Source organism: Cryptomeria japonica, chromosome 9 (genome assembly GCF_030272615.1).
Source record: "Cryptomeria japonica chromosome 9, Sugi_1.0, whole genome shotgun sequence".
Classification (NCBI taxonomy): domain Eukaryota; kingdom Viridiplantae; phylum Streptophyta; class Pinopsida; order Cupressales; family Cupressaceae; genus Cryptomeria; species Cryptomeria japonica.
In genome coordinates, this window is record NC_081413.1 from 149,944,026 (window position 1) to 150,016,114 (window position 72,089).

Below are 72,089 nucleotides of genomic sequence, written 5' to 3' on the forward strand. Positions count from 1 at the left end.
AGAAAAGGATAACTTTGAGATGATGTATGCCATTATTGGATTTGCAGGACTTTACTATGATGATAGAAATAGGATGCATGTCTTATGTATGGATCAAAATTATGAGTATTATGATAATTGCTTATGTGGATTTATTTGGATATAAGATATATCGATTTGTTTGAATGTAAATTGTATGCAGAGTGTTTGATGTGTATTGTTATTCAGGTGTTTAATATTATATGAGGTTATTTGGAATTACTAATGTGTAATTGAGATGCATAGGAAAATTATCCATTTGACCATGGAAACATTATGGAGAACCAAACCTAGACCTATGTACATTCATAAAACTAGGGGTTGTCTATTTGGAGAGACAACACCCCATATGTATCGTATTTTATTTGTGAAAGTAAATGATGCATGTATGTTAAATTGAATTTATTAATTTATGTAAATCCAACAAGAGACAAATTTCATGTGTAATTTTGTAATGTATTTTATTGTGTCACTTGACACGTGTTGATTTATGTCTTGATTTTTGACATGTCTTTTGGAGGGAGTTGTTTCAACCATAGCCTTTTCAAACATTAGAATGTGGTTCTAAATTTTCCTTGGGTAGAGAGTCTTTGGAGTGGTCAACATAGGTTTGACCCAAAATTTAACTTCAGATGGGTCTATAAGGGGTCAAATGTGTTACTACTTACTAAGTTGCCATTAGTTTTATGTCCAAAGTCATTCTATATACTCTAGTCGGTTATTACTACCGAAACATTCAGTCAGTAAGAACAAAGCAATCGGTTATAGAAGAAAGTAGTCACGAAGCTTAGTATACACTGAGCTATCTACCAAGTAACACTCTATGTCTATCGAGCAACAAAAATGATATACCGAGTGAAATGTGTTACCAGATTCATTGAACCTAGACACATATGGTAAACGTGTTACAAGATCGAGGAACAGGGAATCATTATCACTTAGGAAATTGCACCTTAAAGATTTTGTATGATCTTGAGGTCATCTATCCAATGAAATATTTTGTATGGTTATTCATTTGATGAATCATGTTTATAAGATTGAAGCATGAACAAATCACCAACATAAGAGATCTATTTATACAACATTAATTGAGGATCAAAAAAGTGAAGGTGTAGGAAGCAAGGCATGTAAAATAGATAAGGAAGCACTGAGTATTGTGACTGTTAGAGACACAAAGGTCACCAAGAGGGATTTTAGAGAACAGTCAAGGAATAGAGTAAACAGAAGGGTTTACCGAGTTAATCTATGGATTACCGAGGTATGCTATAAGCAAGGTAATCTCATTTTGAGCACATAGAATCTGCTATAACATTCCAGATGTGAAGTTGCTGATGTTTTGTAAAGATTTTATTGTAATATTTTGAGTTGTAAGAAAAACCTTTAACATGATAAAAGACTCTACCAAAGTCTATAAATTGTAAAGCCTTTAACTAGGTGCAGCATTTAGAATAAGTGTTGTAAAATCCTTTAGCAAGGTAGATCTAATGATCTTGATACTCCTAACAGGGTAAGCTATCAGAAATAGATAAACATGTAGCTCTAACCGAGAAACCTTTATTATTGCAGTAGTGAAGTTGTGGGTGCCATACCCACCGTAGTTTTTCTCTCTAACCAAGAGTTTCTGCCTAACCAAAATATATGTGTTATGGAGTGAATCATGTATGATTGTTATTTATTTGTTTTAGCATTATATTATGTTACAGTAGTTTTTGGTTTATGCATAATAGTAAAGTTATTGTTGAAGAAAAGATTTGAAGTACTGATTCACCCCTCCCCTCTCAGTACATTATCTTTCCATATTGGGGCTAACAATTGGTATCAGAGCTTGAATCTTGGAAAAGGGTTTAACTTCCTAAAGAGAAAGATCTTATCAATGGAAGGCAATAGACAATCTCGGAGAATTGTGAATCTTCAAAATGAATTGGATCATGCTAATCAAGTGATTGCTGACATGCAGAAATAAATGCAAAAATCTCTGAAAGTTAGTAGGAGATTGTCTAATGATTTGTAGGACTCTCAAGAGTTAGTGGAACAAATTGAGACATCATCTGAGAATAGTATATCTAAAGAGACTGAAGAAATGATTGGAGAACTGAAAGAAAATAACAAAGCACTGACTGATCAGCTAAAAGCAATCAAAAGAGAACATGAACATTTTAGCATACAGATGATTGAAAATCTTGATGCATTGAGGACAGTTGAGGATAAATTAAGAGATCTAGAAACAGAAAAATAACAGCATGCAACATTAATATCTGAAAGGAATAATGAAATCACAAGGTTGATTGGAATTCAACAAAATCTATCTGATCAATTGGGTTATGCACATCATGAAGCAAATCTGAAAGATGATGAGAACCAAGCATTGAAACTTAAAGTATCAAGGTTGATCAATGAACTTGAAACAGAGAAGAAATCCAAAGAAACACCGAAGAAGAGTTTTGAAGCATCAAAGATGTTGGATGAGAAAATTAATACAAAAAGACCCAACAAAGTTGGAGGACTCAGTTATAAAGGAAAATAATCTACTGAGAAGGGAATCCACACTACCGAGAGAGGAGAATCATCAAAGAAAGTTGGAAACAAGAATAACATCAAAGGAAAGAAGCTTATTTGCAATTATTATGTAAAACAAGGACATACTGCCAACATGTGCCAAATCAGGAAAGGTAAGCAACCGAATGTCACAAGGTCTAATGGTTAGTGTTACAATTACAATAAATATGGTCACACATCTAACCAATGTAGGACAAAGTCTGCTAGCAATTATTAGAAGGCAAAATTTAAAGGGTTTTGTAAAAACTGCAATAGATATGGACATAGTACCGAGAAGTGTTGGTTTAAGCAGAAGAACTATATATGGTCTGCACAACGAGCAAATACTAGAAGCTACCAAACTCACACAGATCTTAACTGATAGTATACTGCAGTACCATGGGATTACAATACAAGGATATGGCGTGAATGTTGTGGAAGATATGGACATATAAGTCCCAACTGCTCTATAAGGTTTGGAATGAACAATCGAAGATCATGGAGAAATCCTGGTATGGCATGTTTTCATTGTCACAAAGTTGGACACTTGGCTAGAGATTGCAAAGATCAACTTAGAGGAGACACTGAGGAAATAAGAAGCAAATTACAAATGATTTGGAAAAAGAAGGAAATTGTGTCAAATGAAGAAAGCACCTTACCTGCCAAGTTAGGTGCACCTATTCCAAATTAATCGGTGAAGGTATGAAGGGACTGTATTCTCTCAAGGTTAAATCTTAACACTTCCTATTTTGTCATGTACTTAATTCAAAATCTGCATAGCTAAAGATGCATTAGGAAATTTGAAATCTTATCAAGTCTTTTGGAAGCCTGTCTAGTCGGTAAATATAGGAAGTCTGGCTACTCGGTAAAAGAATAAAAAGGAAGTGGTACCGTGTGCATTTAATGTTTTCTTACCTAACTGTACAGAGCCCGATAAGGTAAAATTGTGTACTTAAATCTTTTGTGTGGTCATTTTACACTTACCAAGTTTTCTAGAAAGCAAAGCAAAGCGATTCAAAGGCGATCAAACCTCCTCCAAAGCAAAATTCAAGGTATTTACATCAATCACAACGCATTATCAAGCTAGTTTACCAATCATATCAGTTGTGAATATCTATTTTACATTTACTAAGTGGAAAGCGTCTGCCATTTAAAAAGTCTTTAAACCCTAAGGATCTTTTGTTAAGTGATTATCAAAAATTTGCAATGGCACCTAAGATCCAGAAGCTCGTTGTTGTTGAGAACATTGAAAATCCCTCACTGAAATACTCTCTAACTCCCAAAATAGCATTTGAACCAGATGATAAAACTGCATTTTCACTCATTTCGGATAGGGTTTTACTAGTTGAGGATGTCAGATTCTTCACTAAGTGTCGTGTTGAGGAACTAGGTCATGTTAAGATCAAGGAAACACATGATGAATTGTGTACTGATGGAAAAATAGATAACAAGTTTGAATACATTAAAGTCAAGGGATTGACCAAAGCCCTAACCTACCTGCGAGTTTTCAAACCCTAGTGGGTTAAATTTATTTTGAGCAGAGTTCATGATGACTTCATGTGGTTAGAGGAGAAACCATTCAAGTTCACCAAGGAAATCATCCACTTGATCACTAGTTACCCTATTTACGACCATGCCCGAGCTCAGAAAATGATTTCACAGAAGGAATTTATCACTTTAACCAGAGTAGAATCCGATTGCAGAGGTCTAAAACTAAATAATGTCATAGATGCAGAGCTGAAGTTTGCAATTAGAGTCAAAGGCTATTGTTTCTTTCAATCGGTAAGGGAAAATAGTGTACCCTTTGCAGCTATTGATTTAGCATATAAAATTGTGAAGAAGGGAACGAGGATTGATCTTTGTGAAGTGTTTTTGAAAAATCTATTTGAAAATCTCAACACCATAAGGAAGCCAAAGAAGAACAACTCAGCAAACACACTGAAGTTTGGATCACTTTTGGTATGCATGTTTTTCTATTTTGAGAAATTCTTTCCATCAGTTGGTAATGTAGTTTGGGAGCTACACCGACCAATCACCCATCAAATCAATGACTTCATCAAACAGCTAGGTGATAACTTCAATGATATTATGGATGATTATTTTAGCAAGTTTCAAGAAAATATGCATAATAGGTATAGGATTCCACCCAAGTTAGTGGAGAAATACAAGGATGATATATGCTTTGAAGTAGACACCGACTACTGCTATGTCAATGCAGTGGAACTGAGAACTCAATATTTGCCACCTATGGGTTATGAGAATGATTTTGACATTACACAATAGCAGATAGATGCTTTTCTTGCACTTCCAAGGCATGCTACATAAATCAGGTACAAAACCTATGAAGAAGTTAAAGAAAAAGTTAAGATGAGCATTGTAGTACCTAAGGCTACAAGGAAAGCAACAAAAATGATTAAGGCATTAACAAAGAAATTTGGAGAAGGTTCTTCCTCCACACCTATCAAGAGAATTCAAGTCATCACCGAGGAGGAATCTGAAGCCCAAGAAGAAGCTATTACATTGAGCACCGAGTTGCCTAAAGGGAAAATTTTGAAAAGGAAGAAACAAGATACATCAAAGGTATCACCGACTCCTTCAGTAAAGTGCCCAAACACAAGATCATCTACAATATCACCGAGTAATAAACCAAAGAATGTTGCTGCACCAAAGGTAACAAAAACTTATAAGAAATCTACTCAGAGACTCATTTTGACTAAAGAGTCCAATGACACCGAATCTGAAGATGCAAGTAAATTTCAGATTGTTAAGAGTCAAAAGAAAGATGTACATAGCATTGATAGTTTATGCGCTAATTTGAAACAATATGGTGGATTTGGAGCATTTAGATATGTTAAATATGAATCTAGAAATGATGAAGAAAAGAGACAAATAGAAGAAGTTGTAATTTGCACACTTCTGAAATTCCGATTGGTCCCATTGGAAGTAACTAATTATCTTCCAAAAGAATTGTTTTTGCATATTGATAATAGGTGGAAATATGCTATGGACTTGGAAAAATAGATGAGAGAAAGAAGTCTGGTACATCTCTTCTCAGACATGTCGGTAGATGAGATCAATGAACATCTAAAAAATCACCAGACAAACTTCCTAGTCAAGCAAAGAGCCTTGAAATTGATGAATGGCCTTTATCTTGAAGTAGAGAGTGAAACCAAGGAAAAGTGGTAGGAAATCTTTCGAATCAAGAATGCTGGTGAACAAGTTGAAGTTGAAATAGTTGATGTCACCAAGCAAGATCCTGATATCACCGTGAAAGACCCCGCCGATACTATACAAATTGATGAGGATATCATGGACACCGAGGTACAAGAATAGGAAATGATTGAAGGGAATGCTTATGCCAAACTAGTATCCAGTGAGTTAGTTTTGGAACAAGTTCAACCCTATCCTCTGGTCACTCAGCATGTTTCAACCAAGGCACCTCAGGATACTGAACAAGGAAAAGAGAGTCACAAGTCTATAGAAGGAGAAGCTACTTCTTAGGCCACCGAGGAATAGACTTCTCAAGCCCCTTCTAGCACTGAAAATGTTACAACTGAGACCCAGAGCAAGGATTCACCAAAGGCTACATCTGAGGTTAAAGAAATTGACAAAAGTGTTGCCTCTACCGAGCAACCTACCAAGGGTCAATAAGCCTCCCAAACCATTATATTAGTTCAACCATTGAAAACCTCCTCATCTAAAGAAAAGAAAATGAAAAAACATAGTTTCAAGTTAGATTTGCAAAACCAATAGTGTTGCCAAATGTAGACATATCCAAACTAAAAGGGCAAGCACTTATTGAATTCGGTGAACTATGCAAAGCCAAAGTAGAATAAGAGAAGCAAATGGCTATACAAAAGAAAAACAGAGTACTTCAGAAGGTGAAAGCACTATTAACAGATATGCTACCTGAAGCTACAGTGACAAAAGATGCAGCCATCCATGTTCAACTGGATGAACTCCTAACTAAAATAGAGACATCTGGAGTAGACACATCTGAATACTTGAGCAAGTTGAAGGACAAAGAGCTCACTACAAAAATTATTGAAGAGGTATAGAAAGCTATTGCTATTGGCAAAGTAAAACTTGTCAAATTTATTGTTGAGTTGTCCCCTCAACTCAAGAACATTCTTTCTTTATTTCAGAAACTCTATACATTTTCTCTATTCATTAAAGACATCAAGAATAAAATAGAAGTGACTGAGAAAGAGATCACTGATCTCTCCCATACATTGACCACTGAGCCAAATTCTATTTAGAATTTCTATACCAAGTTACAAAAGCTCATGGATCAACAATTGGAACTTAGGAATGAAGAGCATAAAATAAGGATGGACATTATGACTCTTCAAACCTTATTCATTCCACACTTGTCCTCTGTCCAAGAATAGATCAACAAGGCTACCTCTTTATCCACTCAGCCAGAGGGAAGCACTTTAGATGGACTAATTTCACTGTTAGCCGATATTACAACTTAGAATTCACTCATGGATAGTGTCAAGGATGCCCTCTCTGCCACTCTCACCGATGCAAGGACAAAATATAAATCCATTTTTGACCAGTTGCCTCCACTAAATGGTAACTAAGTTTTGATGTTTGTCAAAAAGGGGGAGTATAGTATCAAAGTATCAAAGGGAGAGTGTAGTATATAGGGGGAGTATACCAAGCAAAATAGAGTATCCAAATGCACAATTGAATTTGACAGGGGAGCAGTAAACACCGAGTAGTGATCAAAGAGAAAAGAACAAGTGCAGTAAACACATAACATTGATCACAGAGCATGCAAAATCAGAGTTCTGAACAATATATTGATAAGGGGAGTATATCTAAATATACTATTTTATTGACTATTGTATATACTATCAGTTTAATCAAATTTTGTAAGTATATAGATTTTTTTTGAGTTATGACTTTGAAAGAAGTTTTGTCAAACATCTCAACTAATATCAAAAGGGGAGATTGTTACTACTTACTGAGTTTCCATTAGTTTTATGTCCAAAGTCATTCTATATACTCTAGTCAGTTATTACTACCAAAACATTCAGTCGGTAAGCACAGAGCAGTCAGTTATAGAAGAAAGTAGTCACAGAGCTTAGTATATACTGAGTTGTCTACCGAGTAACACTCTATGTCTACCGAGTAGCAAAAATGATATACCGAGTCAACACACATCGAGTGAAACGTGTTACCAGATTCATTGAACCTAGACACATATGGTAAACACATTACAAGATCGAGGAATAGGGAATCATTATCACTTAGGAAATTGCACCTTAAAGATTTTGTATGATCTTGAGGTCATCTATCCAATGAAATATTTTGTATGGTTATTCATTCGATGAATCATGTTTGTAAGATCGAAGCATGAATAGATCACCAACATAAGAGATCTATTTATACAACATTAATTAAGGATCAAAAAAGTGAAGGTGTAGGAAGCAAGGCATGTGAAATAGATAAAAAAGCACTGAGTATTGTGACTGTTAGAGACACAGAGGTCACCGAAAAGGATTTCAGAGAACAGTCAAGGAACAGAGTAAACAAAAGGGTTTACTGAGTTAATCTATGGATTACCGAGGTATGCTATAAGCAAGGTAACCTCATTTTGAGCACATAGAATCTGCTATAACATTCCAGATGTGAAGTTGCTGATATTTTGTAAAGATTTTATTGTAATATTTTGAGTTGTAAGAAAAACCTTTAACAGGGTAAAAGACTCTAACAAAGTCTATAAATTGTAAATCCTTTAACTAGGTGCAACATTTAGAATAAGTGTTGTAAAATCCTTTAGCAAGGTAGATCTAACAATCTTGATACTCCTAATAGGGTAAGCTATTAGAAATAGGTAAACATGTAGCTCTAACTGAGTAACCTTTATTATTCTAGTAGTGAAGTTGTGGGTGCCATCCCCACCGTAGTTTTTCTCTCTAACCAAGAGTTTCTGCGTAACCAAAATATATGTGTTATGGAGTGAATCATGTATGATTGTTATTTTTTTTTTTAACATTATATTATGTTATAGCAGTTTTTGGTTTATGCATAACAGTAAAGTTATTGTTGAAGAAAATATTTGAAGTACTGATTCACCCCTCCCCTCTCAGTACATTAGCTTTCCATATTGGGCCTAACAAAATGGACTCCTAGGGGTAGTTTAAAGGTGTTTTCTAAAGTCCATAAGGTATACCTATGCATTAGGAGTATTTTTAGGCATGTGTCTACTCCCATGTGACTATTTAGTCACCTCAAAAAGTGGGTTTCCTAAGGTGAGCGAAAATTGAAATTAGAAGGTGTCATCTAGGTTAGATAACTTTCCTTTTTGATGAGAGATCCTTTTCCACTTTTTCTTACTTTTTCTTTTTTCAGTTTTAGAAACCTGTGAGAATTCTCACTGAGGTCTTTTTAGGCAAGAATGAGAGATTTTGTGCATAATCACCCACTCTCTATTTTTGGAGACTATGCATTTTGAAAAGTTGGTTTTTTGATTCGAAATTTGGCTAAGTGTAGCAGGGAGGATTGTGGATTTGGGCTGCTCATCCTCAAACTAGTTCTAGCATACCTTTGGGCAGATTGAAGGTTGGTTCATCTCTTTGGGTTTTTTACGTTACATGTCTATGTTGGAAAGTTTGGTTGTATGTTGAAATGATTCTCTTGTATTTTCTTTTGTGAAATTATTATTATGCAATCTGTCTTTTATTTTCATGTATGCATTTTATGTGTTTTGGGAGTAACCAAGGCCTTCTACTCTTGGGAGAGTAGGATGGTCTTGCGGGTGGTAGAAGTTTGATAGCCCTCGAGTGAGAGACTCTCTATGAGAGCGAACTCAAGGGGTGTATTTGTGACCCTTGCTGCATGGCCTGGTTTGTGCATTTGGGGGTCATAAGGGGAGAAAGTATGGCATAGATTCCTTGGGGGGCATAAGGAATGAGGGGTTAATGATCTTATGAAATAACTTTGTTTTCCATGAGGTGGCATTGTATTCTACCATTCTTGCAATCTCCTCAGGGTATTTGGTCCACTACCACCCATGTAAAATCATCACATTTTGTGATGAAGTATAGCCTTGGTTGGGAAAGTGTTTGCTATATGTTTTTCCCTTACTTCTTGTGTTTGCATGTCTGTAACTTGTCTAGGGCTTGGTTCTCCAAGCTCCGGGGTGGCTTCTAGTAAGCCTAGGCTAGGAGGTGAACACTCCATGGTCATAGCCTATGATTTATTTGCAGGTTGTTTGGAAGAAACAAAAAGGGCAAGTAGAAGTTGCTGGATTTATTTGTTTGCAGAAAAGATTTGGGAATGGAATATTTTATATTTTTCAGTTGTAGCAATGTAAAGGGAAACTATATGTTGTATCTATTTTGAATGGAAACGTATCTATTTAGTTCAAAGTCATCATTTAATAGAAATGAGGGACTAGTTGGGTATCTCACCCTCTTGTAATGATGACTATATTGTATTCTAAAAATTCCTTAAATAAATGCATTATTTCTGTTAAATTAGTGTTGCATAATTGAAATATTTATGTTGGGCTTTAGCTATGAAATGTTCTTAAAATATTAATGGTTGTATGCATCTTACTTTAGAAATCTAAAAGTACATTTTACCCTTTTAAGCATATGAATTATTGGAAAAGAATGAAATAGGGAAGCTTGCATGGTAGTGAAAGAAAAATTAAGCATCTAGTCCTAACCATTTATTCTCCAATACAAATCATGGTTTAAAGAAAATACATGCATATCTCTAAGGTTAAAATCAAATGATTCTAGATTAATATAGTTGTTGTTTAAGTTTATTTAATTATGTCATTTACTTATTTGTAGAAATTAAAATCTAAAGTTAAATAGTCTATCTAATCTAAATAAAAACATATTTATATAATTGCTGTATAAATTTATTGAATTCTGTCAATTATTTATTTGCAGGAAATAAATATAAGGTTATATAGTTTATCTCAGATTTTAGTAACATGGAATTCAAAATAAAGAATTATTTTTTTTTTACATTGATCTAAATCTGAAAAGTTTAATTAATCTATCAAAAAGTTAAAAAATAAATAAAAAATATATACTGCATAGTAAAGTTAGTTCTAGTTTTCTTATGCAAAAAAAAAAATTAAAAAAAAAATATATATATATACTTATATTTATATTTAAAATACATTTATATATATAATATATTTATATATATATATATATATATATTATATTGTTTTTAAATTAAAAACAAGAAAGAAATTAATTTTCTTTTTTAAAAGACTTTGGGTTTCGGGGAGCTCGCCCCCCCACCTGCTTAGTAGGTGTCGACCCCCAGCGGTAGCCACAACCACCACTGTGGGCTGCAACCCACAATTGGGAGGCTTCGGCCCCCACTACGGCCATCCCTGCGGGGAGGGCCGCCCCCACAGTCACCACTGCCGCCCTTCCCCAAAACTTGCGGCCACCGCTCCCTATGTGAGACCTCTGCCTCCGCCATGCCTTCGGCCTCCTCCCTGTGAAAAACATAAAACCCTAAGCTAGTTGGGTTAGGGTATTTCGAAAAGTTATAAAAGAAATAAAAGGATATGTTAGTATAATTTCTTTTATAATAACATTAAAATTTTAGGGTTCATGGTTAATTTAAAACTTAAGAACTTTAAACAAAAGATATATATGTGTGTGTGTGTGTGTGTGTGTGTGTGTGTGTGTGTGTGTGTGTGTGTGTGTAGTCGAATATATGAATGTATAAATCTGATTATAGTTTAATTATTTTATTTATACATTCATATTTTATATACTTATATATAAACATTTAAATATGATGTTTTAAATTCTAATTATTTTGGAGTTTAATTCTTTTAGGGAATTTTAATGGCTCTGTAAGTTATTTGGCCATAGGAGATTTTTATTTAGTCCACCTAAATTTAGACTATTCTAGAGTAAATTTTATAGGAAAATTTACATTATGGATTTAATTTACCCTTTAAACGAATTAGATTAATCACATTTTAATTATTGTTAAAATAAAATATAGGCATTAATAATCTAACAAGAGGACTAATTTATTTAGTTCCTAAAAGCAATTAATGGTTATTGGGTATTAATATTAACTTTGTCTATTAACTTAGATATTTTTGCGTAAATGAGTTTATTTATTTATTAAATGGTGCAATAATAATAATTTATTTGGAAGAGGATATCGTGGTGGAATTATATATATTCAAAAATAAGTCCAAGACCTTGATCTTACGAACTCTTTTAGCCTAGATGGAATCTTATACTAAATAAAGCAATTAACATTTTAACATTTGACACTTCAATTTTTAATTGCTCGATTAATTAATATTATTACATTAAAATCATATTAATAATTAATTTATAGACACAAGATTTAATCAAGTGTAAAGGAAGGATATTTTATCACGGATGGAGGAATCTTGTTAGGAGATAAATAATTATTATTTAATCAAGTAGTTATATTAATACCTATTTAGTAGAAGCCGATCTAATTAAGATTTATAATTTGCAACCGTAATAAAAGGGACATACAATGTGAATTTATTATTGTCCTTATAAATTCATATTGTTTCATTTGATTATAGGAGTTATTATAATTCGTTATGTTAGGAATATCCTAACTTTGTCGTCTCGGGGTTTTTATAGAAACCTAAGGCTTCTAGATAATTTTATTCTATTCATCGCTCATGTTAGAAGAAAGCTTCATTATAATTTAAGGTTCCGCATGGAGCAACCTGTTAAGTTGTCACATCTAATTAAGCATAGGTTGCATGTAATTAAGTGTTCAAAAAAAAATTGTTGTGTGTGTTTTTGCCCAAAAGTTTGGGCATGACATATTCCATCATCACATCCAGGATCAAATTTCCCTGATGCATCATCTCTTCTGATATAACATTTAGTTCCAAAAATTCTAAAATACCTGATAGTAGGAGTATGACAAAACCATAATTCATAACGAGTCTTACCGGTATCACCTTTTATGTGTACTCTGTTGAAAGTGTATACCACAACATTGACAACTTCTCTCCAATAAATATCAGACAATTCGACTTCAATCATTAGTGTCTTAGCAACATCTAGGAGAGTTTTTCTCTTTCTTTTTACTATATCATTATGTTGGTATTTTGGATATGTTGATATGGTTTTGTCATTGATGTCAACACTTATCAACTCTGGTCAGCCTACTGGCACTTGGAGAATTGGCAATGTTCACCGACAAGCAAGTGTTTTTATGCACAGTCATTGGTATCTTATTCACCAATAGGATATATTGTTCATCGGCACTTGAAATGACATGAAAAACACTTGGTTATGTCAAAGACATCATTTAGACAGTTTGTCTTGGAGATTTGTTCATTGGTATATTCGTGTTTGCATATTTGTTGTTACTAGCAAATAGGTCCAGGATAAGCACCGACAGGCTTATCTATTCCAGATCAGCATGACATTCTATGGAGATGATTATTATTGTTGTAAATGCATTAAGCCAACATGTTGAATTGAATATTGCATCGGTTATTATTTTACTTTTAAATTGTTTTATTGCTATATCTTTTGTAAAGCCGACCTATACATTTTGGTCCTAGGCTTTGGTATATATGTAAGATCTTATTTGTAAGATCGATATGTGATTAAAAAAAAGATTTGAAATAAGGTATATGTGAAAATAAGTAGAGCTATACACACAAACATCATTTGAAGGTTGAAGGAGGATTTTGTGAAGGAATATCAGAACTTAACCGGTACTGAATCCAACATAAGAAGATGCTATTTTGAGGAGTACATCATTATTGGATTTAACCATCCAATTGTAGTCAATGTGACTCTTATTTGTGTTTGAACAGTGAGCTCTAGGTGCTTGGCCTTTCTACATGTACAGACCCCCTATTGTATACACATACTATCTGCAGTACTATCATCTGATTGTGGGTAAGGTTTCCCACCATGGTTTTTCCCCTTATAGGGTTTTTACGTACAAATATTGGTGTTATGTGTTGTGGATGTTATTGTCTTTTTGTCTCATGCATTAATCTTTATCAGTACTACAATTAATTGATAAACTATCTACCGACATTAAGTTTGGTTTATCGGTATTAAGCATTAAGTTTGGATAAGTTTTTTTTTGTTTCAATTTATTAGACAACTGATTCACCCCCCCCTCTCAGTTGTCTCTGGGACCGAACAATTGGTATCAGAGCCTAGTCCTCTTTTTGTGGAAGTTTAACTGCTTGAGGAGATCCAATGTCTTCTAACTATTTCAGGAAGGACAATCCTAAACTTGATGGAACCAACTATGGCATATGGAAGATCATGATGGAACAACATCTGAATTGCATTGGAAAGGACATCTGGTAAGTTACAAAGATTGGCTATATTGCTCCTACTCCCAGTCAGCCTAATCCACCAACCTTAGGAAAAGATGAAGAAAATGATTGTAAAGCAAGAGAAGCACTTTTGAGCACATTTTCAGATCAACAAATATGGGATTATCAGATAGATCTACTGCTAAAGCTATTTGGAACCATTTAGAAACATTGAATAAAGGAGATTCCACAGTCAAAATTGCAAAACTTGAAAGCTTTCGGGTCAGGTATGAAAATCTGAAAAATGGAAGAAGATGAAAGGATTTCTACTTTTATGGAAAGAGTTAATGAAATTGTTTTAGGTATTAAATGTTGTGGAGGAACCTTAAGTGAAGATGAAATAGTTTCAAAAGTTCTAAGAGGATTGCCACTAGCATACAAAATGAAAGTTACTGCTATAAATGAGTTAAGAACAATGCCTAATACATCAGTAACTAGGGACACATTGATTGGAAAACTTTCAGCTTTTGAAATTGAGGAATTTGGTCTTGTTGCTACTATAAAGATAGAGTTATCTTTTAAGGCATCAACATCATCTGCATCATCATCATTTGACAAATCTAATTGGAAAGCCTTTTATGCAAGAGAACTTGAAGAAAGCAGGAGAGAAAATGAATAACTTGAAGAACTTGAAGCACTATTTGCAAGAAAAATGCCTAAAGGTCTAGTTGGAAGTAAGTATGAAGGTAAAGCACCCTTTAAATGTTTTAACTGTAATAAGATTGGTCATATGGATTCAAGATGCCCTGATAGACATGAAAGATTAAAAGAAGAAGCTAGAAGAACATACAAGCCTAACCCTGAATATTAGAGATACAGATTTAAGAAGAATAAAGACAAGTCTTGTTATCTTGCTGATGAAGGAGACACTGATGATTCTGATGAGGATCTGACAGACAATGGATGGGTTTTTGTTTCTATAACAAAAGATCAACTGACACCTACTATTCAACTCCCTAGCAACTAAAGTTGAAGTTAAGGATGAATGGATCATTGACTTAGGATGTTCACATCATATGATTGGTGACAAAAGCAAATTCTTGACTTTTCAGGAATATAATGGAGGTCTAGTAAGATTTGGAGATGATAAAGCTTGTTTGATCAAAGGAAGAGGTACTATATCTCTTGATGGTAAACATAATACTGACAATGTTTACTATGTTGAAGGTTTAAAGAACAATCTATTAAGTGTTGGTCAATTAGTTGAAACAAGATTCTAGTTACAATTTAAGAATGGGAAATGAAAAATTATGAATAGAACTGGTTTGGAAATTGCAACCAGTAATCAAACTAGAGGTAATATCTTTCATTTGAACAACAATGAAAAGACATGCTTGATAATGCGCATATTGATGAAAGTTGGCTATGGCATAAGAGACTCTGTCATGTAAATTTTGATTGCATCATGAAAATGAGTACAACTAAAGTAGTTAGAGACTTACCTAAAATTTTTAAGCCTCACAATCCAGTATGTAAGGAATGTCAATTTGGAAAACAAGTTAGAGCATCTTTTAAAAGTATTCCAGAAAAATCCAATAGTGCTCTTGACTTAATTCATACCGATTTATGTGGTCCAACTAGAACTAAAAGCTTACAAGGTGATAGATATTTCATGCTAATCATTGATGACTATTATAGAATGTGTTGGGTTACTTTTCTTAGAGAAAAATCAAAAGCACTTGAGAAATTCAAGCTATTCAAGGTGATGGTAGAAAATGAAACTGGTAATAAAATCAAATGTCTGAGATCAGATCAAGGAGGTGAGTTCACATCTAATGAATTTAATACATTCTATGAAGTAAATGGAATCGGAAGACAGTTAGCAACACCCCGGACACCACAATAGAATGGAGTTGTAGAAAGGAAAAAAAACTATCTTGGATGCAGCTAGAAGTATGTTATTAGAAGAAAATCTACCACATGTATATTGGAGAGAGGAAGTAAGCACAACAGTCTACACATTCAACAAAGTTCACATCAAAGGTGAAACTGGTAAGACCCCTCATCAACTATGGTTTGGTATTACTCCTACTCCAAATATTTTAGAATATTTGGAAGCAAATACTATATTAGAAGAGATGAGTATATTGGCAAATTTGATCCTAGAAGTGATGAAGGAATATTTCTTGGTTATTCATCTAAGAGCAAGGCATATAGATGTTTTAACAAGAGATTGTAGAAAATTGTTGAGAGTACAAATGTGAAAATTGATGAACAATTTAGAGGAACTTCAAGGTATATAGACTCTGAACTGGCAACAAAGATATTGACAAATGAGCACACACTAGTACAAAATGAAGATCCAGTTACACCGGTATCATTTGAAAATTTTACTATAACCAAAGAACAACAACAAACAAAGACACCCCAGTATGTAAGATTGAATCATTCTGAAGATTAGATAATTGGGAACAAGTATCAAGGAGTTATGACAAGAGGAAGACTGGCAAATGAAGAGGTATGCCTTATTTCTCAAATTGAACCAACATCAATTAATGAGGCATGTGAAGATAAACATTGGATTAAAGCTACAGAAGAAGAATTAGAAGAAATTGAGAAGAATAACACATGGACATTAGTTCCCTGGCCTAAAGACAAAAATGTAATTGGAACAAAATGGTTATTTAGAAACAAACTCAATGAAGATGGTAAGGTAATCAGAAATAAAGCAAGACTAGTGTGTAAGAGATATTGACAGAAAGAAGGAATTGATTACAATGAAACCTTTGCATCGGTAGCTAGAATTGAGGCAGTTAGATTATTCTTGTCTTTTTCAACACACAAGAACTGCAAAGTATATCAAATGGATATTAAATGTGCATTTCTGAATGGAGATTTTGAAGAGGTTTACATTGAACAACCTGATGGATTTTCTTTGATAGATAACAAAGATATGGTTTGCAGGTTAAGGAAAGCTTTGTATGGGTTGAAGCAAGCTCCAAGAGCTTGGTATGCTAGATTGGATAAATATCTTTTGAAGATTGGTTTTTCTAAAGGTAATACTGACAACAACTTATACTATAAAGTGACTAATGATGGCATCTTGGTTATTTAAGTTTTTGTTGATGATATAATCTTTGGAGGAGAAGATGGATTATGCAAAGACTTTTCTATTGAACTGCAGCAAGAATTTGAAATGTCTATGATTGGAGAGATAAAATTATTTTTAGGATTGCAGATTTCACAAACCGATAAAGGTATATTCTTGAGTCAATCTAAGTACTTGAAGGAGTTACTAAAGAATTTTGGGATGGAAAACTCTAAACTGGTAAGCACACCTATGACGACAAATGACAAATTATCACTAAGGGATGAATCTACACCTATTAATCTGACTAGGTACAAATCTATGATAGGAGGCCTACTGTATTTAACACAAAAAAGACTTGATATTATGAATGCAGTATGTATTGTTTCAATATTTCAGAGTAATCCTAAAGAAAATCATGAATCAACAGTAAAAAGGATTTTTTGATACTTACAAGGCACTACAAATCTTGGCCTATGGTATCCTAGAGATGAAAACTTTGAATTATGTGCATACACAAATGCAAATTGGGTAGGAGATGTAGATGACAGAAAAAGCACCACTGATGGAGCATTTTTTCTTGGAAGTAGATTAATTTCTTGGTTGAGTAAGAAACAAAGTTGCACATCTTTATCAACAACAAAATCAGAATATGTTGTAGCAACAACTAACTTTACACAGGAATTATGGCTTAAGAAAATGTTGAAGGACATAAAGGTAAAATGAAAGGAACCTATAACTATTTATTGTGATAATACAACAACAATTGATATATCAAAGAATCCGGTACTACATTTTAAAACTAAACATGTTTCTATGAAACTGAATTTTCTGAAAGAGAATGTTGAAGCAAAGGAAGTAAAGCTGGTTGATGTGAATACTAAAGAGCAGATTGCAGATATTTTCACTAAGCCTTTGCCTAAGGAGACTTTTGAATATCTCAAAGATCATCTTGGGGTCCTACCCCCACCGGTAGAGACTTAGATAGTTGATGTTTGTCATCAACCCACAAAACTAACAGAGAAATCTTTTACTCTGGCTTTGATGAGGAGATCTACTTCTCAGGGGGAGTAGTTGGTATAATGAATAAGTTGGTATTTTGTATTTGAACCTAGTTTTTGTATTGATTTGGCATTTGATGTCAAAGGGGATTGATATGGAAAAACACATGTTACTTCTAGGGGGAGAGACTTTATCCCTTGGGGAGAGACTGTTATTTTGGGAGATTGTTGGTTTTTGGTATTTGGCATTTTTGTTTTGGCACTTTGGTGGTTTTTCCATATTGTGTTGCCATCAATCCCAAAGGGGGAGATTGTTTGTATTTTGGATATGTTGATATGGTTTTTTCATTGATGTCAACACTAATCAACTCTGGTCAGCCTACTGGCACTTGGAGAATTGACAATGTTCACCAACAAGCAAGTGACTTTATGCACAGTCATTGGTATCTTATTCACCAGTAGGATATATTGTTCACCGGCACTTGAAATGACATGGAAAACACTTGGTTATGTCGAAGACATCATTTGGACACTTTGTATTGGAGATTTGTTCATTGGTATATTCATGTTTGCATATTTGTTGTTACTGACAAATAGGTCCAGGATAAGCACCAACAGGCTTATCTATTCTAGATCAGCACGACATGCTATGGAGATGATTTATTATTGTTGTAAATGCATTAAGCCGACATGTTGAATCAGATATTGCATCGGTTATTGTTTTACTTGTAAATTGATTAATTGTTATATCTTTTTTAAAGCCAACCTATACATTTTGGTCCTAGGATTTGGTATATATGTAAGATCTTATTGTAAGATCGATATGCGATTACAAAAAAGATTTGTAACAAGGTATATGTGAGAATAAGCAAAGCTATACACGTAGACATAATTTGAAGGTTGAAAGAGGAAGTTGTGAAGGCATATCAAAATTAAACCGATACTAAATCTAGCATAAGAAGATGCTATTTTGAGTAGTACATCATTATTGGATTTAACCATCCAATTGTAGTTAGTGTGACTCCTATTTGTGTTTGAGCGGTGAGCTTTAGGCGCTTGGTCTTTCTGCATGGACAGACCTCCTATCGTATACACATACTATCTATAGTAGTATCATCTGATTGTGGGTAAGGTTTTCCACTGTGGTTTTTTTCCTTATAGGGTTTCTACGTATAAATATTGGTGTTATGTGTTATGGATGTTATTGTCTTTCTATTTCATGCATTAATCTTTTCTAGTACTGCAATTAACTGATAAACTATCTACCGACATTAAGTTTGGTTTACCGATATTAAGCATTAAGTTTGGATAAGTTGTTTTTGGTTTGAATTTATTAGACAACTGATTCACCCCCCCTCTCAGTTGTCTTCGGGACCGAACACATTCTACCTTGGAGTTCTAGGTGTAGAAAATTGTCTTTTGATTCCATGCTTCTCACAAAAATTGTTAAACTCACCGGATGTAAACTCACTGGCTTAATCTGATCTTAAGCATTTTATCTTTAGTCTTGTTTTCGTCTCAACCATAGCTCTGAAAATTTTGAATTTCTCAAGAGCTTTTGATTTTTCTTTCAAAAATGCAACCTACATCATTCTAGGTAATCAATAATAAACAACATAATATTGGCATTGTATTGTCATTGATGTCAACCGGTATGTATAATAGGTCATTGGTATGGATGGTTACCAGTATGCAAGGTGTATGCAAGGTGCAAGCAAGAGATGTTACTAGCATGGATGTTCACTAGTAAGCTAACATAATTAGCATGTATGCATGGTCAAGTAGTATGTAGGCAGGTAAGTAAGGCATGTTACTGGTATGTACGTAAGAGAAGAGTCAACTGGTAAAAAGGTCTACTAGTGAGTATGTATGAACAAGCACAGGACCAGTATTATAAGGTGAAGTACTAGTTGTGTGTTTAGTCGGTGATTGAGTCTAAATTGACATAGTGGACTAAGCTGAGCTGAATGGAAACTAAAGATGACATAGAGAATCCAAGTGGCATCATCTAGTGGTAGGAAAACCATCTATCGGCGAGGTAGTTGATGAGTAGGTTGACATTAAATGAAGAACCTGTAAATCACAGATTAATGACAGATGAGTGTGGCTTGAGGTAGATCGATAAACAAATCTTTTTTGGGTGATCTAATCAAGGAAGGACATCTAGTCTTCTTGCTCATTTGGCAGAGGAAAATAACTGAAACATTTATAATGATTAACATGAGCAAGGCCATGTCAGGAACCGGAAGGGCAACTGAGAGGGGGGGGTGAATCAGTTGTCAAAGAATTTCAACCCAATTTTAACTTAATCAAACTTAATACTTAATACTAGTAAACCAAACTTAATGACAGCTAACAGACTATTAGTTAATACCAATACTAGTGAAACTTAATCCATGAAACAGAAAGAGAAACAACATCCATAACACATAACATAGAGATTTTGACGTGGAAAACCTATAAGGGGAAAAACTTTGGTGGGAAACCTTACCCACAATCAGCTGATACTACTACAGATAGTATGTGTATACAAATGGGGCCTGCACATACAGAAAGGCCAACCGCCTAGAGCACACTACTCAAATGTGAGTTGCAATGACTACAGTAGGATGGTTAAATCCTAGAATAATGTACTGCTCAAAATAGCATCTCCAATGCTGGATTCAGTATCGGTTAAGCTCTGATAAACACCTTCAAACCTTCCTTGAACCTTCTCTATGGTTTTCTCATATGATCTTAAATATTCATACATACCATGTTACAATACCATACCATAACCATATCCTATCTATCATCTCACAAATGAGATCTTACATATATACAAAACCTAAGACCAAATGTGTAGGTCGGCTCACTAAGAATATTATAATTAAATCAATTGCAAATAAGTCTGATGTGATTCAACATGTGGGCTCAATAAAATTACAACAATATCCAATCAATAAATCATCTCCATAACGTTATGTGCTGATTTGGAAGAGATAACACATACCGATCCATAACCTAGACCAATCTGTCGGTAACAAAAAATATGTCAACTCGATTAGACTAATAACCAAAACACCAGAACCAAGTATCCAAACCATGTCTTCAACATAATCAAGTGATCTCTAGATGATAACAAGTCATCATCAGTATCGGTGAACCATATAACCTATCGGTGAGCATATACTAGTGACTGTGCATAAGTTACTGATCTTGCTGGTGAACACAATGTGTCGGTTCAATAATAAACCAATATAACCATAGTGCCAAATCAATAATGTAGATATCCAGAAGGATAAGTGTTGACATCAATGACAAAACTAATGCAACTCATCCATAATACCAACAATCTCCCCCTTTGTCATTGATTGCACTGCTAGATGGGAAAACATCTAAGTGCCAAAACATAATGCCAAAAACCAAAAACCAACAATCTCCAGAATTGATTAATACAATAAATCAAATTCAAAATACAAAGACTATATATCTCTCCCTTAATGAATAATATTTCCAAAAGAAAAATGTTTTTCCATAGATATCTCTCACCCTTTGACATCAAATTCCAAATCATTTAAGAAGAAATACCAGAACATACAACCAACTACTCCCCCTAAGAAGTAGCTCTTCTCCATCAAAGTCGGAAAAATATTTCTCTATTAGTTTCTGCCAGTTTGATGCCAATCTTCAATCATCTAAGTCAATGCCGGTGAGGGTATTACCCCAAGCTTCTTTGTGAGATATTCAAATGTTTCCTTAGGCAAAGGTTTTGTAAAGATATCTGCAATCTACTCTTTAGTATTCACATAAACCAATCTTACTGTCATGCCCAAACTTTTGGGCACAAACGGAATAATTTTATTTTTTTTAAAATACATAACCTAATAAAACTAACTTGCTAAAATAATGCAATAACAAGTTTAGTCTTAACTATGTTTTGAACTAATCTAATAACTAAATCAATTTGGTGAAAATAAATTCTAAATTAAAAAACAGAATATTAATTTTCCAAGAGAGTTATTATTATCTCTCCAAATAATAAATAAATAATTTCATTTAAACAAAAGCTCTCAATTAACTTGACATGAGATATTATCAATCCCAAGTAATCTTTTAATTACTCGATGCATTAGTTATATCAAAACTAGCATTTAGACTATTAAAACTTAACTTTAAATGAGCGATAAACATAATGCATTTAAAATTCGCCTAGGGGTTAAAATGACCCTTTTATAGCATTTGCTTTGTTAACTTATAATGTTGACCAAATAATTAATTCCCTAAGGTCAAAATACTAGCAAAACACTAATTAATACATATTAATAAAATAAAACCCTTTAGTTTTCCATTTAAACACATTAAAATATGTAAATATATTTATATATACCCATATACTTTTACATACTTATAAGCATTTATACATCATATATGTAATATATAACTATAATCCTAAGCTAGGGAATGCCTTAACTAAGTTCACTACAATATATTCTTATATGAATAATTAAAATATACACCTATTAATACCCATATGAATACATTAAGTTAGATAATGCAATTGTAAACTATTAGTATTCAAAAAAAATACATGGGATACCCTATTCAAAATTTGAATAGTGTTTCCCCCCCCTTTATTTTTTTTTTTAATTCACTAACTCCATTTTTAATTCATATACAACCCTAAAATTTAAGTTACATATCCCACACCTTTATTTTTTTTAACCCATTCTGAATTTGCCCTAGCCCGAAATTGGGTTAGGGCATGCATGTTTGTGTGTGAGTATTTTTTTTTGTGCAGGAAAAGGGAGGAGGTGGCGGCCCTAGTCCGGTGGCGGCCATGGAGGGAGGAGTGTAGAAGCCGAAGCACTCACGCTGGAAAGAAGGCCGAGTGAACAAGTAGGGGGGAAGGCCGAAGGTGCCAGCCGCTGTGGTAACCCATAGGGAGCGACCGCCGTCCACTGACAGTGGCAGTTGCCGCCATTGTGGGTTACCACAGTGGCGGTCACCGCCGCTGAGGGTCGCTCGCATTGGCAGGCTTTGCCCTGCCCACTGCGAATGGCCCACAACGAGCTGTGTTCGCTCACTGTGGCACCCGCAAGGGGAAGGAGAGGGCCTCGATCCGACGAGGTAGGGTTTCTTGGCCCTCCCCCGTCGATCTGCAGTATGATATTTTGTTATTTTTTTATTTTTTTTTACTTTTTAAATAGGAGATTTATATTTATATATATATATATTTATAAATATATATAAATGCATATATATATTTTAATATCAGGCTGCATTTATAGTATAACAAAAATAAAATCAGAGAACTAACGTAGGGTAAATGCCTTTTTATTTCTTGCTTATAATAGTCTACTTTATATATATATATATATACTCCTCAGCATTCTGTTTATTTATTTATTTTCTTTTTACTCTTTATAACATGCAGAAAGTAATAAATTATTAGCAACATGATACTAAAGGCAATATCTTCATTTTCTATTATGTTAATATTTAGGCTTTCAATTCTGTTACATGTGAAATATTAAACCCAAACTAATCATTTCCTCTACTAATTAAATCTGCTAATTAAATCCGTAAATATTTTTTTTTCTTCTTTCTTTTAGTAGACACTTAACAGCAAGTTTTCTAAACAAACATATTTAAAATAATGCATTGTATCTTTCTTTTGAGAACTAGTTGCTAACTTTAGAGATAGGGTATAAAATCTAGATTTTTTTTTTGGAATAATTAAAATTAACAAATGTAATAAATCAGATATATTTTCTGCTAGTAATGAAATAGCAGAATGTAGTAAATTCTAACAACTAACTACTTTAGCCTAGGAAACATTAAAAACCAATTTAGAGGTAGGCATATTAACCCTATTTAACCATTTATTGAATTTGAATCTATCTCAAATAGGCCTAAATGCTTGCTTTTCCTATTTCCAAAATTTCAATTTGCCTGAAGGAATAAAATGAACTTTTATATTCCAATATAACAAGAATGCATCAAAACATCATTTTAGTAACTATAGGGACTTAATAAAAGAATATACATTTTAGTTTGCAAAAGTAACTTAATAGAATAAAGCACTTCTTAATAGCATATTTAGAATAGGATGTAGTTAACATTACAAATGGGTATGAAACCCAACTAGTCTCTCTTTTTTCTGAACGAGGACTTGAATATAAAATGGATACATTCTTTTTTTTTTGAAAAATAAATACAACATTTAGCTTTCCTTTACATAGCTACAACTTAAATACATCATCTCTTTTCCTAATCTTTTCTGCAACTCAAGCAAAAACCAGCAACTTCTATCTTTCTTTTTCCTTCCCATCCCAAGCAACCTGCAAATAAAACATAAGGCTTGACCATGCAGTGCTCACCTCCTAGCCTAGGCTTACTAGAAACCAGCCCCGAGCTTGGAGAACCAAGCACTAGATGGGTTACACACATACAACCACAACAAGCAAGGGGTAAACACACAACAAACAATTTTCCCAACCAAGGCTAAACTTCACCACAACTTGTGATGATTTTCCAAGGGTCGAAGTGGACCAAATACCATTGGGGAGACTGCAAGCATGGAACATCTCAAGCCACCTCATGGAAACCAAATACAACAAAAGTCCATTCCCACATCCTTATGCCCCCCCAAAGGCATATAAGCCATATCATCTCTCCTTATGACCTCCAAATGCATAAACAAGACTATGCAGCAAGGGTCACAAAAGAACATCCTTGAGATCACTCTCCTTAAAGGAGAGCCTCTCACCCAAGGCTGTCAAACTTCTTCCACCCCAAGACCATCCTACTCTCCCAAGAGTACAAGGCATTGGATACTACCAATACAAGAAAATGCATAAAAGAAATGAAGGGAAATCACATTTTCTTCACAAAGAAAAATACAAATAAACAACTCTTTCATACAAACATTTCTTCAAACATGCATATGCAACATAAACAAAAAGAGAGTAAGAACGAACCTTAATCTGCCCAAAGGTTTTACTAGATCTAGTTCGGGTGAGCAACCCAGATCCACACAATCTTTTCACCAACACTTAGCCAAAATTCTATCCTACAACTATTCTTCAAAATTGCATAATCTCCCACAATGGAGAGTGGGTGATTAACTCACTACATCCCTAATCCTTGCCTAAGAAGGCCTCTCTCACTCTTCCCAACCCCTTGGATAGAGTGAGAGTTCCCATTGGTTGGTCTTCCCAATCTCTTACATGTTGCTAAAATTGGAAAGCGAAAAGGTAAGAGAGGATGGGGAAGAGAGCCTGACACCAAAAAGGAAGGGTGTCTATCCTAGGGGGAACCTTCTAAGTTGAATTTTCGCTCACCTTGGAAAAACCACTTTTTGAGGTGACTAAACAGTCACATCGGAGTAGTCACATGTTTAAAAATACCCCTAACCCATAGGTATACCCTTTGGACCTTTGGAAAATCCCTAAAACTAACCCTAGGAGTCCATTTGACCCCTTAGAAACCCAATTGAAGTTAACCTACGGGTCAAACCTGAGTTGACCACTCCCAAGACTCCCTACCCAAGGCAAATTTGGGACCACACTCAAATGTTTGAAATGGGCTTTGGTAGAAACAAACTCTCTCCAAGAGACAAGTCAAAATCAATGACACTAATCAACACATGTGTCAAGTGACAATAAAATACATTATAAAAATTACACATGGAATTTGTCTCTTGTTGGATTTACACAAATTAATAAAATCAATTTAACACACATGCATCATTTACTTTCACAAATAAAATATGATACAAATGGGGTGTTGTCTCTCCGAATAGACAGCCCCTAGCTTTACAAACGTACATAGGTCTAGGTTTGGTTCTCCATAATATTTCCATGGTCACATGTATAATTTTCCTACGCATCTCAATTTACACATTAGTAATTCCAAAAAACCACATATATTATTAAACACATGAATTTGAATACACATCAAACACTCATACAATTGATAGTAATAAATCAATATCTCATATATCCCAATTAATCCACATAAGTAATTATCATAATCCTCAAAATTTGATCCATTCATAATATATGCATCCTATTTCTATCATCATAATTAAGTCCTACAAATCCAATAATGACATACATCATCTCAAAGTAATTCTATTCTAGCATCATATAAAGTTTCATATCCATAATGCATAAAAATGAAGCATCAATATACATCAATGTTATCCAAATCATGGAATCATATAAGTTCTAAATCCATAATGCATAAAAATAAAGCATCCATAATAGTTTCATCATGAAAATAACATAAATGCTAGGATGAGTCAGGGTAGGGCCTCACACCCTCCCCTTCTAGGCATGAACTTCCTCCTAGAGTTCATCAAAAAGGTGGGGGTACTGTGATCTCATACATGCTGCATCCTCCCATGAAGCTATCACCTCATCATAGCAATCCCACTGGACCCTAACCTGGTCCAGCTCTCGACCTCAAAGGGCCAGTGTCTGGCATGCCAAAATGCAAATGGGCTCCAAAGCTAGCTGCTTGTCTAACTCCACCTGCAAGGCATCCCAATCTAGAATATGAGACTCATCATATATATATTTCCTCAAAACTGAAACATGAAACACATCGTGGATGCGCGATAGGCTAGGTGGCAATGCTAAATGATAGGCAACTAGTCCTATCCTCTCAAGGATCTTAAATGGTCCTACAAATGGAGGTGCGAGCTTAGAACCGTTTCCATAATGGATTGGACTCTTATGCGGTCACACTCTCAGGAAGACTCTATCTCCAACCAAGTAGCTATGATCTATCCTTTTCACATCTGCATACTTCTTCTGTCTATCCTGTGCCTCTCTAAGATGCTGCCTAATCAAATCCACCTGTTGTTCCATATCCCAAACTATCTCAAGACCGATAGCAACTCTGTCCTCTATGCAGTCCCAACTCAATGGTGTCCTACAAGGTCTACCATATAATGCCTGATAGGGTGGCATCCCCAAGGATGTGTGGTGTCCATTATTATAGGCAAACTCCACTAAGGGAAGGTACTCTTCCCATCTGGTCTGGTGATCTATGAGATACATGCAAAGCATATCCTCTAACACCTGATTAACCCTCTTTGTCTGACCATCAGTTTCCAGATGATAGGCTGTACTGAAATTGAGCTTGGTACCCATAGCTGCCTGTAATGCCTTCCAAAAGGAAGAAGTGAAGAGGGAATCCCTGTCAGAAATAATCTTGCATGGAACGCCATGAAGTCTGACAATGTTTCACAAGAACACCTATGCTACTACTGGTGTTGTGAAGGTAGTCCGAACTGGTGTGAAGTGGGCCACTTTGGTCAACTTGTCAACCGTCACCAAGATGGCATCATCGCGATGAGATGACATAGGGAGACCAATGATGAAATCCATGGATATAGTATCCCACTTCCACTCTGGTATAGCATGAGATTGGAGCAACCCACCTAGATGGCGGTGCTCCGCCTTGACTCTCTGACACTCGAGGCATCAAGCTACTATCTCAGCAATAAGCTACTGCATTCCTGGCCAATGATATAACTGCCTCAAGTCTGCATGCATCTTCTTAACTCTGGGATGTGCCGCATAAGGAGCTCTATGAGCCTCCATGATAATGAACTCCCACAATCCCCCGGAAGAAGGTACATAGATGCACCCTCTATGGCATAATAATCCATCAGACTCTAAGGAATAATCCACATACTTCCCTCCTAAAGTTTCCTAAGATCGTATAGCCTGGCAAACCTCTAAATACCATCCATCCCCTGGCAACTACTGCATTATCCGATCTCTCAAGTCCGTGCCCATAGATATGGTGTATACCTCGTGACGTCTCCTACTCAAATCATCTGCAACTACATTTTCTTTCCCTTTGATGTAGTGAATGTCAAAATCATACTCGCACAAGAATTCCATCCATTTCCTCTGACGTGCATTAAGATTCGGCTGAGTGAATATGTACTGAAGGCCCTGATGGTCTGAATCAAGCTCTAAATGATGACCCGAAAGGAAATGTCTCCACCTCACAAGTGCCTATACTACTGTTGCAAGCTCAAGGTCATGAATAGGGTAATTAAGCTTGTGAGTCTTAAGTTTCCTAGACTGAAAAGCTATAGCCCTACCATCCCGCATAAGGACTCCTCCTAAACCCTCTAGGGAAGCATCTGTGCAAACCATGAAGTCAGCTGAGGGATCTGGCACTACAAGAATAGGTGCACTAGTAAATGCCTTCTTAAGTTCCTGAAAGGCCTTCTCGCACTTCTCCGTCCACTCAAATTTCTTCCCTTTATGCTGAAGAGAACTAATACGATGTGCGACTCTAGAGAATCCCTCAACAAAACATTGATAATAACCTACTAAGCCCATGAAGCTCCTGACCTTTGTCACACTAGTTGGTGCTGGCCAATCCATAATGGCTCTGATTTTGTGCAGTACATTCTTATTGGATTTAACCATCCAACTGTAGTCAGTGTGACTCCCATTTGTGATTGAGCAGTGAGCTCTAGGTTGTTGGCCTTTCTGCATGTGCAGACCCCTCTTTGTACACTTACTGTCTGCAGTAGTATCATCTAATTGTAGGTAAGGTTTCCCACCTTGGTTTTTCCCCTTACAGGGTTTCCACGTACAAATATTGGTGTCATGTGTTGTGGATGACTTTATGTTTATGTTTCATGTATTAATCCTTACCAGTATAGCAATTTAACACTGTCTACCGGCATACTTAACTGGTTTACCGGTATTAAGCATTAAGTTGGTTAATTAGTTTTTGGTTTGAATTTATGAGACAACTGATTCACCCCCCCCCCTCTCAGTTGTCTCTAGGACCTAACAATTGGGATCAGAGCTTAGTCCTCTTTTTGCAGAAGTTTAACAACTTGAGGAGATCCAATGTCTACTAATTATTTCAGGAAGGATAGTCCTAAACTTGATGGAACCAACTATGGGATATGGAAGATCAGAATGGAGACACATCTGAATTGCATTGGGAAAGACATCCGGGAAGTTACTAAGAATGGTTATACTGCTGCTGTAGCTGGTCAGAATGCTCCAACTACCCTAGCCAAAGATGAAGAAAATGATTGCAAAGCAAGAGAAGCACTCTTGAGTGCATTATCAGATCAACAAATCATGGGATTATCTAATAGGTCTACTGCTAAAGCTATTTGGGATCATTTGGAAACACTGAATGAAGGAGATTCCACAGTCAAAATTGCAAAACTTGAAGGCTTTCGAGTCAGGTATGAACATCTGAAAATGGAAGAAGATGAAAGGATTTCTGCTTTTATGGAAAGAGTAAATGAAATTGTTTTGTGTATCAAATGTTGTGGAGGAACCTTGAGTGAGGATGAGATTGTTTCAAAAATCTTAAGGGGTTTGCCACCGTCATATAAAATGAAGGTTACTACTATAAATGAGTTGAGAACAATTCCTAATACATCAGTAACTAGGGATAAATTGATTGGAAAACTTTCAACATTTGAAATTGAGGAATTTGGTCCTATTGCTACTATAAAGACTAATTTGGCATTTAAAGCATCAACATCATCTGCTCCATCTTTTGACAAATCAGACTGGGGAGCCTTTTATGTAGGAGAAATTGAAGAAACTAGGAAGGAGAATGAAGAGCTTGAAGAACTTGAAGCACTATTTGTAAGGAAAATGCCAAAAGGTCCAATTGGAAGTAAGTATGAAGGTAAAGCACCCTTTAAATGTTTTAACTGCAATAAGATTGGTCATATGGCTTCAAGATGCCCTGATAGACATGCTAGACTAAGAGAAGAAGCTAGAAGAACATACAAACCTAATCCTAAATATCAGAAATACAGATTTAAGAACAAAGATAAATCTTGTTACATTGTTGATGAAGGTGTGACTGATGATTCTGATGAGGATCCAGTAGACAATGGATGGGTTTTTGTTGCTATAATAGAAGATCAACTAGCACCTATTGCTCAACCAGTAGAACAAGCCCTAGCAGCTAAAGTTGAATCAAAGGATGAATGGATTATTGACTCAGGATGCTCACATCATATCACTGGAGACAAAGGTAAATTCTTGAACTTTCAAGAATACAATGGAGGTTTAGTAAGATTTGGAGATGACAAAGACTGTTCAATCAAAGGTAAGGGTTCAATATCTCTTGATGGTAAACATAACACTGATAATGTCTACTATGTTGAAGGATTAAAGCATAATCTTGTAAGTGTTGGTCAGTTAGTTGAGAAAGGTTTTTAGTTACAATTTAAAAATGGAAAATGCAAAATCATGAATAGAACTGGTTTGGAAATTGCAACCGGTAATCAGACTAGAGGTAATATCTTTCATTTGAATAAGAGTGAAAAGGCATGCTTAATTGCACATATAGATGAAAGTTGGTTATGGCATAAGAGACTATGTCATGTAAACTTTGATTGCATGGTAAAAATCAATACTTCTAAGGTAGTTAGAGATCTATCTAAAATTGCAAAACCTCATAATACAATTTGTAAGGAATGTCAATTTGGAAAACAAGTTAGAGCTAGTTTCAAAAGTATTCTAGAAAAATTCAATAATGCTCTTGATTTAATTCACACTGATTTATGTGGTCCAGCTATAACTAAAAGCTTACAAGGTGATAGATATTTCATGCTAATTATTGATGATTATTCTAGAATGTGTTGGGTTACTTTTCTCAGAGAAAAATCAGAAGCACTTGGGAAGTTCAAACTATTCAAAGCAATGGTTGAGAATGAAACCGGTAAGAAAATAAAATATTTAAGATCAAATCAAGGAGGAGAATTCACATCTAAGGAATTTAATACATTCTATGAAGTGAATGGAATCAGAAGATAGTTATCAACACCTCGGGCACCACAACAAAATGGAGTTGTTGAAAGGAAAAATAGAACTACCTTGGATGCAGCAAGGAGTATGTTATCAGAAGAAAATCTACCACATTTATATTGAGGAGAGGAAGTTAGCACTGTTGTCTATACATTCAACAAAGTTCACATCAAAGGTGAAACCAATAAAACCCCTCATGAACTATGGTTTGGTAATATTCCTACTCTTAAGTATTTCAGAATTTTTGGAAGTAAATGTTATATTAGAAGAGATGAGTATATTGGCAAATTTGATCCTAGAAGTGATGAAGGAATATTTCTTGGGTATTCATCTAAGAGCAAGGCATATAGATGTTTTAATAAAAGATTACAGAAAATTGTTGAGAGTACAAATGTAAAGATTGATGAATAATTCAGAGGAACTTCAAGGTATATAGACTCTGAACTGGAAACAGAAGTTATGACAAATGAACCTACACTAAATCCTCCGGTACAGAATGATGATCTAGTTACTCCGGTATCATCAGAGGATTCCACAGTAATTGAAGAACAACAATAGACTAGGACACCCCGGTATGTAAGACTAATCATTCTAAAGATCAAATAATTGGAAACAAATTTAAAGGAGTTATGACAAGAGGAAGATTGGCAAATGAAGAGGTATGTTTTATCTCTCAAATTGAACCATTATCTATCAATGAGGCATGTGAAGATAAATTTTGGATTAAAGCTATGGGAGAAGAATTAGGACAAATTGAGAAAAATAATACTTGGACATTAGTTCCCCGGCCTAAATATAAAAATGTAATTGGAACCAAATGGGTATTTAGAAACAAACTTAATGAAGATGGTAAGGTTGTCAGATGTAAAACAAGACTAATATGTAAGGGATATTCTCAGAAAGAAGGAGTTGATTACAATGAAACCTTTGCACCGGTAGCCAGAATTGAGGCAGTTAGATTATTCTTGGCTTTTGCAGCTCACAAGGATTACAAAGTAATGGATATTAAATGTGCATTTTTGAATGCAGATCTTGAAGAGGAAGTTTATATTGAACAACCTGATGGATTTTCTTTGACAGATGACAATGATATGGTTTGCAGATTAAGAAAAGCTCTGTATGGATTGAAACAAGCCCTAAGAGCTTGGTATGCAAGATTGGATAAGTATCTTTTAAAGATTGGTTTTACTAAAGGAAATGCAGATGGCAATTTATATTACAAAGTAACTAATGAAGATATCCTGATTATTGAAGTATTTGTTGATGATATAATCTTTGGAGGAGAAGATGGATTATGCAAAGAATTTTCTCTTGAAATGCATCAAGAATTTGAAATGTCTATGATTGGAGAAATAAAATTCTTTTTAGGATTGCAGATTTTACAGACTGATAAAGGTATATTTTTGAGTCAATCCAAGTACTTGAAAGAACTACTAAAGAAATTTGGGATGGAGAACTCTAAAACGGTAAGCACACCTATGACTGCAAATGACAAATTATCTCAAAGGGATGAATCTACACCTGTTAATCCAACTAGATACAAATCTACAATAGGAGGTTTATTGTATTTAACACAAACCAGACCTGATATTATGAATGCAGTATGTATTGTTTCTAGATTTCAGAGTAATCCTAAGGAAAATCATGAATCACCAGTGAAAAGGATTTTCCGGTAATTACAAGGCACAACAAATCTTAGATTATGGTATCCTAAAGATGAAAACTTTGATCTATGTGCATACACAGATGCAAATTGGGCAAGAGATGTGGATGGTAGAAAAAGCACCATTGGAGGAGCATTCTTTCTTGGAAAAAGATTAGTCTCGTGGTTAAGTAAGAAACAGAGTTGTACATCTTTATCAACAGCAGAATCAGAATATGTTGCAGCAACAACAAATTGTACACAGGTACTCTGGCTTAAGCAAATGTTGAAAGACATAAAGGTAAAATACAAGGAACCTATTACTATATACTGTGATAACACTGCAGCAATTGATATATCTAAAAATCCGGTATTACATTCTAAAACAAAACATGTTTCTATCAAACTGAATTTTCTAAGGGAAAAAGTTGAAGAAAAAGAGATAAAACTGGTTTATGTGAATACTAAAGAACAGCTTGCAGATATTTTCACAGAAACTTTGCCTAAGGAAACTTTTGAGTATCTTAGAGATCAGCTTGGAGTCATACCACCACTGGTAGTGACTTAGACAGTTGATGATTGTCATCAACCAACAGAATTGAAAGACAAATCTTTTACTTCAATATTTGATGAGGAAGCTACTTCTCAGGGGGAGTACTTGGTATATTGAATTGGTTGGTATTTTCTATGAACTTGACCTTTTGTGACTTTGGCATTTGATGTCAAAGGGGGAGAGATATCTATGGAAAAACACATTAACACATTATCTTTTTGGTGAGAAAAAGAGATTTTAGGGGAGAGATTTAAAAAAAATTAAAAAAAAACACATTTAAGGAAAAATTCGTATGAAAGATTGGTATTGTTACTCCCAGGGGGAGAAATGGAGATTGTTGGTTTTTGTATTTGGCATTTCTGTTTGGGCACAGTGATGGTTTTTCCATCTTGTGTTGCCATCAATGACAAAGGGGGAGATTGTTGGTATTTTGGTATGGTTTTGTCATTGATGTCAACATCTACTGAATACACCTACTTTCGGGATTCAGCAACATTCACCAGTAAGCAGTAATTTGTGCAACAGTTACTCGTATATGGTTAACCAATAGGATATAATGTTCACCGGTACCTGGAATGACATGGAAGACACTTGGTAATGTCGAAGACATCATGTGAACACTTTATTTTGAAGTAATAATCATTGGTATATTCATATTTGCATATTTGCTTTTACCGACAAATAGGTCCAGGTTATCTAGGGTTACATTGGCAGGTTTATCTTTTCCAGATCAGCATGGCATGCTATGGAGATGATTTATTATTGTTTTAAATGCATTAAGCCGACATGTTTAGTTAGTTATTGCATCAGATATTATATTTAAGTAAGATCTTATTTGTAAGATCAAATGTGGAATGCGGAAAAGATTTAAGTGAAGGTATATGTGAGATAAAGCAGAAGCATACATGAAGACATCATTTGAAGGTGAAGTTAGGTTTTTGTAGAAGCATATCAGCATTACACCGGTACTAAATCTAGCATATGAAGATGTGATTTTGTGCAGTACATTCTTATTGGATTTAACCATCCAACTGTAGTCAGTGTGACTCCCATTTGTGATTGAGCAGTGAGCTCTAGGCTGTTGGCCTTTCTACATGTGCAGACCCCTCTTTGTACACTTACTATCTGCAGTAGTATCATCTGATTGTAGGTAAGGTTTCCCACCATGGTTTTTCCCCTTACAGGGTTTCCACATACAAATATTGGTGTCATGTGTTGTGGGTGACTTTATGTTTATGTTTCATGTATTAATCCTTACCGGTATAGCAATTTAACACTGTCTACCGACATACTTAACTGGTTTACCGGTATTAAGCATTAAGTTGGATAATTAGTTTTTGGTTTGAATTTATGAGACAACTGATTCACCCCCCGTCTCAGTTGTCTCCAAGACCTAACAAAGGAATGTGCGGAATACTCCATTCATGAGACTCATGAAAACAGCTGGGGCATTCGTAAGGCCGAATGGAACCACGGTGAACTCATAGTGGCCATATCTAGTGCGAAATGCTGTCTTTTGGATATCGCTATCCATAATCCTCAACTGATGGTACCTTGACTTCAAATCAATTTTGGACAATACTTTGGCACCCTAAAGTTGGTCAAATAAATCGTCGATCCTGGGCAAAGGATAACGGTTCTTGATGGTTACTTTGTTCAATTGACGGTAATCCATGCATAATCAGAGAGATCCATCCTTCTTCTTCATGAAGATTACTAGTGCACCCCAAGGGGATACACTAGGATGAATGTGGCCCTTCTCTAGGAGTTCCTCAAGCTGCATCTTGAGCTCATTAAGCTCATTTGTGGTCATCCTATATGGTGCTCTTGAAACTGGCTCGGCTCCTAGTACAAGGTCTATATGAAAATCAATCTCTCTACGGGGTGGCATACCGGGTAACTCTGAAGGAAATACGTCTGAAAATCCCTTAAGGATAGGATGGTCATCAATAGATGGTTCCTTTCCATCTTCTTCTTCTCTATCACGAATGGTGATGGCAAAAAATTAGCATCCCTTTCGCATGCTCCACTTAAGCTGCATTGTGGAAATCATACGAAGAGACACGGGTCTCTGAATTATGGTGATTACTATGGGAGAACCATGATCATCCTCACACTCAATCTTTTTCAGGTGACAATCCATCCTGGCTTTGTGGGCATAAAGCCAATCCATGCCAATTACGATGCCATATGATCCGAGTGGTTTAACTCTAAGGTCTACTAAAGTGGTGATATTGCTAATCTGAAGCTGACATCCCCTAGCCTCTGATTCCACTAACACTCTAGCCCCTGAAGCTAACTCCACTTCCCAACTAACCTCTTGTCTAATTGCCACTAGCCCACAATGCTCCACAACTAGTGGAGATATAAAAGAGTCAATAGCTCATGAATCAAATAATATAGATACACTGCTACCTCTCATCATACCTGCAACCTCAATAACCATGGCTTGATGTTCTGCCTGGTGGTTGTCAACTGCTGCGAAGACCCTATGGGACTCGCCCATATCCCCAACTATCAGCTCTGATGCTGCCATCCTCTGACTGCCTTCCATATGACCCTGAGGACACTCTCTTGCCATGTGTCCCATTGCTCCAAATGTGAAGGAAGCGCCACGTGCCTGAAATTGCACGCCCTGTTGTCTGGAGAAAGACTATCCCCTTGTTCTGCTAGAACCACTGTACCCACCCCTGGAGGACTGCTGAGTCCTTGCCGGAGGTGTGTAAGGAACCTAAGATCATTGATCTCGTCTCTAACCCTGAGACTGCCACTGCTTAGGCTTTATGCCTTGCTGACTCTACAGAGGCCTCTGCCTCTAGTTCTGCTGTGACTGCTATGGAGGAGGGGGTTTGGAGAACCCTGATGTGTGTCTATTGTTACCCTTCCAATGGGGTTTCTGAAATCCATAAGTCTGGGGTATAGGGTTTCGGTTTTGGGACCGATCTCTCGAGTCCTAAGGCCTGACCTGAATCTCCTCTGCTATCAAGGCCTTCTCCATGGCAACCCGAAGGCTCCCTGGAGTGGCCATCCTCACCGATCCTGCTATGCCGACATTCAACCCTTTGATAAATTGGTTGACGAGAAGCTTCTCATCTTTTAGGCAGTCCACATACGGTAAAAGCTCGAAAAAATTTCTCTCGTACTGGGTCACTGAAAGACCCTTCTGCTAGAGGTCATGGAACTCATCCACCCTACGCTGTCTGTAATACTCTGATAAGTACCTCTCCTTGAATCTCTCTATGAAAATCTCCCATGTGAGAGTATCTGCCACTAAGCCACACTTATATTCCTCCTGTCTCCACCATGTGGAGGCCATTCCTCTCAATAGGTGGACTGCTATGCGTGCCTTTAGATTGCTCTCGTAGGAGTGCAATGCAAGGCACCTATCTAGGCTCAAAATCCATGCCTCTAATTCTACCCCATCAGTAGATCCCCCAAAAGATGGTGGCTAAAGGGGCATAACCTCTCTAATTAGATCCCCTGGATCCCGACGTGCTCTCTCATAATACACTAGTGCTACTACTGGAGGCGGTTCTGGTAAGTGAACGGACTCAGGCTCATGCCCAGCCTGACTCTCTATGGGATTAGGAGGTGGACTCCTACTCCGTTCCCATTCTACTAATCTATGGCTCCCTGAGTTCTAGTTTTCAACATGATGATCCACTACTGGAAGCCTGTCCTGGACTATCCCAATCAGGTTTTGTAGAGCTAACAAGATGTCTTGGTTCGGGTCAACCGGTCATTCGGGAGGAGCCTCTGGGTTCCCTTCTGGAACCGATTCCTCCCTATCGACCTCTTTGTGTGTCATGCATACATGCCTAGGACCTCTACCACGTTTACGAGCTTGTCGCGTAGTTGGAGGCATCCTTACGAGAAAATAAAATAAAATGAAATAAATAAATAATTTTTTTGGAGAAAATTTTAATTTATTTAAAACTAACTATAATAAATAAAAAAATAAATATAATTTAATTAATTAAATAATTAAAGCGAAACGTAATGGAGAAAGGTTCCTAGTGTTGAAAACCTTGCTCTGATACCAAAATGTCATGCCCAAACTTTTGGGCACAAACGAAATAATTTTTTTTTTTTTTTAAATACATAACCTAATAAAAGTAACTTGCTAAAATAACGCAATAACAAGTTCAGTCTTAACTATGTTTTGAACTAATCTAATAACTAAATCAATTAGGTGAAAATAAATTCTAAATTTAAAAACGGAATATTAATTTTCCAAGAGAGTTATTATTATCTCTCCAAATAATAAATAAATAAATTCATTTCAACAAAAGCTCTCAATTAACTTGACATGAGATATTATCAATCCCAAGTAATCTTTTAATTACTCGATGCATTAGTTATATCAAAACTAGCATTTAGACTATTAAAACTTAACTTTAAATGAGAGATAAACATAATGCATTTAAAATTCGCCTAGGGGTTAAAATGACACTTTTATAGCATTTGCTTTGTTAACTCATAATGTTGACCAAATAATTAATTCCCTAAGGTCAAAATACTAGCAAAGCAGTAATTAATACATATTAATAAAATAAAACCCTTTAGTTTTCCATTTAAACCCATTAAAATATGTATATATATTTATATAAACCCATATACTTTTACACACTTATAAGCTTTTATACATCATATATGTAATATATAACTATAATCCTAAGTTAGGGAATGCCTTAACTAAGTTCACTAAAATATATTCTTATATTTATAATTAAAATATACACTTGTTAATACCCATATGAATACATTAAGTTAGATAATGCAATTGTAAACTATTAGTATTCAAAAAAAATACATGGGATACCCTATTCAAAATTTGAATAGGGTTTCCCCCCCCTTTATTTTTTTTTTAATTCACTAACTCTATTTTTAATTCATATGCAACCCTAAACTTTAAGTTACATATCCCACACCTTTATTCTTTTTAACCCATTCTAAATTTGCCCCAACCTGAAATTGGGTTAGGGCATGCATGTTTGTGTGTGAGTATTTTTTTTTTTGCAGGAAAAGGGAGGAGGCAGCGGCCCTAGTCTGACGACGGCCATGGAGGGAGGAGCGGAGAAGCCAAAGTGCTCACGCTGGGCAGAAGGCCAAGCGAGCACGTAGGGGGGAAGGCCGAAGGTGGCAGCCACTGTGGTACCCCATAGGGAGTGACCACCGTCCACTGACAGTGGAGGTTACCGCCCACTATGGGTTACCACAATGGCGGTCACCGCCGCTGGGGGTTGCCTGCAATGGTAGGCTTCGCCCTGTCCACTGCGGACGACCCACAACAAGCGACGTCTGCTCACTGTGGCACCTGCAAGGGGAAGGAGAGGGCCCCGATCCGACGGGGTAGGGTGTCTTGGCCCTCCCCCGTCGGTCTGTAGTATGATATTTTATTATTATTTTTTTTTTGTTTTTAATTTTTAAATAGGAGATATATATATTAATATCAGGCTACATTTGTAATATAACAAAAAAAAATCAGAGAACAAACGTAGGGTAAATGCCTCTTTATTTCTTGCTTATAATAGTCTCCTTTATATGTGTGTGTGTGTGTGTGTGTGTGTGTGTGTGTGTGTGTGTTTATATATACATATTTATACCTATACACTCATGAGCATTCTGTTTATTTATTTATTTATTTATTTATTTATTTTTACTCTTTACAACATGCAAAAAGTAATAAATTATTAGCAACATGATACTAAAGGCAATATCTTCATTTTCTATTAAGTTAATATTTAGGCTTTCAATTCTGTTACATGTGAAATATTAAACCCAAACTAATCATTTCCTCTATTAATTAAATCTGCTAATTAAATCTGTAAATATTTTTTTTTCTTCTTCCTTTTAAAAGACACTTAACAACAAGTTTTCTAAACAAACAGATTTAAAATAATGCATTGTATCTTTCTTTTGACAACTAGTTGCTAACTTTATAGATAGGGTATAAAATCTAGATTTTTTTTTTGCAGTAATTAAAATGACAAAATGTAATAAATCAGATATATTTTCTGCTAGTAATGAAATAACCAAATGTAGTAAATTCTAACAACTACTTTCGCCTAGGAAACATTAAAAACCAATTTAGAGGTAGGCATATTAACCCTATTTAACCATTTATTGAATTCGAATCTATCTCAAATAGGCCTAAATGCTTGTTTTTCCTATTTGCAAAATTTCAATTTGCATGAAGGAATAAAACGAACTTTTATATTCCAATATAACAAGAATGCATCAAAACATCATTTTAGTAACTATAGGGACTTAATAAAAGAATATACATTTCAATTTGCAAAAGTAACTTAATAGAATAAAGCACTTCTTAATAGCATATTTAGAATAGGATGTAGTTAACATTACAAATGGATATGAAACCCAACTAGTCTCTTTTTTTTTTGAATGAGGACTTGAATATAAAATGGATACATTCTTTTTTTTTTGAAAAATAAATACAACATTTAGCTTTCCTTTACATAGCTACAACTTAAATACATCATCTCTTTTCCTAATCTTTTCTGCAACTCAAGCAAAAACCAGCAACTTCTATCTTTCTTTTTCCTTCCCATCCCAAGCAACCTACAAATAAAACATAAGGCTTGACCATGGAGTGCTCACCTCCCAGCCTAGGCTTACTAGAAGCCACCCCCGATCTTGGAGAACCAAGCACTAGATGGGTTACACACATACAACCACAACAAGCAAGGGGTAAACATACAACAAACAATTTTCCCAACCAAGGCTACACTTCACCACAACTTGTGATGATTTTCCAAGGGTGGAAGTGGACCAAATACCATTGGGGAGACTGCAAGCATGGAACATCTCAAGCCACCTCATGGCAACCAAATACAACACAAGTCCATCCCCACATCCTTATGCCCCCCCATAGGCATATAAGCCATATCATCTCTCCTTATGACCCCTGAATGCATAAACAAGACTATGCATCAAGGGTCACAAAAGAACACCCTTGAGATCACTCTCCTTAAAGGAGAGCCTCTCACCCAAGGCTATCAAACTTCTTCCACCCCAAGACCATCCTACTCTCCCAAGAGTAGAAGGCCTTGGATACTCCCTATACAAGAAAATGCATAAAAGAAATGAAGGGAAATCACATTTTCTTCACAAAGAAAAATACAAACGAACAACTCTTTCATACAAACATTTCTTCAAACATGCATATGCAACATAAACAAAAAGAGAGTAAGAACCAACCTTAATCTGCCCAAAGGTTTTGCTAGATCTAGTTGGTGATGAGCAGCCCAAATCCACACAATCTTTTTACCAACACTTAGCCAAAATTCTATCCTACAACTATTCTTCAAAATTTCATAATCTCCAACAATGGAGAGTGGGTGATTAAGTCTCTAAGTCCATAATCCTTGCCTAAGAAGGCCTCTCTCACTCTTCCCAACCCCTTGGATAGAGTGAGAGTTCCCATTGGTTGGTCTTCCCAACCTCTTACATGTTGCTAAAACTGGAAGGAGAAAAGGTAAGAGAGGATGGGGAAGGGAGTCTGACACCAAAAACGAAGGGTGTCTATCCTAGGAGGAACCTTCTAAGTTGAATTTTCGCTCACCTTGGAAAAAACACTTTTTGAGGTGACTAAAAAGTCACATGGGAGTAGCCACATGTTTAAAAATACCCCTTACCAATAGGTATACCCTTTGGACCTTTGGAAAAGCCCTAAAACTAACCCTAGGAGTCCATTTGACGCCTTAGAAACCCAACTGAAGTTAACCTACGGGTCAAACCTAAGTTGACCACTCCCAAGACTCCCTACCCAAGGCAAATTTGGGACCACACTCAAATGTTTGAAATGGGCTTTGGTAGAAACAAACTCCCTCCAAGAGACAAGTCAAAATCAATGACACTAATCAGCACATGTGTCAAGTGACACAACAAAATACATTATAAAAATTACACATGGAATTTGTCTCTTGTTGGATTTACACAGATTAATAAAATCAATTTAACAGACATGCATCATTTACTTTCACAAATAAAATACGATACAAACGGGGTGTTGTCTCTCCAAATAGACAGTCCCTAGCTTTACAAACGTACATAGGTCTAGGTTTGGTTCTCCATAATATTTCCATGGTCACATGGATAATTTTCCTGAGCATCTCAATTTACACATTAGTAATTCCAAATAACCACATATATTATTAAACACATAAATTTGAATACACATCAAACACTCATACAATTGACAATAATAAATCAATATCTCATATATCCCAATTAATCCACATAAGTAATTATCATAATCCTCAAAATTTGATTCATTCATAATATATGCATCCTATTTCTATCATCATAATGAAGTCCTGCAAATCCAATAATGACATACATCATCTCAAAGTAATTCTGCTCTAGCATCATATAAAGTTTCATATCCATAATGCATAAAAATGAAGCATCAATATACATCAAAGTTATCCAAATCATGGAATCATATGAGTTCTAAATCCATAATGCATAAAAATAAAACATCCATAATAGTCTCATCATGAAAATAACAGAAATGCCAGGATGAGTCAGGGTAGGGCCTCACACTTACTTCTTTTGGTTCAATATTCTCTTTCAGAAAATTATATTTGATAGAAACATGCTTAGTCTTAGAGTGAAATACTAGATTCTTTGATATATCAATTGCTATTGAATTATCACAATAAATGATTATAGGTTCTTAGCATTTTAGCTTTATGTCCTTCAACATTTGCTTAATCCATAATACCTGAGTAAAATTAGTTTCTGTTGCAACATATTTTGATTTTGCTATTGATAATGATGTATAACTCTGCTTCTTACTTATCCATGAAATTAATCTTCTACCAAGAAAGAATGCTTTGCCAATGGTACTCTTCCTGTCATCTACATCTCCTGCCCAATTTGCATCGGTGTATGCACATAAATCAAAATTTTCATCTTTAGGGTAACATAAACCAAGATTTGTTGTGCTTTGTAGGTACCGAAAAATCCTTTTTACCGCTCATTCATGATTTTCTTTAGGATTACTCTGAAATCTTGAAATGATACATATTGCATTCATTATATTAGGTCTTGTTTGTGTCAAATACAGTAAATCTCTAATCATAGATTTGTATCTTGTCGGATTAATAGGAGTTGAATCATCCTTCAATGTCAATTTATCAGTTGTAGTCATATGAGTACTTATCAGTTTAGAGTTTTCCATACCAAATTTCTTCAATAGTTCCTTCAAGTATTTTGTTTGACATATGAATATACCTTTATCAATTTGTGAAATCTGCAATCCTAAAAAGAATTTTATCTCCCCAATAATAGACATTTCAAATTCTTCCTACATCTTGCTAGCAAAGTCCTTACACAATCCATCTTATCCTCCAAAAATGATATCATCAACAAAAACTTCAATAACCAAGATGTCATCATTAGTCACTTTGAGATATAAGTTGTTGTCAGTATTACCTTTATTGTAACCAAGCTTCAAAAGATATTTGTCCAATCTTTCATACCGAGCTCTAGGAGCTTGCTTCAATCCATACAAAGCTTTCCTTAATCTGCAAACCATATCTTTAACATTTGCCAATGAAAATCCATCAGGTTGTTCAATGTAAACTTCCTCTTCAAGATCATCATTTGGAAATGCACATTTTACATCCATCTGAGATACTTTATAGCTATTATGAGCAGTAAAAGCAAGAAATAATCTAACTGCCTCAATTCTAGCTACCAGTGCAAAGGTTTCATTATAATTGATTCCCTCTTTCTATGAATATCTTTTACAAACTAATCTTTCTTTGTTCCTGATTGCCTTACCATCTTCATTAATTTTATTTCTGAATATCTATTTAGTTCCAATTACTTTTTTGTCTTGAGACTAGGGAACTAATGTCCATGTATTGTTCTTTTTCAGTTTGTTCTAATTCATCTTCCATTACTTTTATCCAATGTTTGTCTTGACATGCTTCCATAATAGATGTTGGTTCAATTTGAGAAATTAAGCATACCTCTTCATTTTCCAGTCTTCCTCTTGTCATAACACCTTAACACTTATTCCAAATTATCTGATTTTCTAAGTGATTCAGTCTTACATACCTAGGTTTATTCACATGTTGTTGTTCTTTAGCCACTGTGGAATTCTCTAATGATGCCAGTGTGACTGGATCCACATTCTATACCGATGCAATCTATATTGGTTCATTTATGATCATCTCAACTGTCGGTTCAGAATCTATAGACCTTGAATTTCCTTTAATGTGTTCATCTGTCTTCACATTAGCACTTTCAATGATCTTTAGCAATCTTTTATTAAAAAATTTATATGCCTTGCTCTTAGATGAATAACCAAGAAATATTCTTTCATCACTTCTAGGATCAAATTTACCAACATACTCATCTATCCTAATATAGCATTTACTTCCAAATATTCTAAAGTATTTAAGACTAGGAGTATGACCAAACCATAGTTCATAAGGGGTCTTACTAGTTTTGACCTTTGATGTGAACTCTGTTAAAAGTATAGACCATTGTATTCGTTGCTTCTCTCTAGTACATATGAGGCATATTTGCTTCCATCATCATGGTTCTTGTTGCATCCAGTATGGTTATGTTCTTCCTTTCCACAACTCCATTCTGCTGAGGTGTTTAGGGTGCCTATAGTTGTCTTTTGATTCCATTCTCTTCATAGCATGCATTGAATTCCCTAGATGTAAATTCTCCTCCTTGATCAGATCTCAAACATTTGATTTTCTTGTTGGTTTCATTCTCTACCATTTCCTTGTATATCTTGAATCTTCCAAAATCTTCTGATTTCTCCTTGAGAAAAGTAACCCAACACATTCTAGAATAATCATCAATAATTAGCATAAAATATCTATCTCCCTATTAACTTCTTGTTCTTTTCAGACCACACAAGTCAGTATGAATTAAATCAAGAACATTATTGGATTTCTCAGAAATACTCTTAAAGGTTGTTCTAACTTGCTTTCCCATTTGACATTCCTTACATACCAAATTATGAGGTTTCACAATCTTAGGTAAATCCCTTACTGCCTTAGTTGAACTAATCTTTACAATTCAATCAAAATTCACATGAAAAAGTCTCTTATACCATAACCAACTTTCATCAATATGTGTAATTAAACATGTCTTATCAGTGTTGTTCAAATGAAAGATATTACCTTTAGTCTGATTACCAGTTGCAATCTCCAATCCAGTTTTGTTCATCATTTTGCATTTTCCATTCTTGAATTGTAACTGAAATCCCTTTTCAACTAATTGACCAACACTTAAAAGATTATGCTTCAAACCTTCAACGTAATAAACATTTCCAATATTGTGCATACCATCCAAAGATATAGTGCCTTTTCCTTTGATTAAACAAGCTTTATCATCACAAAATCTTACTAGACCTCCATTGTATTCCTGAAAGATAAGAATTTACTTTTATCACCAATTATATGATGTGAACATCCACTATCAATGATCCATTCATCTTTTTCTTCAATTTTAGCTATCAGGGCCTGCTCTACCAATGGAATAGTAGGTGTCAGTTAATCTTCTTTTATTATAAAAAATGCCCACCCATTCTTTGTCGGTTCTTCATCATAATCATCTATAACTCCTTCATCAACATAGTAACATGGTTTATCTCTGTTCTTCTTAAATTTGTATCTTTGATATTCAAGGTTAGGCTTATATGTTCTTTTAGCTTTCTCTCTCAATCTTGCATGTCTATCAGGACATCTAGATGCTATATGATCAACTTTATTGCAATTAAAATATTTAAATGGTGCTTTACCTTCATACTTACTTCCAACTGGACCTTTAAGCATTTTCCTTGCAAATAGTGCTTCAAGTTCTTCCAATTCTTCATTTTCCCTCTTGAAATCTTTAGGTTCTTTTACATAAAGTGCTTTCCAATCATATTTGTCAAATGGTGATGATGATGTTGCAAATGATGATTCTCTAAAGGCTAAATTTGTCTTAACTATAGCAACAGGACCAAATTCCTCAAGCTCAAATGTTGAAAGTTTTCCAACCAAGACATCTCTAGATACTGATGTATTAGACATTGTTCTCAACTTATTAATAATAGTTACTTTCATTTTGTATGTCGGTGGAAAAGCTCTTAAAACTTTAGAAACAATTTCATCTTCACTTAAGGATCCTCCACAACATTGTATTCCTAAAACAATTTCATTAGCTCTTTCCATAAAAGCATAAATTCTTTCATCTTCTTCTATTTTTAAATTTTTATACCTGACCCGGTAACATTCTAGTTTTGCAATTTTGACAATGATATCTCTTTCATTCAATGTCTCCAATTTATCCCAAATAGCTTTAGTAGTAGATCGGTCTGATAATCCCATGATTTGCTGATCTGATAATGCGCTCAGAAGTGCTTCTCTTGTTTTGCAATCATTTTCTTGATCTTTACCCAAAGTTGGTGGATTAAGTTGATTCGGACTAGGACCAACATAGCCATTCTTTGTAACTTCCCATATGTCTCTTCCAATGCAATTCATATGTGTCTCCATTTTGATCTTCCATATACCATAGTTAGTTCCATCAAGTTTAGGACTATCCTTCTTGAAAATGTTTATTTCCATAGGATCTCCTCAAGTTGTTAGGCTTCTGCAAAAAGAGGACTTAGCTCTGATAGCTATTGTTAGGAACCAGAAGGGAAAATAAGAGGGGGGGTGAATCAGTTGTCAAATAATTTCAACCTAATTATAACTTAATCAAACTTAATACTTAATATCGGTAAACCAAACTTAATGCCCATTAATAGATTAGTAGTTAATATCAATACCGGTGAAACTCAATGCATGAAACAGAAAGAGAAACAACATCCATAACACATAACAAAAATATTTTGATGTGGAAACCCTATAAGAGGAAAAACTATGGTGGGAAACCTTATCCACAATCAGATGATACTACTATAGATAGTATGTGTATACAAATGGGGTCTTCACATGCAGAAAGGCCAACCCCCTAGAGCACACTGCTCAAATGGGAGTCGCAATGACTACAGTAGGATGGTTAAATCCTAGAATAATGTACTGCTCAAAATAGCATCTCCAATGTTGGATTCAATACCGGTTAAGCTCTGATAAACACCTTAAAACCTTCCTTGAACCTTCTTTATGGTCTTCTCATATGATCTTCAATATTCGCACATACCATGTTACAACACGATACCATAACCATATCCTATCTATCATCTCACAAATGAGATCTTACATATATACAAAACCTAAGACCAAATGTGTAGGTCAGCTCACTAAGAATATTACAATTAAATCAATTATAAATAAGTCTGATGCGATGCAACATGTCGGCTCAATACAATTACAACAATATCCAATCAATAAATAATCTCCATAACGTTATGTGCTGATTTGGAAGAGATAACGCATACCGGTCCATAACCTAGACCAATCTGTCGGTAACAGAAAATATGTCAACTCGATTAGACTAATAATAAAAACACCAGAACCAAGTTTCCAAACCATATCTTCGACATAATCAAGTGATCTCTAGATGATAACAAGTCATCATCAGTATCGGTGAACTATATAACCTATCGATGAGCATATACCGGTGACTGTGCATAAGTTACTGATCTTGCTGGTGAACATAATGTGTCAGTTCAATAGTAAACCAATATAACCATAGTGCCAAATCAACAATGTAGATATCGAGAAGGATAAGTGTTGACATCAATAAAAAAATTAATGCAACACATCCATAATACCAACAAGCCGAAAATCAACTGGCAGGTTACTAAGTTTAGAAAGCATGTATTGGAATCATCAGATATGGTGGTATTGTTAGATTTGTTGTAGATCATCAATCTAAGAGATGAGATTCGATGTGATCTAATATGGATTGATTCGGTGGAGAAAACCCTAAGTGCACCAATGTTTGAATTTGTGTTTTGGCCGGAAAGCTCAGTTATGAATATGCAGATTGAAGATCTAGCTTGATGATACCAGTCACCAAAGTGGAGTGTATTTGATTGAACAAAAGAATTAATCAAACTAAGTGTGAAAGAGAATACTGGAGTAACTGAGTGTAAGAGAAGAGAACTCGTAAGAGGGGTTAAGAAGGGCTTAACCAGTAAGGTTAAGGATATCTATAAGAGGTCACTATGGAAATAGTTGTGTGAACTAATGGTGTCTGAACTGGTAAGAAGGTACTTAAGAGTGAATGACACTTGAGTGAGAACCAGACGAATCCAGACAATGTAGAGACAAGGAAACTGGTGAACTATTATAGAGTTAATAGTCAAGGGTGCCAACAATGATTGATTTGGTAGGAAGGCATCACAAGGTGAAAGAGTGAAAATTGAGAATTAGGGGAAGATAAGAAAAGAAAAGGGTGATTGGTAAGGGATCACAAAAAGTGAATTGATAATCAGTAGTTAAAGAACTGGTGAAACAAAGAATAGTTGTAACCGATAGAGAGAAGTTGAATAGGTGTTATAAAACTCATTTGTAAAAAGGTGCCATCATTGTAATAAGTTGTATTTCATTGTATATTACTAAGTTCAAGCTTGTTGCAGGGGTTGGTACTCCTTTGGGTTGGTGCTCCTTGGGCTGGTGCCCTAAATCTTTGTAATACAATTATTTTCATTGTGAGGCTGGATTGGAGCAGTAGACTCCAATAGATTTTCTCATCGAGGTTTTTCCCACATTGGGTTTTCCTCATATAACTGGTGTTATGTGTGATGAATTCTTGTGTATGATTGTTGATTAGAGATTTTCTTATTTTACTAGTCGCACCCACATAGTTGGAAATTGTTTAATATCACTTATTCACCCCCCCTCTGAGTGACATATTTTGTTCTACAATTGGTATCAGAGCCCTAGGTTCCTAGTTGGTTAAAGCTTTCTCTAGCTAGGGTAGATTTTGGTGTAAGAACATAATGGCAAGAAACGAGTCCTCCTCCTCCAAAGCTCTCATGTTTAATGGAACCAACTATGCCTTTTGGAGAAGAAGAATGGAAACATATTTGTCCTCTCTAGGATTTGATGTTTGGATGTCTATAAAGAATGGGTATACTATCCCTAGTGTCACTCCTACTGACCCATATTCTAAGGAGTATGAAAACAATGCAAAGGATAGTGGGCTATCAGATAATGAGTTTGTTAAAGTAATGCATTGCTCATCCGCCAAGGAGACTTGGGATAAACTGCAGAGATTATTTGAAGGAGATGTCAAGGTGAAGGAGGCCAAGCTAAAAACACTAAGAGGTCAGCTTGATGGCTTGAAGATGAAAGATGAAGAAAATATTGCAGATTATCTTTATAGAGTTGATGAAACTGTAAACACAATCAGATGGCTAGGAGAGGAAATATGATGGGGAGGGGTTCTCAAAGAGAGTCTCACCTTTCTCGATATGAAGTTGAGTGATATGTTGGTGGTCTCCTTGCACTCTACACTAGTTTTGCAACAAGCCAACACACTCAAACTCTTCAGGAGTGCTCCCTATCAAAATAATGCTCAATAGTTGCACATGCATTGTTGAGATTCACAAGGGTAAAGCCAACCTCAAAACTATACAATCTTCGAACATATACTTGCAGGGGTTGTAGTAGGTTTCCTTAACATATTTCCATTCCAATAAATTGGTTTCACAATTTTCTTTCCTTCATTTCTTCATCGCTCCCTCTTTCTCCTATTTTCTAGGCCTAGTAGCCCTAGAGCCCTAATTAGCCCTACCTAACTGATTTTTGGGGAATTTCTCAAAAATTACTCAAAGAACCTATCAAAATATTTTATAATTTGAATACCCTTTTGGATGAAATTTTAGATCCATCGGGTGAGAAAGTCAATTCTGTCCGTACAGGTATGAAACCCAAAATTGGCATTTATGAAGGGTTTTGGGACTTTGTGGTCTTCTTCAAAGGGTTCATTGTCTTCTCTACTCTGTCACACCTCCAATCTTCCACATAGGCTCTGCCACACCTTTCTCACTCATGCCAAACACTTTCCATCTATATAATTGATTATCCCTCCAAGCATATGCAACTTTTCAATCATTTTTCTAACCGGGCTATGTCTGAGCTCGCCTAGGAAATGATGTCATATATCCTTCCCATGAATTTCAAGAAAAAACCAAAATTATTTACACTATACAAAGGTTACATGGCTCGAGTTCCAAGTGTTATTGAGCAAAACTCAAGGTATTTCAAGTTGGAACCATAATTGGGCTCTTAAACCCTTTCTCAGGCCGAGAGCAATGTAAAATAAAAAACACACTTCAAACCTGCACTAGAAACTATTAAAAATACCTTATAAGAACTAAAATGACATATACAAAGTGATCATGAAACAACATTAGTGAAATCAGTCCATTAAGTATGGACTGCTACTCAAAATTTAAGAAAAATGCAAGGTAAAATCTGGTAATCTCTTCACAATGTATTCAAACATGCTCCAGCCTTTTGTCAACCCATTTTCATTCCTTCTCAAGGAATTTTATATTACATATGAATCCTAAACAACTCTTCATCAGTTTCCTAACTACCGATGTGCGCAAAGATGCAAAAAGTTGCTCAAAAGTTGCAAAATGTTGTTGAGCAACAATGACAATTTTTGCCAAATTGTGCATTTTTACATTCCATGAATTGCTTCTCCTCCTAAACCCCCTAGAATGACTTAAAAACAATAAAATTACATGTCTAAATTCCAAATAAGGTGTTATAAAACATTTTACACCAAAATGCAAGTTTATGCCATTTTAGGCTGACAAGGGCTCATAAGCCAAATTTGAGTAAATACATGTTCTAGTTGACATTCATCCTCCAAATGCATATCCAACACACAGGTGGACCTATGAGTAGTCCATTATTCACAAACCATAAACCAAGCTAAAGACTAACACACCAAAATGTAGAAGATGCACTCAAAACTAGGTGCTCCTGCACCATACTCCCCCAATGAAAAGGAAGTCAAGTGACTCCTTGAGGTAACAAAGAAAGGGGAAATCCAAAATTAGAAAAGTCTGCCTCAGGTATCCAAGTAGTCTCAATTGCTGAAAGGTGCTACCATTTGATCAAGTGCTCTATATAGACGGTATGCCTTATTTTCTTGATAACTCTAGAGTCTAACACCTTCTTGGCTTGTGGCATGGGTGCAGGTGGGAAGGATAGGTTTGAGAGTGCTTGAGAGACCTCTCAGACTCTGCTTCCTTCCTATATAAGTGTGCCCTTATACTGCACCAAGTCTGCAACATTGAAGATGGGAGATAAAGCCATATCTCTAGGTAGGTCTAGTTTATAAGCATTGTTGTCATACTTTACCAAGATTTTACAAGGACCAATCCTCCTCATCTGAAGTTAACTAGGGACACCCTTCTAAAGTCTTTCTTTGTTCAAGTGGACCATGACTGAGTCCCCAACAACAAATTATATATCTTTTCTTTTCTCATCTACTTTTTCTTTGATTCTTCGAGAGGTGTCTTGTAGGGTTGTCCTAATCTTCTCATGAGTCTCTTGCATGGATTGAGCCATGTCCATAGCATTTTCACTCTGTTGTCCCATCTTTCCAACATATCTAAGCTCTAAAACACCTCTAGGATGAAGGCCATACATAATCTCAAAATGGCTTTTACCGGTTGACCTATTCACACTGTCATTATAGGCAAACTCAGCTTGATGGATGATGTGATCCCAAGCTTGTCCATACTCCTTTGCCAAACATCTAAGAAGGTTTCCAAGTTTTTTATTGACCACCTTTTTTTTCCATCCATTTGGGGATGATAGACTAAACTGAAAAATAAGTTAGTACCCAATCTTTGCCATAAAGTCTTCCAAAAATGACTAATAAACTTTGCATCTTTATCTTATACAATGTTGATAGGTAAATCATGAATTTTGATAACTTCTTTGAAAAGCAAATGAGCAATATGACTAGCATCATGAGTGACCTTACATGGAATAAAATGGGCCATCTTGCTAAACCTATCTACCACCACATAGATTCTATCAAAACGTGATTTGGTTTTAGGCAAACCAACAACAAAATCCATACTTACACACTCCCATGGCCGGTTTGGAATAGGTAAAGGTTGATAAAGACCAGCATTAGAAGAGGTACCCTTAGCGCTTTGGAAAATCACACATTTTTCCACATATTTGTTGATAACTCTTTGCATCTTAGGCCAATAGTAGAATCTTTGGACAAGTTCCAAAGTCTTGGTCAAGCCAAAATGTCCACTTAGGTATCCATTATGCTTGTCTTGCATCAAAATTTCTCTCATAGATCCTTTAGGTACACATAATTGTCCTCCCTTAAACAAAAGACCATATTGTAAGGTGTAATATGCATATTCACTATGAAAATGGTTTCTAAACTCTTGAAAAACCTTGTAGGTGGGAGAAAATTCATCATCATCTTGATATAAACCCTTGAAACTATCCACTCCAATGCTCTTGGTCTGTACTTCTTGCACTATTAGCAACCTTCTACTTAATGCATCAGCTACTTTATTACATTGTCCCTTCTTGTGTTTAATGGTAAAGGTATATGACTGCAAATACTTTACACATTTAATATGCCTATGATTCAACTTTTCTTGTGAATTGAGAAAGCTAAGAGATTGGTTATTCGTATAAACCACAAATTCTATAGGCAAAAAATAATGCCTCCATTTCCTAAGAGAATGAACAAGTGCATACAACTCGAAATCATAAGAGGAATACATTTTCTTTGCATCATTGAGCTTCTCACTGAAAAATGCAACTGATCTATTGTCTTGGCTTAAAACTACTCCAATTTCTATGTTGTGTGCATCACATTCAATGGTGAAGAGCTTGTCAAAGCTTGGAAGAATTAGTACTAGTTGAGTAGCCACCTTTGTCTTCAAGAGATTAAATCCTCTTTGTGCTTCTTTTGTCCATTGAAACTTGGTTTTCATACCTCCTTTGATTGTATCAAGCATGGGGGCACATATCTCACTGAATCCTCTGATGAACTTCCTATAGAATTGTGCCAAACCATGAAAAATTCTTGCTTCACTTGTTGTCTTAGGTTTAGGCCAAATTATTATGGCTTCCACTTTAGAGGTATCCATATTCAAATCACCTCTTGAGATTACAAACCCAAGATATATCAATTCCTATTTCATAAACTCACATTTCTCCAAATTGATGGTTAGTTGCTCATCACAGAGTTTCCTCAATACAATCTCTATATGCTTAAGATGTTCATCTTTAAACTTGCTAAAAATCAAGATGTCATCTAAATAAACAACAACAAATTTACCAATATAGTCTTTGAGTACTTCATTCATGAGCCTCATGAATGTGCTAGGAGCATTTGTGAGTCCAAATGGCATATGAGCAAGCCATTCTTAAAGTCCTCATGTGGTGTTGAAGGCTGTCTTCCATTCATCACCCTCCTCAATTCTAATTTGGTGGTAACCACTCTTTAGGTCTATCTTGGTGAAGTATTCAGAACATCCTAAACAATCCATCAAATCTTCAATCCTTGGAATGGGAAATCTATACCTAATTGTAATCTGGTTTATGGCTCTAGAATCAACACAAAGTCTCCAAGTACCTCCCTTCTTTGGGGCCAAAATGATGGGTATTTTATATGGGTTGATGCTCTTCCTTATCAAACCATTGTCTAAGAGTTCTTGGATTTGCTTAGCTACCTCCTTGTTCTGATCCAATGTCATTTTAAAGGCTTCCTTATTGGGCAATGAAGCTCCAGGTATGAAATCAATTTAGTGACTTATGACACATTGAGGAGGCAAGGTTAATGGTGTTCCATTACTAATAATTACCTTAAACTTATTTAGGACCTGCTACACTTCATTGGGAATGCATACTTTCTTCTCCTTTCTCTCTTCATTTGGTTTTACAACAATCACAAACCCCTCTCCTTCTCCTTCCTTGAGAGTGTTAATCAACTCTTTCTCACCAACTAGCAGCACATAGGGACCCTTTGATTTTCCCTCTTCTTGGTCTCCTATGGACTAAATTTTATAGGTGATTTCATCCTTTTGAAAAGTATAGGCATTCTTCTCCCCATGGTGTATTGCTTTTCTGTCAAACTGCCATGGCCTACCTAGGAGTAGGTGGAAAGCATCCATTGGCAAGATGTCACATAAGATTCTATCCTTGTAGCCACCTATAGTGAACTCTGCCCAAGTTTGTTCATTCACAAGAACATGCTTCTCCTTGTTGATCCAAGTAACCTTATAAGGATCACTATGTGGTATTATTTGTAGCTTGAGCTTACTCACTGCTTCCTTTGACACTATGTTATTTATGGACCCTGAATCCACTACCACTCTATATACCTTTCCCATAATCTTGAATTTTATCCTAAACAAGGATCTCCTTTGGCTAGGTTCCTCCTTAACCTATTCTTTCATCAAGACTCTTCTTACCATAATATTCTCTCCAACCTATGAATCTAAATTTACTTCTGATACCTTCATGTTTACTGCATCTTCTTGAGCATAATTTACTCTCCTCTCACCTCCTTAGGATGAATAATAATTCTTAGGAAATCTATAGGTCGGGTGTCTAATTTGATGGTACTTGTAGCACTTCATTATGGTGAAATAGGACCCTCTTCCTGATCCACTAGACCTTCCTCTACTAGAGTTTCTAGACCCCCTTCCTCTATAGCTTCTCTTGCTATTTGAATCCCCACTTTTCTCTACCAACTTGGATTCTCCTTGGGATCTTTGGTCTAGACTTCTTCCACTAAAGCTACCTCTCTGGCCTCTGCCTCTGTTTCTTTTCTCTATTGGCATTCTACACTCTTATGAAAAAATAGTTGATGTTGTCATTGATGGCAATTAACTAGAAACCAACTGGAAAACAACTGGCAACCAACTGGTAAACATTTGTCAACCCACCGGTAGTTACCAACACTGGTAATAGACTTCTACATACACCAACAGACACTTCACCAACAACAGCAATAATGCATACTGTCACTCAAGCCGACATGGAATAAAATTTGTTTATTGTTTTATATTGTAAGTATCTTTTGTAAAAGTTGACATGGCATATTGTAAAAGACTCATATATATGCATGAGATCTTATAGATCATTTTGTAAGAGTGTGAGGATGATATTTGTGATATAGTTGATAGCGAAGGTTTTTGGTAATAGACTGAGCATAAACTGGTACTGAACCTGGCATAGTTGATGCTAATCTAAAGCAATTCATTGTATTGGATTTTGATAATCCATTTTGCGTCAGTGACACTTATGTTTTGTGATTGAGCAGTGAGCTCTAGGCTGCTAGCCTTCCTGCATGTGCATGCCCCTCATTGTAAGTAATATTTATTCATTGGCCAGTGAGTGAATATTGTGGGTCACAAGTCCCATCGAGGTTTTTCCCACACTGGGTTTCCTCATTAAATATCTTGTGTTATGGTTTGTTCTCTATATTGTCTCTGTTATTCTTATTTGCTACATTAATTCTTATTTACCGGTACATTGTTTTGGGATACAAAGTTCCTAATACGTTTAAATATTTTACAAACTAGTTAGACATTGATTCACCGCCCCTCTCAGTGTCTTTGGGACTATCATTGATTCTAACAATTGGTATCAGAGATTGGTCCTCTATTTTCAAAAGCCTAACAACTTGAGGAAGATTCTGACATCGTTACAAATGGAGAACTTAAGAAAACAATTGGAAGGATCTCTTGTAGATTATGATGTAGAGAAAATGAAGAATATAAAACTTGAAGATGATCTGAAGATTGCATAGGAATTCATTAAAGGACTTTTAGAGAACCTTGTTATAGTACAAAATAAAAGAAAAGAACTTCATGAGAAGATGCAGAAAGATGATGATGAAAAAGAAACTCTTAATGAACTTGCAAACAAGTTGAGATAGGAAAATAGTAATATGAAGAATGCAATACATGATATGACTATGAGATTATGTAAAGATATTGAAGACATGAAGAAGAATGAAGAAGATTTGACTAGGAGACTCAATGATGCTGGAAACGAAAATCTAAGACTTAGTCATGAAAATGATATGTTGAACACAGATTTGATTCACATGCAACATCATAAAACTGAGCTTGTGAGACAAAAGGAAATTCTAGAAAATGAGTTGGCTACTACAAATCAAGACAAAGAGAAATTCTAGAAAAGTTCAGAGGAGCTTGATGACATGCTGATAAGTCAGAAACCTAATGGAGATACAAATGGACTTGGATTTGAGATTGGAGAAAGTTCCAGTACTACAAACAATCTAGAATAGAACAAACCGGTAAGACAACATAATTCATATAAGTTTAATGGCAAATGTTTCAATTGTAACAAATATGGTCATAATGAAAATCAATGTAGATTTAGAAACAATCAGAATATTAATGCACCCACCGATCAATGTTCCAAATGCAACAAAGTTGGTCATAATTCAGAAAATTGTAGAATACTTGTGAGATGCTATGTTTGTGGAAGATATGGACACCTATCTAATCAGTGCAGAACACAAACTGGCGTAGGATATGGAAAGGCTATTCAGAGGAATAATGTGACTTGTTATGCTTGTAACAAAATTGGACATATTGCCAAATTTTGTAGAAGCAAGACTTCACCGGCAAACAATAAAGGATCTAATTTGAAAGGCAAAGAAAAGGTAGATGAGGTAAAGCAAGAATTTTCAAAATAATGGATTATGAAGAGAGATCAGAATGTTGATGAAACTATCTCTATACCAGTTATATAGAGTAATCCTCCACCAGCAGGAGATTCTTCATCCAACTGAGAAGTAACCCTTTGGGGGTATCGCAGTAAGCTGAAAATCATGTAAATTACCATCGGTCGATGGTGAGAAGATAAATTTCTTCTTTACCAGTAGATGTGTTAAGTTTTCACTTAACTGGTAAGCATTTAATGTGGTTGGTAAGAGAAATGTCATTATAAATTAGCTAACTTCCCTCTTTTTGAACTCACCAAGCATTCAAATTAGCAGAAAGCACAAAAATAGAGTGAAGGCACTCAAAGCGAAGGTGCGGAGTGATTTGTTTCAAGCGTTCAGAATAGTATTTTTCCATGGCTTCTTCTTCTGCTCCCAAATTTATTCAAAACCCTACTATTGTGGAAAATGTGAAACACCCTAGGCCCATATTTAAAATAATTCCCGAAGTAGCTAAGCAAGATGATTCTATAGGGGAATTTTCAAAAATTCCTAAAGGTGTAGCTTTTGTAGAAGACCCTGGGATGTATATACATTGCAATATAGAAGAACTAGGTTCTGAAGAATTGATGGAAATGTATACTAAGGTGATTTGTGATGAAAATTGTGCTATCAAACCCAAACGCAAGATTATAGAAACTCTAGGTTTTGTGGAAATACTGAACATTCCCCAATTTCCAGAATTAGTAAGAATTGTCTTAAGTAGAGCACATGGAGAATTTCTATGGTTGGATTTTGTCTACAAAATTACCTGACAAGAAATGAGGGTAGTAACTAGTTTACCCTCAACCGACATCAGACCCGACAAAAGAAAGAAGATCCCTAACAACAAAGTGATGACCCTAACCGTAGCAACATCTCATAATAGATCACTGAGAGTGAATGATATCAAAGACATCAATGTGAGATTTGTGAGTATGGTGCTAGGTTACAAGACTACACATGTTAACAGAATAAATTCAGTTTCTAGTCTTTGTATAAACAATGCTTATGAGATGGTCAACAATAACGCAATGATAGATGTGTGTGAATGGCTAAAAGATGAACTCATTGATAATTTGAAGAATATTAAAGGAGATACGAAAGGGACATTTTGATTTGGAAATCTTTTGGTATGTTTGATGTTGTATTTCACTAAGGAAATCCCTGGTACAAGACCTAAAGACTTTGGATATGATATACTAGTAGGAAAAAAATTATAGGAAGCTTTTATTGGCATGGGAACTGCAAAGGTCAACAACATAATTGAATATTTCAAAACCTTCCAGGCTAAAATGAAAACTAGAGAAAGGCTACCACAGAGTGTAGTGGACACATATGATAAAGAAATTTGTTTTGTTATCAAGAGAGATGAGACATAGATGAAAGTTGTACTCCCTATGACTGTATGGGTGACTAAAATGGGATATGAGGTAGATCTAAACGTTCTTGAGATATATGACAAATACTAGATGCACAGAGAGAACCATCAGAACAAGTTTTTGTAGTGCTAAAACTATTGAAAGTGACGTAAAAACATTGAAGCAAAGGAAGAAAAGAGAAAAAATTATTATAGATGCTTCTAAGAAAGTGAAGGAAATCAAGGAAAATGTAATGAAAATCAGTGGCATATCGGCTAGTGAGCTTGAAGGACTACAACCAGAGGCACACATTTCATCGGTTGGCACATCTTATAGAACCGATAGTGACAAGGCAACAAAGTTTAAAGGATTAGAAAGGAGGAAGAGAAAACCTTCACCGATACCCTCTCCTTCACCCAAGAAAACAAGGAATTTCAGGAAGAAACAATAGGCAATAAGGGGACCACCAAAGAAATTAACACCAAAGAAGAAACAACAACCTGTCACCCCTTCTTTAAATGATTTACTAAATGAAATAACCGATGATGGAAATTTGGCCAATGTACACCAACTGTATAATACATTTAATGATTCAAACATGGAAAGCATTGAGAATAGTATTATTTTACATCTGGACATATACAAAAGGTTTTGATTGAAGTTGTGGATGACTTACCCATTTATCTATATAGGAGATTGGAAGCAAAAAGGATTTGAGTAATGGAATTGGATAAGAAACTAAAAGTTGAGAAACTTCTAGTTGTACATCCTGTGAATTCAAAAGAAGAAATTGATGAATTAATCTCTGAGGCTAACTGATCTATTTTTGCCAGTGGACATCAGCAAGTAAGTTTAATGGCGAGAAGAGTAAAAGAGATTGCAAATGAAACTGTTGATAACTGGGATATATTCTTTGTGGAGAAGGAAAAGCATGTGGCAATGAACCAGCCAAAGAAAACATTTAAAGTGTATCAAAAGGATAAGGACAAGGGAAAAGGTAAAGTTGGTGGTATTCCAAACATCAAATCCCTGACAATTTACCGCCACCTTTGGATACTGCACTGGTACATACTGATGATCCATCGGTTATTGACACTGAAGGTGTCACACATGATGACACTAATCCCGAATCTAAGATACTATTCACCATGAATGTGGACACTCAGAAAGTGAATATTATTGTGGACAAGTATAGTGTAGAGGTTAAGAATGACAATGTTGACTATGGCAACATGGCTGAGAAACTGGTAGAGACTGTTGAGGTTGAGATACCAACCCAAATAGAGCAATCATTAGATACTGAAAAACCTACTGAAGGAACAAATTCTGGTACTGGGCCACTGGAGAGTAAGATACCAACAGAACAGACTGAGAAACCTATTGAGGCAGAGGTAGCTACTGAGATAGAGAAACCAGCATTAATTGAGACATCAAAATAGTCTGAGAAACCCTTGCTAGTTGAGATGCAAACACAAATTGATCCACCAGAGGTAAACACAAGTAAAATAGTTACAACTGATGAAAGCACAGAGGTAATAAAGGCAATTGGTGAGACTTCTGGCACTTCAAGCAAATTTAGACCTACAAATGTTACAAAGGTACTCTTGGACTCAATCAAAAAGATAACAGATTGCAATGCTTTGGCCTACAAGGCAATTGATAATATTATACCTATTCTCAAATTGATTGCACCTAACTGTAACATAGATCATATTAGGGATTCTTTAGGAAAATTGGACACATTGTCCAAATTTATTGTTGACAATGTAATAATGGTTGATAAAGTCAATGAGAACACAATAAAGGACAGAGTTGAAAAGGAACAGAACAAATTCTTTGATGACACCATAAAGAAGTGCATTGAACACTTGAATACATTATTACCAACACTGAACTCTACTATTCTGGAGTACAAAGAGCTATACAGGGAAACATGCAAACCTCACCTTCTGACAGAGGACATAGACAAGGAGGTCAGTAAAATACAAAAGGAAATTGATGACATAGCGGATAACTTAATTGGTTCATTTGGTCACATATCAGTTTTTGAGCAAGAAATGACAAGATTTGAAGAAAAATTAGAGAAACTTGAAAAAGAAAAGGCAAGGATAAGGTCTAATTCCAGAGAGCTTAAAAATAAGCTTGTTCCTAAGTTTGACAATCTTATTTCCTAAATAATAGAAATATCTAAGGCATTACTTCAGGGAAAATGATCACCAGGAGATCACATGCATTATCTCACCAGCACGATCCAACAAACTGAGGTAACTTTGAAGGACAACAAAATGTTTATGCAAAGTTTGAATTTGGTTTTGACAAATATCTTTCAGATTGTAAGCAACTGGTTACAAACCTTGAGGTAAATTTTTGCACTCATTTGACTATTTTTGAGAACCTTTGTCATTGATGTCAAAGGGGGAGTAGTGGAGAGAAAATACTTCTTTAGAGGAGATCACTTGGTCAGGGGGAGCACATCTTTTTGGAAACTTTTTGGACTTTAGTTTTTGGAATAGTTTTTGGATTTTTCTCCTGAGTTTTTCCATCAATGCCAAAAGGGGAGATTGTTGGAATTCTACACTCTTATGAGAATAGTTGATGTTGTCATTGATGGCAACCAACTGGCAACCAACTGGAAAATATTTGCCAACCCACCGATAGTTACCGATACCGGTAATAGACTTCTACATACACCGGTAGACACTTCACCGACAATAGCAATAATGCATACCGACACTCAAGCCAACATGGAATAAACTTTGTTTATTGTGTTATATTGTAATTATCTTTTGTAAAAGTTGACATGGCATATTATAAAAGACTCATATATATGCATGAGATCTTATAGGTCATTTTGTAAGAGTGTGAGGATGATATTTGTGATATAGTTGATAGCGAAGGTTTTTGGTAATAGACTAAGCATATACCATTACTGAACCTGGCATAGTTGATGCTAATCCAAAGTAGTACATTGTATTGGATTTTGATAATCCATTTTGTGAGTCAGTGAGACTTTTGTTTTGTGATTGAGTAGTGAGCTCTAGGCTACTAGCCTTCCTGCATGTGCAAGCCCCTCATTATAAGTAATATTTATTCATTGGCCAATGAGTGAATATTATGGGTCACAAATCCCACCGAGGTTTTTCCCACACTGGGTTTCCTCATTAAACATATTTTTTTATGGTTTGTTCTCTATGTTGTCTCTGTTATTATTATTTGTTGCATTAATTCTTATTTACCGGTACATTGTTTTGGGATACAAAGTTCCTAATAAGTTTAAATATTATGCAAACTGACTAGACACTGATTCACCCCCCCCTCTCAGTGTCTTTGGGATTATCATTGATTCTAACATTCTCTTGTTTCTTTTTTCTCTTATATTCCACCTTGAGTGCCAATTGATAGCACCTATGAATAGTATTAGGACATAACAAAATCAATTCTTCTTGAATATTCCATCTCAAGCCATTTAGATATCTGGCTACCTTGATGCTTTCATCTTCCACCACCTTGGATCTGAGACATAGCTTCTAAAATTCCTCAATGTAGCTGCTCACATCTAAGTCTCTTTGTCTCAAGTTTTGTCTCCACTTGTGAAATTGGATTTCATAATCTTTAGGGATATATGCTTCTTTCACCTTGGCCAACATTCCTTTCCAAGTGGCTATTGGGTTCTTACCCTCCTTTTTCCTCTCCTCTTAGATGAATTTCCACCTAGTCAAGGCTACTCCTCTCAATCTAAATTTAGCTACCTTCACCTTTTGTGCCTCACTGATCCCATCACATTCAAAGTGATTCTCCAATCCTTCAATCCATTCCATGACTACTTTTGGTTCCATTTTTCCACAATAAATTGATACTCCTTCTAAGGATTTTCCTCCTAAGGCTTTGATAGCTCTAAGGAAAGCTTATTCAGATAGAATAGGATCTGGTTCAGGTTTGCTATCCTCTTCTACTACTTCCTTACCCTTCCCTTCATTGACCTTGATTGTCACTTTCTCAGTCTTGTCTTCAACTGCATCTAGTTTTCTCTCCAGCTGTTTTAGTCTTACCCCGAGGAGTCTATTCTGTTCCTCTTGATATTCTACCTTCTTGTCTAACTCTGCATTGGTCACCATCCTTAGAATATTTTCTCCTACTGACTTAGTGTCTAACATGAACTGGCTTCTTCCCAAATCTTAGTTTCTTTGATACCACTTTGATGGTGAGGGGCTCTCAAAGAGAGTCTCACCTTGCTCAATAGGAAATTGAGTGGTATGTTAGTGGGTTCCTTTCACTTTGCACTGGTTTTGCAACAAGACAAGACAATCAAACTCTCCAAGAGTGCTCCTTATCAAAATAATGCTCAATAGTTGCTCAGACATGGTTGAGATTCACAAGGCTAAATCTAGCCTCAAAGCTATACAATCTTCTAGCATATACTTGCAGGGGTTGTATTAGGTGTTCTTAAGGTATTTCCATGCCAATCAACTGGTTTCACAATTGGCATTCCTTCATTTCTTCATTGCTTCCTCTTTCTCCTATTTTCGAGGCCTAGTAGCCCTAGAGCCCCAATTAGCCCTACCTAATCGGTTTTTTGGGAATTTCTCAAAAATCACTCAAAGACCCTGACAAACTCTTTTATGATCTAAATACCCTTTTGGATGAACTTTTAGATCCATTAAGTGAGAAATTCAGGTCTATTCGTACAGGTAGGGAACCCAAAAATGACATTTATGAAGGGTTTTGGGACTTTGTGCTTGTTGGCATTTGCCTAAAGATTGCATTAATGATATGTTATGTTTTAATTGATGTCAATTGAACCGGTAATGATATTGTTGATATTGTCTTATGCCTGGTAGGAAGAGCTTTATGAAGGTTATTGTAAACCAGTATGTAAGTTTGTGAGTTTAACCAGTAATTAGAGTAAAAGGTTAAACCCTTTCTATGTTATGTAACCGATAAACCCTACCTGTTGTTTTTGTTAAACCCTAACCGATTAAGGTTGTTGAATTGGTTATGTTGGTTTATGATCTGATGTTGAGTGGTAATGATGGTGACACATAAGGTCATTGTATGAAGGCAAGTTCAAATGTTTTGGCATGATTGTTTGTCTAGGGAATGAGAAAAGTGTATTGCATCTAATGCAAAGCACGTGATGAGTTACTGAGCTCGATGAAGTGGTAATCAAGGAGCAATTGAGGTTTTCTTGATTAATGTGTAGAGATTTCTATGAAATCCAATGGTCATTCTTGTACTGACTTGTTTGTAATCTCGTTGAGAGGATTAGATTTTTGTTGTGTTACCAACCTAGTTGATTTGTATTTAAGATTGATGAAGTTGTTTTGTTTAATGTTGGCAAGAGTTGGCAGAAATCAATTGAGTGTGTGATTGTCCAGCCAGAGAATGAGTCTGCACTCTAAGTAAAGGTAGATAGAAGCTTAAATGGATCTGATCAAGCAAATGTAGTGCTATTTAGATAGATCAAGAAACTCCTGTTGTTTTCTAACAATTATAGCAGAATTGAAATCCCCTAACTAGGTAAGCTCTAACAAGCTTGGTTACCTATTAAATCCTCTAACAAGGTGTTCCATTAGATTGGATTTTCAAATCCCCTACTGAGGTTACTCCTTATAGGGTATTTTCTTCTAACAAGGCATTTGTAGTGAATCCCTTAACTGGTTGATTCCTAACAGGATTAGTTCTTAACATGACTTTTTTTAAAAATTTAATTGTCTTGGCTCCTAATAGGGTTTAGATTTTATCTTGTGAGTCTCATCTCACTATGGTTTTTATCTATTTGGGTTTTCAACATATAATTACTTGTGTCATGTGGTGAATGGTTTTTTGGTTATGATCTTATGGTTGATTTGATTAACTATTTAACTATTTCTAATAAGACAAGATAAACGAAAGCATTGAGAAACAAAGCATTGGCATATGATAAAGTATTTGGATATTTACAAGTTAAATGTTGTTTACTGTTATGTTGTTGTAATAGTCAACTGGTATTCTTATGAGTATTGATATTGATAGTGGTATCTCATTGATAAGTTTACTTTGTATGTTTGAGTTTGAGTTTGGGAAGTTTGTATCAGTTTTTCTATTTATTGATTGACCACCCCCTCTCATTAATCTACCAGATACTTATTATTTTATCATACCATCAATTGGTATCAGAGCGTCTCAGGTCCTCTAAGGTCTAAGCCTAATAACTTGAGGAAAAGATCTGCTAGATGATGATGAAGAAGGAAGGTATGAAGTTCAACAGAGAAAACTATAGGATATGGAGCAACAAAATGAAGATTTAAATCAAGAGTTTGGGAAGTCAGTATTTGGATCATGTAGATACTAAGTATATTGCACCTACTATAATTCCAACTGATGATTAGAAGAAAGAACGTCAAGAAAATCATCAAGTATTGGAGGCTATTATCAATTTCCTGTCTGATGTTGAATATGTAGATGTTCATGGTCTTGAAATTGCATATGAAGTATGGAAAAAACTTGAAGAGATTTATAGAGGTGATGAACATGTTAAGATTCTTAGGTCCTGGAGACAACTGAGAGGGGGGGGGGTGAATCAGTTGTCAAATAAATTCAAACCAAAAATCAATTAACCAACTTGATGCTTAGTACTAGTAAACCAGTTAAATATGCCAGTAGATAGTATTAATAATAAATTGTTATACCGGTAAAGATTATTGCATGAAACATAAACATAAAGTCATCCAAAACACATAACACCAATATTTGTACGTGGAAACCCTGTAAGGGGAAAAACCACAGTGGGAAACCTTACCCACAATCAGATGATACTACTGCAGATAGTAAGTGTACATAAATGGGGTCTACACATGCAGAAAGGCCAACAATCTAGAGCTCACTGCTCAATCACAAAATGAGAGTCACACTGACTACAGTTGGATGGTTAAATCCAATAAGAATATATTGCACAAAATAACATCTTCATATGCTGGATTCAGTACCGGTGTAATGCTGATATGCTTATACAAAAACCTAGCTTCACCTTCAAATGATGTCTTTGTGTATAGCTCTACTTAATCTCACATATACCTTCACTCAATTCTTTTTCGCAATCCACACTTGATCTTACAAATAGATCTTACATTTATACCATAACCTAAGACCAATTTTAGTAGGTCGGCTCTATAAGATATTACAATAAACATTTTACATACAATATAATATCTGATGCGGATTAAACATGTCCATAGTGTGCCATGCTGATCTGGAAAAGATAAACCCGTCGGTGTAACCCTAGATAACCCTGGACCTATTTGCTGGTAAAAGAAAATATGCAAATGTGAATATACCAATGATCAATTCTTCAAAACAAAGTGTCCACATGATGTCTTCGACATTATCAAGTGTCTTCTATATCATTCCAGGTATCGGTGAACGTTATATCCTGCCAGTGAACCATATACTAGTAATTGTGCAATAGTTACTTGCTTGCCGGTGAATGTTGTTGGATCTCCAAAGTGCTTGTTTTTAGTAGGTGTTGACATCAATGACAAAACCATACAAAAATACCAATAATCTCCCCCTTTGACATTGATGGCAACACAAGATGGAAAAACCATCAAAGTGCCAAAATAGAAATGCCAAATACAATAACTGATTAAACATGTCCATAGTGTGCCATGCTGATCTGGAAAAGATAAACCCGTCGGTGTAACCCTAGATAACCCTGGACCTATTTGCTGGTAAAAGAAAATATGCAAATGTGAATATACCAATGATCAATTCTTCAAAACAAAGTGTCCACATGATGTCTTCGACATTATCAAGTGTCTTCTATATCATTCCAGGTATCGGTGAACGTTATATCCTGCCAGTGAACCATATACTAGTAATTGTGCAATAGTTACTTGCTTGCCGGTGAATGTTGTTGGATCTCCAAAGTGCTTGTTTTTAGTAGGTGTTGACATCAATGACAAAACCATACAAAAATACCAATAATCTCCCCCTTTGACATTGATGGCAACACAAGATGGAAAAACCATCAAAGTGCCAAAATAGAAATGCCAAATACCAAAAACCAACAATCTCCTTTAGACAACGATTTCTCCCCCTGGGAGCAACATGCGTTTATCCAAAGATTTATTTTCAATACCAATCTCTCCTCAAAAGATAATGTGTTTTTCCATAGATATCTCTCCCCCTTTGACATCAAATGCCAATGTTACAAAAATCAAGTTCATACAAAATACCAACTACCTCCCCTAAGAAGTAGCTTACTCATCAAAGACCAGAGTAAAAGATTTGTCTTTTTAATTCTGCCGGTTGATGACAATCATCAACTGTCTAAGTCTCTACCGGTGGTGGTATGACTCCAAGCTGATCTCTGAGATATTCAAAAGTCTCCTTAGGCAAAGGTTTTGTGAAAATATATGCAAGTTGTTCTTTAGTATTCACATAAACCAGTTTTATCTCTTTTTCTTCAACTTTTTCCCTCAGAAAATTCAGTTTGATAGAAACATGTTTTGTTTTAGAATGTAATACCGGATTCTTAGCTATATCAATTGCTGCAGTGTTATCACAATATATAGTAATGGGTTCCTTGCATTTTACCTTTATGTCTTTCAACATTTGTTTAAGCCATAGTACCTATGTACAGTTAGTTGCTGCTGCAACATATTCTAATTTTGTTGTTGATAAGGATGTACAACTCTATTTCTTACTCAACTAAGAAACTAATCTCTTTCCAAGAAAGAATGCTCCTCTAGTGGTGCTTTTTCTATCATCCACATCTCCTACCCAATTTCCATTTGTGTATGCACATAGGTCAAAATTTTCATCTCTAGGATACCATAATCAAAGATTTGTTGTGCCTTGTAAGTACCGGAAAATCCTTTTTACTATTGATTCATGGTTTTCCCTACGATTAATTTGAAATCTAGAAACAATACATACTGCATTCATAATATCGGGCCTAGTTTGTGTCAAATACAGTAAACCTCCTATCATAGATTTGTATCTAGTTGGATTAACAGGTGTAGATTCATCCCTTTGAGATAATTTGTCATTTGTAGTGATAGGTGTGCTTACCAGTTTAGAGTTCTCCATCCCAAATTTCTTAAGTAATTCTTTCAAGTACTTGGATTGACTCAAAAATATACCTTTATCAGTCTGTGAAATCTGCAATCCTAAAAAGAATTTTATTTCTCCAATCATAGACATTTCAAATTCTTGCTGCATTTTAATAGAAAATTCCTTACATAATCCATCTTCTCCTCTAAAGATTATATCATCAACAAATACTTCAATAATCAAGATGTCATCATTAGTTATTTTGTAATATAAATTGCTATCTGCATTTCCTTTAGTAAACTCAATCTTTAAATGATACTTATCCAACCTTGCATACCAAGCTCTTGGGGCTTGTTTTAATCCATACAGAGCTTTTCTTAACCTAAAAACCATATCATTTTCAACTATTAAGGAAAATCCATTAGGTTGTTCAATATATACTTCCTCTTCAAGATCTCCATTCAAAAATGCACATTTAATATCCATTTGATAAACTTTGTAGTCCTTGTGAGCTGCAAAAGCCAAGAATAATCTGACTACCTCAATTCTGGCTACCGGTGCAAAGGTTTCATTGTAATCAACTCTTTCTTTCTAAGAATATCCCTTACACACTAGTCTTGCTTTATTTCTGACAACCTTAACATCTTCATTAAGTTTGTTTCTAAATACCCATTTGGTTCCAATTACATTTTTATCTTTAGGCCGGGGAACTAATATCCAAGTATTATTTTTCTCAATTTGTCCTAATTCTTCTTCCATAGCTTTAATCCAAAATTTATCTTCACATGCCTCATTAATAGATGATGGTTCAATTTGAGAAATAAGACATACCTCTTCATTTTCCAATCTTCCTCTTGTCATAACTCCTTTAGATTTGTTTCCAATTATCCGATCTTCAGAATGATTCAATCTTACATACTGGGGTGTCTTAGTTTGCTGTTGTTCTTCAATTACTGTGGAATCCTCTGATGATACCAGGGTAACTGGATCTTCATTCTATACTGGTGGATTTAGTGTAGGTTCATTTGTCACAATTTTTGTTGCCGGTTTAGAGTCTATATACCTTGAAGTTCCTCTAAATTGTTCATCAATCTTTACATTTGTACTATCAAAAATTTTCTGCAATCTATTATTAAAACATCTATATGCCTTGCTCTTAGATGAATAACCAAGAAATATTCCTTCATCACTTCTAGGATCAAATTTGCCAATATATTCATCTCTTCTAATATAACATTTACTTCCAAAAATTCTGAAATACTTAAGAGTAGGAGTATTAACAAACCATAGTTCATGAGGGGTCTTATCGGTTTCACCTTTGATGTGAACTTTGTTGAATGTATAGACAATAGTGCTAACTTCCTCTCTCCAATATACATGTGGTAGATTTTCTTCTGATAACATACTCCTTGCTGCATCCAAGATAGTTCTATTTTTCCTTTCAACAACTCCATTTTGTTGTGGTGCCCGAGGTGTTGATAACTATCTTTTGATTCCATTCACTTCATAGAATGTATTAAATTCATTAGATGTGAATTCTCCTCCTTGATTTGATCTTAAATATTTTATTTTCTTACCAGTTTCATTCTCAACCATTGCTTTGAATAGTTTGAACTTCCCAAGTGCTTTTGATTTTTCTCTGAGAAAAGTAACCCAACACATTCTAGAATAATCATCAATAATTAGTATGAAATATCTATCACCTTGTAAGCTTTTAGTTCTAGCTGGACCACATAAATCAGTGTGAATTAAATCAAGAGCATTATTGGATTTTTCTAGAATACTTTTGAAACTAGCTCTAACTTGTTTTCCAAATTGACATTCCTTACAAATTGTATTATGAGGTTTTGCAATTTTAGGTAGATCTTTAACTGCCTTAGAAGTATTGATTTTTACCATGCAATGAATGTTTACATGACATAGTCTCTTATGCCATAACCAACTTTCATCTATATGTGCAATTAGGCATGCCTTTTCACTGTTATTCAAAGGAAAGATATTACCTCTAGTCTGATTACCGGTTGCAATTTCCAAACCAGTTCTATACATGATTTTGCATTTTCCATTTTTAAATTGTAACTAAAATCCTTTCTCAACTAATTGACCAACACTTATAAGATTATGCTTTAATCCTTCAACATAGTAGACATTGTCATTGTTATGCTTACCATCAAGAGATATTGAACCCTTACCTTTGATTGAAAAGGCTTTGTCATCTCGAAATCTTATTAAACCTCCATTGTATTATTAAAAGTTCAAGAATTTACCTTTGTCTCCAGTCATGTGATGTGAGCATCCTGAGTCAATGATCCATTCATCCTTTGCTTCAACTCTAGCTACTAGGGATTGTTCTACTGGTTGAGCAATAGGTGCTAGTTGATCCTCTGTTATAGCAACAAAAACCCATCCATTGTTCGTTGGATCCTCATCAGAATCATCAGTTACACCTTCATCAGCAATGTAACAGGATTTGTCTTTGTTCTTCTTAAATATTTATCTCTGATATTCAAGATTAGGTTTGTATGTTCTTCTAGCTTCTTCTCTTAGTCTAGTATATCTATCAGGGCATCTCGAAGCCATATGACCAATCTTATTGCAGTTAAAATATTTAAAGGGTGCTTTACCTTCATACTTACTTCCAACTTGACCTTTTGGCATTTTTCTTGCAAATAGTGCTTCAAGTTCTTCAAGCTCTTCATTCTCCTTCCTGGTTTCTTCAAGTTCTCTTGCATAAAAGGATTTCCAGTCTGATTTGTCAAATGATGGAGCAAATGATGTTGATGCTTTAAAGGCCAAATCAGTTTTTACAGTAGCAACAGGACCAAATTCCTCAATTTCAAAGGCTGAAAGTTTTCCAATCAATGTATCCCTAGTTACTGATGTATTAGGCATTGTTCTCAACTCATTTATAGCAGTAACCTTCATTTTATATGCCAGTGGCAATCCTCTTAAGATTTTTGAAACAATTTCATCCTCACTCAGGCTTCCTCCACAACATTTAATACCCAAAACAATTTCATTTAATCTTTCCATAAAAGTAGAAATCCTTTCATCTTCTTCCATTTTCAGATGTTCATACCTGACTCAGAAGCTTTCAATTTTTGCAATCTTGACTATGGAATCTCCTTCATTTAGTGTTTCCAAATGATCCCAAATAGCTTTAGCAATAGAGCTATCTGATAATCCCATGATTCTCTTCATCTTTAGCTAAGGTAGTTGGAGCAGTCTGACCAGCTACAATAGTAGTATAACCATCCTTTGTAACTTCCCAAATGTCTTTACCTATGCAATTCAGATGTGTCTCCATCCTAATCTTCCATATCCCATAGTTGGTTCCATCAAGTTTTGGACTATCCTTCCTGAAGTAATTAGTAGACATTGGATCTCTTCAAGTTGTTAAACTTCTGCAAAAGAGGACTATGCTTTGATACCAATTGCTAGGTCCCAGAGACAACTGAGAGGGGGGGGGGGGGGGGGTGAATCAGTTGTCAAATAAATTCAAACCAAAAACCAATTAACCAACTTGATGCTTAATATCAGTAAACTAGTTAAATATGTTGGTAGACAGTGTTAACAGTAAATTGCTATACCAATAAAGATTAATGCATGAAACATAAACATAAAGTCATCCACAACACATAACACCAATATTTGTACGTGGAAACCCTGTAAGGGAAAAAACCATGGTGGGAAACCTTACCCACAATCAGATGATACTACTGCAGATAGTAAGTGTAGATAAATGGGGTCTGCACATGCAGAAAGGCCAACAGCCTAGAGCTCATTGCTCAATCACAAAATGAGAGTTACATTGACTACAGTTGGATGGTTAAATCCAATAAGAATGTACTACACAAAATAGCATCTTCATATGCTGGATTCAGTACCGGTGTAATGCTGATATGCTTATAGAAAAACCTAGCTTCACCTTCAAATGATGTCTTCATGTATAGCTTTGCTTAATCTCGCATATACCTTCACTCAATTCTTTTTCACATTCCACACTTGATCTTACAAATAAGATCTTACATTTATACCATAACCTAAGACCAATTTTAGTAGGTCGGCTCTACAAGATATTACAATAAAAATTTTACATACAATATAATATCCAATGCAATATCCAATTAAACATGTCAGCTTAATGCATTTACATCAATAATAAATCATCTTCATAGTATGCCATGTTGATCTGGAAAAGATAAACCTACCGGTGTAACCCTAGATAACCCTAGACCTATTTGCTAGTAAAAGCAAATATGCAAATGTGAATATACCAATGATCAATTCTTCAAAACAAAGTGTCCACACGATGTCTTTGACATTATCAAGTGTCTTCCATATCATTCTAGGTACCAGTGAACATTATATCCTACCGGTGAACCATATACCAGTAACTGTGCAATAGTTACTTGCTTGCCGGTGAATGTTGTTGGATCTCCAAAGTGCTTGTTTTCAGTAGGTGTTGACATCAATGACAAAACCATACCAAAATACCAACAAAGATTGCTAAAGAAGAGAGTCTAAGAGGAAATTTTGATGACATGATGATGTATGAAGGTGAGATTATCCAATAGTATGGTCAAAGGATAAAAGAGATAGTCGGTGAAATTAAGAGTGTAGGAGGGAAAGTGGAAGATGCCATAGTAATCGGTAAGGCATTGAGAATCCTGCTACTGGTCTATGCTATTAAAGTTGCAACCATTAAAAAGCTTAAGTCTATTGATAAAACTAAGGTAACTCCTGACTCCATCTTTGGCAAGCTTACTGCTTTTTAATTAAATGGTTATGATGGTAGTGCACAAAAATCTAAATTTGCATTTAGAGCCTCTATTTCTAACCCATCTATGAGAAAAAGTAGAGATAGTAGTCATGGTTATGAATCTAGATGTATTAGAGATGCTGATGATGAAGATAGTTTAGTGGATATTGAAGCATTATTGGCAAAGTGGTTGCCTAGAGGCACTGTTAAATATAGAGGTAAATTACCTTTAAAATGTTTTGCATGCAACAAGATTGGTCACATAGCACCTAATTGTCCTAATGGTGAAAATGAAAACAAGAGAGATGAATTCAAGAAGTATAAGGGTAAAGGCAAAAGAGATTGTCTTATTGTTATTGATAGTGGTATCACTGATGAAGAATCTGATGATGATGCTAGTGAAGATATTTTGTTTGTACCTATTAAGGAAGCGATATCAGACCAGAAGGCATTAGTATCCAGGATGGATGACTCTAATGATTGGATCATTGATAGTGGTTGTTCACATCATATGACAGGTGATCGAAGAAAATTTCTTTCCTTGAAATAATTTGATGGCGGTGTTGTTAGATTTGGCAATAACTCACCCTGCATGGTTAAAGGTAAAGGAGTTATTTCTCTTAATGGGCAGAGCAGTGGAGATAACGTTTACTGGGTTGAAGGACTAAAGCACAATATTTTGAGTGTGGCACAACTCAATGACAAAGGATACCTACTAGAGTTTAAAAATGGTATGTGCAAAATCTTTGACAATAAAGGTGAATTGATTGCAACCGGGAAACAAACTAAAGGTAAACTGTTTCATCTTAATTCTAAAGTTAGCAACTGTTTTATTGCTAAAATATATGATAGCTGGCTTTAGCATAGGAGATTTTGTCTTATAAACTTTGATAACATTGTTAAAGTGAGTAAGTCCAAGACAGTGAGAGGTTTGCCTCAGTTAGACAAACCGGTTAATGCTCTTTGCAAAGAATGTCAGTTAGGAAAGATGACTTCTTCAACTTTCAAAAGAAAATCTTTTTCAGTGGAGAAATTGTTAGATTTAGTTCATACAGATCTTTGTGGACCAATAAGAACAAAAAGAATTCAAGGTGACATATATTTTATGATTCTCACTGATGATTGCTCAAGGATGATGTGGGTCACATTCTTGAAGGATAAGACTTAAAATTTTGGTAAGTTCAAGGCATTCAGGGCCTTAGCTGAGAAAGAGGAGTAAGAAGATAAAATGTCTGAGGACAGATTAAGGCGGTGAATTTACTTCTAAGGAATTTTGGTATTTTGGATATGTTGATATGGTTTTGTCATTGATGTGAACAC